The sequence below is a fragment of the Dendrobium catenatum genome, unplaced genomic scaffold, assembly GCF_001605985.2.
Source record: "Dendrobium catenatum unplaced genomic scaffold, ASM160598v2 fragScaff_scaffold_594, whole genome shotgun sequence".
NCBI classification, from domain to species: domain Eukaryota; kingdom Viridiplantae; phylum Streptophyta; class Magnoliopsida; order Asparagales; family Orchidaceae; genus Dendrobium; species Dendrobium catenatum.
The window spans coordinates 79,924-152,012 of NW_021319056.1; the positions used below are offsets into that span (position 1 = coordinate 79,924).

At 33.7% G+C, this 72,089-nt stretch overlaps 3 protein-coding genes across 3 annotated transcripts in view; 1 reads left to right on the forward strand and 2 right to left on the reverse strand.

Annotated features, from left to right (window-relative positions):
* Nucleotides 1-18,860: 18,860 nt before the first annotated feature.
* LOC110115962 (probable E3 ubiquitin ligase SUD1) lies at nucleotides 18,861-36,057 on the forward strand. Its single transcript, XM_020849379.2, has 9 exons — nucleotides 18,861-19,239; nucleotides 21,497-22,177; nucleotides 23,725-24,483; nucleotides 24,596-24,807; nucleotides 24,957-25,328; nucleotides 34,451-34,608; nucleotides 34,765-34,928; nucleotides 35,022-35,168; nucleotides 35,276-36,057. The coding sequence occupies exons 1-9, from the start codon at nucleotides 19,027-19,029 to the stop codon at nucleotides 35,759-35,761; spliced, it is 3,192 nt and encodes a 1,063-aa protein (XP_020705038.1). The 5' UTR covers nucleotides 18,861-19,026; the 3' UTR covers nucleotides 35,762-36,057.
* Nucleotides 36,058-47,340: 11,283 nt separating this feature from the next.
* Nucleotides 47,341-48,744, reverse strand: LOC110115972. Its single transcript, XM_020849398.1, has 2 exons — nucleotides 48,014-48,744; nucleotides 47,341-47,905 (listed from the first exon to the last, which is right to left on the reverse strand). Exons 1-2 carry the CDS (start codon nucleotides 48,742-48,744, stop codon nucleotides 47,341-47,343), a joined length of 1,296 nt encoding a protein of 431 aa, XP_020705057.1.
* Nucleotides 48,745-58,050: 9,306 nt separating this feature from the next.
* The window catches only part of LOC110115963, an 83,122-nt gene continuing 69,083 nt past the window's right edge, over nucleotides 58,051-72,089 (reverse strand). The window contains exon 8 of the mRNA XM_028694900.1: nucleotides 58,051-58,149. Within this exon, the coding sequence (XP_028550733.1) occupies nucleotides 58,129-58,149 (21 nt within the window). The 3' untranslated portion in view covers nucleotides 58,051-58,128. The remainder of the gene's footprint in view (nucleotides 58,150-72,089) is intronic.

The following is a 72,089-nucleotide window of genomic DNA, read 5'->3' on the forward strand; positions in this document are numbered from 1 at the left end:
AAGAAGAGAATCAAGCCAAGCTCACTGATTGAGCAGCAATCAAAGAAGGACTATCACAAATACCTTCATGAATATATTTGTTCATAGCTTTCCTTTAATAATAAACGGTATTGCAATATAATTTGAGTAAGAAAATATTACTTGAACTTAGTCAAAACAAGCAATTATATCAATTATCCAATGTTTTGAAATTAGGAAAGAAAAAACCCTAGCCATTCAAAACATGCAAAAACCTCCTTCAGCTTCACACATTTCACAACTACATGATTTATATCTTCAGTCATATTACAACCTCTAGGACATGAGAAGTTGTTATGCAATCTTCTATAAGACCAAAAATGAAATGTTGGGATAGCCTTGTTAAACACATGCCACTAAAAGACCTTAACACGAGGAAAAAGCTTAGCCTTATTCTGCCAATTCCAATAAATAACTGAGGATTGATTTTGTAATAACACTTTTGAAATCATAGATGAAATAGTTTTGCCCGACTTTTGAAATAATAATTTCAATATATCCTCTATTAATTTTGGTCTTATTTGAATTTGACATATGCGCTCCACAAGCTCCACTCCGAAAAACTTACATCATTGCTCTACATCCCAAAAGCCATCCACCATGAGTTTATTTATAGTCAAGCCATCTAATTCTGGAACAACCACAAAAGTAGGCCACTTGTTAATGCTCTTATCCCAAATCCACATATCCTTATAGACATCAATCGACTTGCCAACTGAAATCTCCCACCTTACAACTGAATTCAAGAATTTTCCACCCAGTGATAATTTTCCAAGACGATGAGCCACCTTTTGGTCTAACAGCATCATCAACCCTGTCACCATATTTCAGAGCAAGATGCTATGTAACAATGAACCTTTATCTTGAATAAATTTCCATGCCAATTTTGCTCTCAAGGGACCAACCTTATTTGCACAAGAGTGAAGACCACGACCACCCCATTTAATAGGCATGCACAAAACATTTCAACTAACATAATGGAGACCTAGCCTTCCACTTTGCTTGTTCCAAATAAAATTCCTACACATCTTGTCAAGATCATCAAGAATTCCTTTAGGCACCATAGAATGTCTGCAATGGAAAGTAGGATAAGATAACATAACAGATTTCACCAGCACAAATTTCCTTGCCAAAGTAATGAAATTACTCCCCCAAATATTTATCATTCTCCAAGATTTATCAATGATGAATTGAAAGTCAGCCCTTAGAAGTCTCCTTAAAGCAATCTTCACACCAAGATATTTGAATTCTTTAACCTGTTTTATACCCATGATACGAGTAATGATTTTCCTTCTCCTTCTCTTGACAATTTTACCAAAGAGAATGACCAACTTATCAAAGTTAACTTTTTGGCCTGTCCAATCAGAAAAATTTAGCAAAACACTTTTGACCTCCTTCACAGCTTTATTGTTAGCTTCTGAAAATATGATAGTGTCATCTGCATACAACAAGTGGGAGATCCTAGGGCCATCCGGACAAATCTAAATTCCTATAGAATTTTTGAAAAAGAGCATTGGATAAAAGATATGAGCAAATAATAAATAAGAATGGGAGGACAATCTTGATGAAACCTACTTTTAGCATTTATCCAATCAGAATTAGCACCATTAATCATCAATGAGAACCAAGGATTTTCCACACATTCCATAATAAGTTTGGAGTACTTAATAGGGAACTCAAAATATTTCAAAAATTTCCTAGAAGTATCCCAACACATTGAATCATAAGCTTGTTCCATATCGATTTTGAAAGATATCAAGCCTTTAGAATTTTTTGAGAATATGAACTTGTGGAAGACTTCTTGAGCAACAAGCAAATGGTTTGACAAAGATCTTCCCTTGATAAAAGCATCTTGCTAAACTGAGACCAGTTTTGACATAATGGGGATCATTATGTTCACAAGAATCTTAGCAACCACCTTGTAAATCATCTTACAAAGGCTGATAGACCTGTAATTGGGAGGAGTCAATGGATTCAACTTTTAGTATAAGAACTACCAAAGTATCTTTCCATTCAAAATTCATATTGCTAGAAATAAAAAAATTGAAAATAGCATTCCATAAATCTTCTTTAATTATACTCCAATAATCTTTGCGAAAAGAATAGGAAATACTATCTTTACCATGAGCAATGTTAGAATCGGCATTTCTAACAATCTCTTTCAATGAAACGTCCCTATTTAGCAAGCCTTTGTATCATCATCCAGAAACCTGAAATTAGGTGGCCAACCGTCAAAAACATCAATTTTTTTCTTCCATTAGTTTTTAAAAAACCTAATAAACACTTAATCAGATTTTGATCTTCAACCATATTACCATTATCATATTTAATCTTGAAGATCCAATTAGAGTTCCTTATAGCACTAGCAAACGATTGAAAAAATAAGGAATTCATGTCTCCTTACTTCAACCACTTATATTTAGCATGTTGCTTCCTCCATGTATTCAGACAGTCTAAAGTGGAGTTCAGCTCAGTCACATTCACCTTGAGATTCCAGCTTTCATCTTCTAAGAGGTTTTCTGACTCTGCTTCTTTCAGTTACAACTCACCAATTTCTTTTAAAAGAATATCTTTCATTTGAATAAATATTTTAAAATTTTCTCTACTCCAGAAAAAAAGTGCTTTCAAGGATCTGTTACGCTTGATATTCATGATGGTTGAAGGATCACCATCAACCTTTTTGTTCCAAACTTTCCTAAGGACACCTGAAGATGCCGAAATAGAAGCCCAATTATTTTCAACTATGATGATTCTTTTTTACATTGAAAATTGTTCCAAGAAATTCAAAACAAGTGGGCAATGATTTGAGTCCACTCTAGAAAGATGCCTCACTACCATTCAGTGAGACAAATTGAAAGCAACAACGTTCAAGAAACATATGTCTAACCTCTCCAAGATACGAGCCTCTCCAACCTTATTGTTGCACCAGGTGAATTTAGGACCTATATACCCGACCTCATGAAAATTATTATTTGCTATAAAAGCATTCATCTCCTTGGGACCTAGGGAAAAAGCAAATATTTTCCCACCCCTTTTATCCTCTTTTGATAAAAGACAATTAAAATTTCTACCCACAACTGTAGGCAAATTTTTGGAGTTATAGACTTGCAGTCTACTCCATAATTCCCTTATCTTATAAACATCTTTAATATCATACAGAGAAGAAACTATCCAAACACCTTTATTAAACATCTCCAGTTCACCAACAACAAAATAGAAAGATGATTCAAGAATGAAAAAGCAGCAACAATAGAATTCCAAAGCACTAAAATTCCTCCATATAAACCATTTGAAGGAACTTGATAAAAATCCCAATCAGATCCACTCAAAACATCAACTTCCTTTCTATCAATATTAGAAATTTTAGTTTCTAACAAGCTAACAAAAAAAAAAACCCATGCTCTCTAACAAATTCTTTAAGATATAGAGAAGCTTGCCTCTTTCTAGCTCCTCTACAATTATAGAAAGCAATGGATGTAGTCATTGATGAAGAGGGGAAGAGGACCCCTAATTGTCTTTAAGTTCACCCTCTAATCTCCTATTCCTGAGGAATAATTTAATAGGTCCCAAACCTCTGAGTTCTTTTGCAAGTTTCTTCTTAGCCAAAGAAGATCTAGACCCTTTAACTTCAGATAACTCCTTTTTCCTTCCTACCATTCCAGTAGCGAGAACATCAACTATTTCTTTAGAAGAATCCAACGTTGGATCAACAACCTCATTACCAGGGATAATTTCACCCTCCTCATCAATATCATTTAAAACACTGAACTTGTTATTACTGACAAGACTTGGATTGGTATCCATACCGCATCAATTTTTTCATTCATAACTTACACAACTTGCATATCCGTATGGAGACTCACTTCTCCCTGGGCAACTTGAATTGAATTATCACCACCAATAGCTGAATGAGATTGTCCATCTTCAATGCCAGAAACATAAATATTTATATCCTTAGAACCCAACAGTACGTCAGCTGAAACAACATCTCTATTAGATTCCTCATATCCAGTGGTCTTAAAAATAACATTATTTAACCCACGAATACCACCTTTTTTAACTAGGATTATTTAATCATTTTCTTCCATAATTCACATGGACCCAAGGACCATATCCATCCTTACAAAAATCATTATTACTAGTCGAAGAACACTTAGTCACAGCTTCATCAGAATTCTTCATAACACAAGTATCTCCTTTCCCCATAGCTTCAATTTACTTACCCCCAACATAGACAACATCTCCAATAAGCTTTGAACAACCACTTTTAAGATGACCGATTTTGCCACAATTAAAGCACAAATTAGATACTCTTTCATATTCAATTCTTTGCAAAAAATTTTCCTAAGGAACCTTCCACCCAAACACCTAGGGGAAATTTATTTTCCAGCTTGATACGAACACAAATCCTCGAAAACTCCCTCCTACCCCATTGGAATATATTCCCATCAATTAAGAGAGAAGTACCAATATTTGCTGCATTCCTGCAGACATTGACTTCGTCCATACATTGTAATGGAAGTTTGGCATCCTAATCCGCACTAGTATTGATAGACCCTTTAAAGAAGAAGGAAAAAATGATGGTGACCATTTGTTAATACCATTTATATGTCCTCTCACATACCAAGGCCCATTTGAAAGAACTGACTCCATCGCATGTATATCATCGAAAGCACATAAAGACCAACCCAAACTAAGCACTGTTAAGTGAAACCTTCCAAATTGAGACCATTGTTTTCGTAATTCCATGCTAATCACACTATGAGGAACATTCTTCGCAAAGACTTTTACCACTAACGCATTCTGCAGGTTCTTGACATTTTCCATTTCATTTTGCAAATGAAGCTTCACAACAAACCATCTTCTGTTAAACAGTCACCAAAGTCCAATAAGTCACCTTTATATTAGATTTTTTGCTCCATGCATTTTGCAAGACATTTGCATAAGGGAATTTGGGTATTGCATCAACATTGACCACAACATTAGCCAAGTCCAAATATGCATACTCACAAAGATAAACCTTATTACTGTGACTTCACAATGTATTTGAAAACAACACCTCACGATTCTTCTTAGAAGGAGACTTTTCATTAACTAAGTGTTGAATTGCAGCCAAAGTAGCTGAATTAATGTTAGGTTTATTGAATCCGAATAGGTTATTAAACCTAAGCTATTGTCCTAAAGCTAACCAAGAGAGGGGGGTGAATTGGTAATTTAAAATTTTTCTTGGATTTTTAGATATAAAACATATTGGAATTTTATAGCACTTAATTTAAGTTTTTAAAATAACTTTTTAACCACAACATATAACTTGTAGAAGATAAAATGCAGAAATTAAAATGACACAAAGATTTATAGTGGTTAGGTCAAACACGACCTACATTCACTCCCTGAAGACTCTCTCTTCAGGTATTGCAATATTACCAAAGTGTCTCTCTTTTTGCGTCCATAGAAAGGTGAAGAAACCTTTACAAAATCTCTCTTCCACCAATCCTCGGTGCGACAGAGAACCGTTGTCCTTTCATACCCTCCAAGTGTCGGCAGAGAACCGTCATCTATTCACACTCTCCAAGTGTCAACAGAGAACCGTCATTCTTTTATACTATCCAAGTATTGGTAGAGTAACAGATCTTCTCCAAAGATCTTCTCATAAGCAACTAGAAACAAGAAAGGAAGAGTAAACACCAAAATCACAAACAGATCCTTATCTTTGAGTAACCTTGTGAACCCTTCATACTCTACTTGCAAGAAATCTCTCTCAAACACTCTCCCACACTCTGTCTTTCCATTACCCTTGAAAAATCATGAAGACAAGACTTTTCATGTCAGTTTTAGTGGATCATTTATACTAAAGAAACAAAAAATCATCTAAAAACTAAAATTTTTAATTTTGACTGTACTCAATCGTACAGTACTATCGAATTTCGTACGTATCAACAATTCAAAAACTGTTACATACAATCTTGTTGATAATCGATATGAAATAATTTCATACACAATCATCATTCGGTACGAACCAAGTTCGTCCGGTACGAACAGTTAAAATTTTTTTCATCCTCGTTGGGATGAAGAGGGACCCCACAATTTCATATCCTATATGGTGTACGTATGATGACGACATCATCTGGTATGATTAGTTATAAAAAATTTCAACTTCATCTAAACAAAATGTCGGGATGAAAAGTGGCCTCATAATTTTGTAGTATGGAAGGCATGTACGAATTGTGATCGTACAGTATGATTCATACTTAGAAAAAATCTTTTTGAATGAAAAGGGACTCGTTCATTTCTTACTCTAAAAGACATGTATGAATCAGGATCGTGTAGTACTATTAATACTTAGAAAAATTTTCATTTTTGTTTGTTCAATTGCTCGAAGGGGAAAATAATTGATCAGATCGTCCCGTACGAATAGATATTATACAGTACAATCAGTTTTAAAAAATATTATATTTTAAACTCTCCCCCAAAATGTGTGTGCATAGTTACTCATTTAAAATCACATTCACTCAGGCTCAATAAAATGAAAAATACAAACTTCAATTACAATAACCCCTAAACTAATCTGATTTAAAGTCTTCAACAATCCGGAGTATGATTTCCCTAAAATGTCAGTACACAAAAGAGCAAAACAATTCTTTCAAAATATGTTAGGAGAAATAATAATCAAAGCAATAATATTTAGAATCATCAAAAATATACAAGTTGCAAGAATATGAACAAACAAGAACTAAGTAGCAACTATCTCAATAATCTCTCCCTTTTTTATGATGGCAAAATAATTATTTTTTGAATAAAATTAAATACCCTAAATTTCTCCTTAACTCCCCCTAAATGAATAAACATGTGAATAAAAGGAAATTCCTTTAAGAACAAATCAATTTTTTTAATTTTTCAATAATGACAAAGCACAAAAGTAAAACACAAAATAAGAAACACAAACAACATTAACACACTAAACAATCAAACAAAAACAATACTTCTCCTCCTTTTGATAACAACAAAAAGGGAAGAGGAAGGTTGAAATGGAAGAAGCCATATGAGAAACTTTAGGAATTGATTTTGAAAGAGATTGAACTATAATTGCAATAACAAAGTTAATTACCATTAGAAAAAAAAAATTAAAACATTTAAATTAAAATATAGTATAGACAAGAAAATAGATCAAGGTCATGAAACATTCTAGACAATTAGCTAAGGAGAATTATTGCAAAAGTGATGAAATGAAGATTAGTTAATTTTAATTTTCAATATAAAACATAATTGAATATTAGATTGATTTGAATTTAAAGATTAAATGATAGATGAAAGAACATATATAATTGACGACATTGTGCATCTTTTCAAATATATGTGGCACACTTTGTGCATCTTTTTGTATCTGGGCTAATTTTGTACCTTTTTTTAATTTACGAACTATTTTGCATTCTTTTAATTTTTGTACACATTTACATTTCTTTTTATACTCTTTTTTTAATTCATCTTTCCAAAATCAATAATCTAAAAAATCAAAAAAAATTTAATTACAAAGATAATTATATTAAAAAAGATAAATAAAAAATAATAAGACATCAAAATTACAATAATAATATTTAAATTATGTTTGTGTAAAAAAATATGAAATTGATAGCCTTAACTTGATCTAGTTATAAGTTAACTTAAAATTTTTGAAAAAATTAGATTTTATAATAAAATTAATTTGTGTATTGCATTTTAATTTATAACACTTTTTCGATCAATTAAGACAAGATTAATATATAGATAAACTTACATTTCACACAATGAACAAAAGCAACTAATCAAAACAGGAGGAGGCTGGTTGAAGATAGAAAAATAGCTATTCATCATAGCTATATTAGTGTTCATTGATTCAAACTATCCTCAAATCTAATCCATGTCTTACTAGTACTGTGCATCCTATTGATTTAGGTGAGTCTAAATTTGATCAAAATATTGATTAAAATGACTCTCCAATCGATTAAAGTGTTGGACTATCTCCTAAAAGTCAGGCCCATGAGCAAGTGTAGGTGCTCCCCCTTCTTCCTCAATATCCTCACTTGAATTGTCATTCTTCTCAAAAAGTGTTTGAAATGAAGTAAATTAGTAATTCAAGTGGAATCACATGATGAATAATATTATACTTTTTTTCTAAGATATAGGTCACTAGATATCCTAGAGCAATATTTTTCTTCCTCTTATGAGAAACATGCTCAATTTCAGAAAGGTTATGAATATAATCTAAAATGAGTTGGGCTTCATCTATTGGTTGTCCAGTTATGATTAGGTAAGTAACAGTGGATAGAAGAGGAGTAATATTTATGTGACCACCAACCATATGAATGATTAAAGTTCTAAGAACATGTTTGATGACCCTTGCATTTTGATTTAAGGTATAGACCGTAGGCAAATGACCAACCTGAGCAACCCTCTAGAACTTTTCTAATTTCAGAACAATCAAAGTCAGATTTGGAGGTCATAGTTTGTGCTTAAATTCCTTGAGCCCTTAAATTCTGAAAAATTCCTACATCTTCCTTCATGATTTCTACCCATTTCTTTAGAATATATGATATTATCCTACTCTCATTCTCACTAAAAGTCATGTTTACAAAGAAGTAGTGAAAGATTTCTTTATGATAGGCATGAATTAAAGTTAGAATGAAGGCAAATTGGGTTGAGGTAAAAAGAGGCATTACTTAAAAGTGGATAACTTCTTGGAGTAAGAGTTTAGATGGAGTGATTTTAGTAGAGACAAACCTAAAGTAAGAATCCCCATTTACTCTAGATAGAAAGTTTTCGTCTCCACTCCTGGAAGACGAACCCGTAGTGACTCTACCACGCTTGCTAGAACTGGCCATTTTTTGAGATGAGAATGTTTGAAAGTGGCTATTGAAGTGAATGAAAATGAATTCTAAAGCCCTCCTATTTAAAGAAAATAACCATTCATACGTATAAAAAAGGATTCGTACAGTGCGATAGATGGTTCGTACATGACGGAAATAATTTTGTATGTACAAATGAATACGTTCAAAATGAAAAAGATTTTTCGTAATCACGCAAGTTATGAAGCATCCTTTCGTACATACTTTTTGACCAGATGATCATACAGACGAACATGTGTTTGTTCAGGATGAATAGTTATTTAAGATTATTTTAAAGACGGTTAAGTTCGTCCCCCACATTGAATGACACAATGTTCGTATATACAAAATATAATTTTGTACGTATGATCAGTTATGATAACTAATTTTTCCCGAATAACCGTCTAGATACGCACATAAAAATTAATATAAATCATCCGAGATTATATAAATATCATACAGTACGATATATATTGGAAAAACAAAACCTTACGCATGCAGTCCAAAACAACGACTGATATGCTATAGAATTCGTACAGGATGAAAATAATTTCATACAATATGAATATAACACTTAGAAAACTCAACACAAATAATTAGAAACATAAATTTTGATAAGCGATGCAACACACAAAATATAAAACAAAACAAAAAAATTAAAAAAAATACACACAAAAACAAAACATTAAAAACCAAAAATAGGAAAAAACACACACACAGACAACATAATGAAAATAAAATAGAAAATACATAACGAAACATATCAAATTTGCAAAAAAGTTTATTTAAGCATTAAGATCGATCACACCTAGCCTTATTCTTAATGTGTTAAAAGTATCAAAGGCTAGTGGTTTTATAAAAATATCTACAAATTGATTTTCACTTGAAATATGGTTCAATTCAATTTCTCTTTTGGATACATGATCCCTAATGAAATTATGTCTGCCTTATATCTATATGTTTGGTTCTAGAATGTTGAATATGATTTTTTAAAATGCAAATGACACTAGTATTATCGCAATAAATTGGAATTGTGTCTATAGTAAATCTTAAATTAACCAACTATTATTTCAACCAAAGAACTTGTGCCACACAACTTCTTAAGGTAATATATTCAGCTTTAACAGTAGATAGAACTACAAAATTTTATTTTCTACTAGACTAAGAAAATAAAGAATTTCCTATAAATTGACAAGTTTCAAATGTATTCTTTCGATCAACCCTACAACTTGTAAAGTCTGAATCTGAATATCTAATTATTTCAAATGAAGAGCTAAACTTAGGATACCAAATTCTTAAGTTCTGAGTTCCCAAGAGATATCTTAAAATCCTTTTTACTGATGTCAAATGTGATTCTTTTAGATTTGATTGAAATCTAGCATATAAATAAACACTAAAAATAATATCGGGTATGCTAGTAGTCAAGTAAAGCAAAGATCCAATAATTTCTCTAATTTTTTTTAATCAACAAATTTTCCTTTTGGATCCTTATCCAACTGAACTGAGAAACTCATAGGTGTATTAACTAGTTTAGCATTATCTATTTCATACTTCTTGAAGATGTCCTCAATATAATTTGACTGACTAAAAAATATTCCCTCCTCAATTTGCTTAATACTAAAACTTAAAAAATAACTTAAATCTCTCATTAGACTCATCTCAAATTCACTACTCTTTATTTTAGAAAACTTATCACAAAGATTTTTATTTGTAGATCCAAAAATGATATCATCAATATAAATTTGAACAATGAGTATATCGTCTCCTAATTTCTTTTAAAAGAGAGTAGTATTCACACTTTCTTTTTGAAAATATCTCTCAAGTAGGAAAGTGTTTAACCTCTCATACTAAGCCCTAGGTGCATGTTTTAATCTATATAATCCATTTTTCAATTTAAAATATGATTTGGGTATTTTAAATTTTAAAATCTGAAAGTTATTCAATATAAACATCCTCTTATACTACCCCATTTAAAAAGATACTTTTAACATCCATTTGATATAACTTAAATATTCTAAAATAGGCAAAGGCTAACAAAATCCTAATTGCTTCAAGCCTCGCTACAGGAGCAAAAGTCTCCTCAAAATCAATCCCTTCAATTTGATTATACCCTTTAGCCACCAATCTAGTCTTATTTCTAACAATAACTCATTAGTCATTCATTTTATTTTTAAATATCCAATTAATTCTAACTACACTTTGATCCTTTGGCCTTGGGATTAATTCCCAAATATCATTCCTTATAAATTGATTTAATTCTTCTTGCATTGCCAAAATCCAAAATTCATCTGAGAGTGCTTGATTTACATTTGTGGGTTCTATCATCGAAATAAAGGTAGAATGATTGAACTCTTTGCTTAGTCCACGCCTAGTCCTACCACCCTAACTAAGTTCACCTAAAATCAATTCCTTATGGTGATTTTTAGAAAATTTCAATTCTCTAGGCAATGGATTTTTTATCTCCAAATTTTCATCCAAATTAATTTTATCAATCTTTTGATAGTTATATTTTATTTCATTCTCTTCCAAACTTGGCTCTCTTAAAATTCTAGATTCATCAAATATAACATGTGTGGTCTCCTCAACTATCAAAGTTCTTTTGTTAAATACTCTATACGATTTTCCAACACTATAATATCTAAGAAAAATTCCTTCATCTGATTTTGGATCAAATTTTCCTAAGAAAGTTTTTTCATTATTATTATGTATGAACACCTTACATCCAAAAATATGCAAATGTGACAAATTAGATGTTTTTCTCTTAAGAAGCTCATAGGATATTTTATTTAATTTAGACCTTATGCTCATCCTATTTAGAACATAACATACAATGATATCCACTTCAACATAAAAATATTTAAGAATTGAATATTTAGCCAACATGGCTCTAGTAGCTTCAATTAATGTTCTGTTCTTTCTTTCGACTATCTCATTCTGTTGAGGGGTTCTAGGTGTAAAAAAATTATAATCAATCCATTTTTCCTTACAAAAATCTTCAAATTTTTCATTTTCAAATTCACTGTCATGATCACTTTGAATTATTAAAATCTCGCATCCTAATTTCCTCTGAATCCAAGTCAAAAAATTTTAAACTTCTCAAATGATTCACCTTTATAAAATAAAAACTTAACCCATGTGAATTTAGTGAAATCATCAACTATCACAAATTCATATATCTTCCCTCCTAGACTTACAGTGCTAACCGATCCAAAAAGATTCATATGTAAAATCTCTAAATGTTTACTAGTTCTAAGATATTTATTGGAATGAAATAAGGATTTCACCTATTTTTCTAATTGACATGCATCGCAAAGGTGTTCCTTAGTAAAATTTAGTTTTTGTATACTTCTAACCAAATCCTTTGGGTAAATTTTCTAAGATTTTTCATGCTAGTGTGACAGAGTCTCCTATGCCATAACCATAAATCAACAGAAATAGTTTTCAAATAAAAAGTATTAGAAGATTTAAGATAATTTAAATCTAGCATATAAATATTATTTATCCTAAATCCATGCAAAATATTATTTATATTAGACTTAATATGTAGCTAGTAGAAAAAAATTTACACTATATCCTTTATCACATAGCTGTCTAATACTTAACAAATTGTGTTTTAAGCCTTCTACAAGTAACAAATTTTTTATGAAAAATTTTTGCAAGTTTCCGATCATACCTGTGCCAACCACTTTCTTAGTGGTGTTATCTCCTAGTTTAACCTTGCCTCCATTCCTGGCTTCCAATGATATGAATTATTTAGTGTCTCCAGTCATATGCTTCGAATAATTGCTGTCTAGGTACTAAATTCTCTAACGAGGCTTTGTATGAGAGCATTCCTACAAAATAATAAAATGTTAGACTTTGAAACCCAAGTAAGTTTGGATTCTCCTTTTGGTAAAATAAAACTAGCTGCATGTATGATATGACTAGATTTATGTATCTTAGGCTCCATATTAAATGATTTTTTCTATATAAAGTATAAGTGTGTATAATATGTCCAATCATCCTATAAAAATATATTTAACTCTAGGAAATAGATTTCTTAATCTTCTATAATTACTCTGTCTCTTCCTAGGTTCTAAAATTTTGTTTCTCAAAATAGGATTCGTAAAATCTTCAAGTATTGGGGTTTTCTTATTTTTCTCAAGAGCTTGCACTTTTAATTTAAGAATTGTGTTTAAGTCTTCTAACACATTCTTATCAAAATTTAAATAGTGCTGTCGACTCTCAGATTCATTCTTAAAATTCTTAAATTCTTTTTCTAATTTTATATAGGATGATTTTAAAAGATCATTCTTTTTATTCAAGTCATCAAATTCATCAAGTAAGCTCATGTAGTTGTTATCTATCAGTGCATGATCTTTTCTAAGGATTTCATGCTTTCTTTGCAATTCTTGTATTTCTAAATTTAAACTAGCATGCATTTTCTTAAGTTTTCTATATGCATCATGAATTCTTTCATAAACTTGTAGCAATTCATTATATGTCAAGTCACATATCTCTTCTTGATATGACTGATCAAGATTATCGATCATTAAGCACAAATTGGTGACTTCCTCTTCCTTTTTTATTTATAACAAATCTGAAGCTAAGTCCGCCTAAAAAACTCTTTGAAATCTCTTCTTGCCCTTCTTCACATTTTCTTGCTCTTCTACCTTATCCTTGGGAGTGGCTTTTAAATTTGGATAATCTAATTTTATATGTCCAGGTTTCTTGCATTCATAACAAATCATATCATTAGAAACTTTAACATTTTTATTGAACTTACCTCTATTCCACATTTGGCATCTCCTCGGCTTCCTTTTAAGAAAACTTCTGAATTTCCTAGTCATTAAGGTAATGTCATCCTCACCCTCAGGTTGTGACTGATCACTCTTCGAGTCCTCTAGTTTTAGTGTTATGTTCTTCTCCTTATGTAGTTCTCCTACATCAATCTTTCTTTGACTCACTCCTTGCTCGTAAGCAATTAGTGATCCAAGAAGATTGTCAACAGGGTAAACATTTAAATTTTTAGACTCTATAATCACAGTTATTTTAATATCATAACAGTAGGCAAATAATAAAGTATTTTATTGACCATTTCAGCATTCGTTAATTTCCTACCTAATACATATAAATAAGTGACTATCTGAGTGAATATTGTATACATGTTAGAAATAGATTCATTGAGTTTCATGTAAAATAATTCATAATCATATAACAAGATATTTAATATAGATTGCTTTACTTCATTAGTCTATTCATAACTAATATAAAGTCTATCACATATGTCATTTCCACTTTTACAAGTGGAAACCCGTATGTAATCTTCTAACTTAAGTATATAAAATAAACTGTTTAAACACTTTGCATTTAGTTGTGCTAAGTCACATTCTTCTATAGTCCAATCAGTAAAGGAGGGTGTCTCAACTCTAATGCTATCAACTAATCTAGTTGGTTTGGTATACCCTTCTTGAACTAAAATCCACATGTGATAATCTAGTGATTGCAGAAACATAAACATGCATGTTTTCCAAAAATTGAAAGGGACATTATAAAATAAAGGAGGTCTAGTGATCGAATAACCTTCAAGTGTGTTTTGAATTCCAAAAGTAGACAATCTTATTTTTCAAAAAATAGTCTAAACTTATGATTTTGAAATAATGCTCTGATACCAATTATTAAATCTGTATAGGTTGTTAAACCTAAGCTATTATCCCAAGGCTAACTAAGAGGGGGGTGAATTGGTAATTTAAAAATTTTCTTGAATTTTTAGATAGAAAACCAATTAGAATTTTGTAGAAAATTAATTTAAGTTTTTAAAAGAACTTTTCAACCACAATAAATAACTTGCATAAAATAAAATATGAAAATTAAAAAGATAAAGATTTATAGTGGTTTGATCAAACACGACCTACATCCACTCCCTGAAGACTCCCTCTTCAGGTATTGCACTATTACCAAAGTGTTGACTCTTTATTAGGTTGTTAAGCTTAAGTTATTATCCCAAGGCTAACTAAGAGGGGATGTGAATTGATAATTTAAAAAACTCTTGGTAAATTTTAGAAAACTGGTTTATAATTTATCATAAAGATTTTTCAACCATAAAATATTAAAGTGTGTAAAATAAAAATACAAAAAATAAAAGAGAATAGAAGAACACCAAGTTTTATAGTAGTTCGGTCAAACACGACCTATATCTACTCCCTGAGGACTCCCTCTTCAGGTATTGCACTATTACCAAAGTGACTCTCCTTTTGCCCCCACAGTAAGGCGGAGAAGCCTTCACAATTTTCCTCTATTCCACCAATCACCAATGTTGTAGAGAATTGTCATCCTTTCACACCCTCCATGTGTCAATAGAGAAATGTCGTCCTTTCACACCCTCCAAGTGTCGGCAGAGAACCGGCATCCTTTCACACCTTTCAAGTGTCGATAGAGAATCATCGTCCTTTCACATCCTCCAAGTGTCAGCAGAGAATTGGCATCCTTTTTCACCCTCCTGGTAGAACCTGTGACCGATGTTGAAGAACTTCACTTAAGAGCTTCCAAAGGAGATGGGCAGAAACTTGAAAGAGTCAAAGAGATCCTCGCTTTGGGCAACATTATGAATCCCTCACAACCCCCCTCACTTGATCTCTTACACTTCACTTTTATAATCTCTCACAAACACTCACACTCAATGACCACTCTCAAGAGAAATTCACAACAAAGGCCTTTTCCGACAGTTTTTAGGACTTCTTATATATAAAAGAGATGAAAAAATCATCCAAAAATTGAAATTTACAAGAAAACTGTCCTACGATTGTACTATACGATCGCATATCATCATGTACCAATGAATAGTGTCCCATACGAATTGCCCGTATGAATGCATAGTGTCCCCGTACGAACACACAGTGTCCCATATGTATTGCTCATATGAATGCATAGTGTACCCATACGAACACATAGTGTGTCGTACGAATGCATAGTGTCCCGTACGAATCATCCATACAAACCAAGTTCATCTGGGACGAACATTATGAAAATTTTCAAATTTCATATGTACGAAACGTTAGGAAAAAATGAGCGAGAACGGGCTCGAGACTTTCATCCTTGTAAGAAATATGGATCGTCCCGTACAATCCATATTTTAAAAAAAAATTTATGCGAGAACAGACCCGAGATGTTCGTCCTTGTATGAAACTAGGATCATCTCATATGATCCATACTTAGTAAAAAAATTTTGTGCGAGAACAGACCCGAGACATTCGTCCAAATACTCGTAGGAGTTTATAACTGAATAAATTATCCCGTACAAAATGAATTCGTACAATACAAGCTGTTTAAAAATTTTGCAAATTTTAAACACTCCCCAAGTGTGTGTGTCCATAGTTACTCAATTACAATCACACTCTCTGAGACTTAATAAAATGAAAAATATAGACTCCATTTACAATGAACCCTAATCTATTTTTATTTGAAGTCTTCAACAAACTAGAGTATGATTTTCCTGAAATATTAGTATACACATAAAACAAGTATATAATGAAAAATACTATGAAATATAAAGATGTGAGCCATAATATTTTTTATCATCAAAAATATAAACTCGTGAGCAATGAGTCGCAACACAAAGTGTCTCTCCTTTTGCCCCCACATCAAGACAGAGAACCTTTACAAAACATCTCTTCCACCAATCCCCAGTGCGGCAGAGAACCGTCGTCTGTTCACACTCTCTAAGTGTCGGCAGAGAACTGTCATCATTTTACACTCTCCAAGTGTCGGCAGAGTACCAGATCTTCTCACGAGCAACTAGAAAGAAGAAAGGAAGAGTAAACACCAAAAATCATAAAGAGATCCTTACCTTTGAGTAGCCTTGTGAACCCTTCACATTCCACTTATAAGAAATCTCTCTCAAACACTCTCCCATACTCTCTTTTTCAATTGCCCTTAAAAAATCATGAAGACAAGATTTTTTCACGTCAGTTTTAGTAGACCTTTTATACTAAAGACATAAAAGATCGTCCAGAAAATTAAAAATTTTCAATTTTGTGTGTACTCAATGGTACAATATGATCGAATTTCGTACGTACGAACAGTTCAAAAACTATTGCATAAGAATTTATTGTGAATCAGTATGAAACCATTTCGTACATAATCATCGTCCGATACGAACTAAGTTCGTCCGGTACGAACAGCTAGAAATTTTTCATCTTCGTTTGGACGAAGATGGACCCACAATTTTATACCCTGTATGGCGTACGTATGATGACGACATCGTCCGGTACGATCAGTTATAAAAAATTTCAATTTTATCTAAACGAAACGTCAGGACGAAAAGGGACCTCATAATTTCGTACTCTATAAGGTAGGTACGAATTGTGATCGACAATACAATCCATACTTAGAAAAAATCTTTTTGAATGAAAAGGGATTCATTCATTTCGTACTCTGAAAGGCATGTATGAATTGGGATCTTACAATATGATTAATACTTAAAAATTTTTTCATTTTTGTTCGTTCAATTGCTCGAAGGAAAAAATAACTGATCAGATCGTCCCGTACGAACGAATATCGCACAGAACGATCAATTTTAAAAAAAGAATATATTTTAAACTCTCCCCCGGTGTGTGTGTGCATAGTTACTCATTTACAATCACACTCACTCAGACTCAATAAAATAAAAAATATAGACTTCAATTACAATAACCCCTAAACTGATCTGATTTGAAGTCTTCAATAATATGTAGTATGCTTTCCCTGAAATGTCAGTACACACAAGAGCAAAATATGTTAGGAGAAATAATAATCAAAGCAATAATATTTGGAATCATAAAAAACATACAAGTTGCAAGAATATGAACAAACAAGAACTAAGTAGCAATTATCTCAACAAGGTTCAGGCAACTCCCCATTTTCTGAAACAGAATTACTTTTTCTCTGATTCTGAATTGAAGATCCAGAGGACAGAGTAGCTTCTGAATTCGAAACTCTATCACGTAAAGACTCCTGGGGTAAACCAAAGACTTTAGGAATTTTGAACTTGCTATCACTCAAAACATTTTCCCCTTTCCCAACATCTGGGATCAATTTCTTAGAAGAAACGAAACTGCCTTAATTAATGACTAAAGGTTTTGCCTTTAACCATGCTTCTTTAACATATAGGTTTAGCCCTAATACCTCTGAGTCGTCGCCAAGCGCAGGAGAAAACGATCTGAAAAATGATCAACCAGGTAGAAAAACTGATCCACCGAAGATACGACCATCATCTTGTTCATCGGCCGATGAAAATCGGCGTCCCTCCGCCATCAGAAATCAGTCGAACTGCCGAAAAGCGCGAAACAGAAATTTGAAAAAAAAATGTTTCTCTCCCCTAAAAAATCGGACGTTCTCTCTCCTCAAGCAAACACTGACTAACCAAAGAGCACTATGATCTTAAGTCAAACCATTAATGTGTGGTAGCTATTTCATTCAATTATTACATGTAACCCCTCTTGCATTATAACCATATATACAAGACTTGCATCACAATTCTAGATCTATGTGCAACCTCTCTTTCTTCATAAGTATCACATCCAAGTCGCATATTATTATCATGTTCACATCATAGCGTTGTCTCCTCCACACTTAATTTGCAACATAGTTCACAAAATGTCATTTGAGTTTACATTACAATTGTCTCTTTCCAAAGTTGTATTACAACATTGTTTAAGCCACTTTTATATTGTATAAGTAATTGTTGTTGTATTAAGATACAATCTCATATATATCAAGTTATCCTCTTAATGACATTAGCCATAATAATCTAAGAACAAAATCAAATATACATATATACTATTGTAAATAACTAAAACGTTCGAGAACATCCCTATCCACTAAACATTTTATTTTATTATTTGTTTCGCGGACTTCTCAGCGTGCGACCGGCCTCATAGAAGCCCAGAAAAATGATTTCGAAAACGGGCGTAGAAAATTATGAGAAAACATAAATGTAATTTGTAAAACATATTAAAAAAAATGCAACGCGAAGATAAGAGTTTCCCCGAAACCCTCTCGCTCTCTCTCTCTTCCTCCTTTCCCTGCTTCCGGTCGCCCCATTCTTTGACCCAGCTCTCCTTTCAATCTCGCCGGAGGAGGAAGAGAGACGAGAAGCAGCTACGCCTTGGAGAGGATCCTGGAGGATACGACCATGGATGAGATCGCCGACCACCCTGGTCTAACTGCGGTGGCTCGCAGGCTCGAAGACGAGGAGGACGAGGGGGACGTCTGCAGGATCTGTCGGAATCCAGGCGACGCGGATAATCCTCTTCGATACCCTTGTGCTTGCAGTGGAAGCATCAAGTTTGTCCACCAGGATTGCCTTCTCCAGTGGCTTAATCACAGCAACGCTCGCCAGTGCGAGGTTTGATAGTCGATTGTACCTCGATTTTGATTATCCGATATATGTTTTTTCTTATTTATTTATTTATTTATTTTTTTGTATTTCGTCAGTTTAATATTCTAATTTGGTTATGGAATTTAGGTTTTTGGATGTGCTGTGGCATGCATCCTGATCGTTATCTTTTTAGGTTTAGGATTTAGGGACCAGATGATGTTTTCCATTTTTCTTTAGGAGGAAGGTTGATTGAACTTTTAGGGGCTGTTTGGAAACTAGTAGGATTTAACTTTAGTGGGATTTAGTAAATCCAGTAAATCCAGATTTAATAAATCCTGAGGGTGCTAAACCATGAAAACTGTTTGGTATGACATAATCCTGAGAAATGCTGAGAAATTGTTTTGCAATAGATTTTAATATTTAGAGTGGTTAGTTCATTAAAATTTCAAATTTAATTTATATTTCAAATTTAATATGTATTTTAAATAATGATTACTTATTTTAATTTTAATAACAATCATCAAATTATAATTATAAATAATACAATTAGAAATTCGTTTAATGATTAAATGATTTAATTAAAGCTGTTTGATTTTGGGTTTTTTTTAATCTGGGTGTTTCGTGCCAGCTTGATTGTATAGTAAGTTAAGATAAAGCCACCATGCCTAACTGACGAGCTGGGAAGCTTAACCTTGTTAAAGCAGATATATGCTTTGTGATGGAAAAAAAAAAAGAAGATAAGTTGATCTAATATTTTAATGAAAATCGGAAGTTTAATGTTTTAGTGTGCTTAAAGCAGTTGAAAACGAGATGTAAAGATTAATGAGCTTATCTTATCAGATAAAATATAAAACAAAATTACTATGATTCAAATCATTATCTGCTAATTTGTTTGACTTATCTACTGTTCATGTATTGTTGGTGATGTTGTAGCATTACAATTTTAATTATATGGCTTTTTTATTTTCAATATGTTTAATCAGATTTAATTAGAAAATTTGATATTAAATTATTTAATTGGCTAAACAGTCAATTAGCTTATTAAATTTGTGTAATGGCTAATCAACTATCATCAATTGTCTGGTTTATCATAATGAGAAGCTGTAATTATATGTCCAGGTAGGTCAAACATAATTGTCATGTGAGCTATTATTATGCATAATAAATCATAGGTAATAAACAATTAGTTATGCCAGTTCTTACAAAATTTAATAGAGACAATGTTAGTTGTTAATAATCTTGACCTAGCTTGGTTCGCAATCCCTTGCCCAGTCTAGCAATCTTGAGTCCAAACCCTCTCATTCCTTTTGCTTTATTCTTCAACATTGTTCTTCCTCTCACACTAACCATGAAAGACCTTTTCTTGGGCCTTTTCTCCACGCAAGAGATGACAATGACAATAATGAGTAATTTTGTGGATCATAAGTGGCAATGCCATAATGGTCATTGCAAGTGCAGATTATTTCACCTATAGAGAAAAAGATAATGAATACAAGCTGGTGGGAATGATGATCATGATTATTGAGAACAATATGATTAGTATGTTATTGCAAGCTAAACTTAATACCATATAGGGTGAGGGGACTGTCTTTTTCCCTGATAGGGAATGCCTGGCTTAGCTTTTCCCTCTTTTGGATTGGTCTCTATTTGGTGGGCTTGAGAGTTTTGATCTGGCTTGATGTCCGAACCAAATTGTTATTTCTTTATTTTGAGGGACTAGGGTTCTTTGGTAATATGGTGTCACTTGGTTGTTTAGTGATGTCCTTGATCATGAGAATGTCTTACTTGTTCTTGTTTGTCCACCAGTCTTCATGTTACAAGTGCAAGAAACTGCAATATCTAGTGGGGGATATGCAAGTGGCAGTGTGGATTACACATGACCTTGAATCTTTTAAATGTTGATTGGCTATTTTGTTTGTTTGTATTATTAGATCCTTGGCATTCATAGTTGAATGCTGCTGATATGATCTGTAAGAGATCAAAATCTACTTTTTTTTTATAAGATGATGCCATGTTTGTGTGGATTAAACCTCAAGTGGGCTGTTTTATTGGAGTGGTTCAAATCTTTTTAAATAATTTTTTTTTTTTAAATTGAAACTAGATGATAATTAAAAGTGAATATCTGATATTATAGATGTGGGTATTCACTTGGGTGTTGCCTTTTTTGTTTGGTGGTCATGGACAAGTGATTATGAGGTGATATTGATGTAGATTTGCTATTCTTTCTCAAAACATATAAATTAATGTGCTTACAATGTATTAAAGTATTTGATTCTCCATGTAGGTGTGCAAGCATGTATTTTCCTTCTCCCCGCTTTATGCTGAAAATGCTCCTGCTAGACTACCCTTTCGAGAGTTTGTCATTGGGATGGCAATGAAAGCATGCCATGTTCTTCAATTCTTTCTACGACTTGCTTTTGTTCTTTCAGTCTGGCTTCTCATAATACCTTTCATTACATTTTGGATATGGCGCATGACATTTGTAAGGAGTTTTGGTGAAGCTCAGAGGCTTTTCTTGAGTCACTTATCTGCTCCCTTGATTCTTACGGATTGTCTACATGGGTTTTTACTCTCTGCTAGCATTGTATTCATCTTTCTTGGTGCAACTTCACTTCGAGATTATTTCAGACATCTTCGAGAACTTGGGGGACATGATGCAGATGATGAAGGGCAAGAAAGGCAGGGTGCTCGTGCTGCTAGGAGAGCTGCAAATAGGCCCCAGGCTGTTGAGGGAAATGCTGAAGATGGAGTTGGAGCTCCAGGGATTGTAGGAGCAGGGCAAATAATTAGAAGAAATGCAGAAAATGTTGCTGCCCGCCTGGAAATGCAAGCAGCACGTCTTGAAGCACATGTGGAGCAGATGTTTGATGGACTTGATGATGCAGATGGTGCAGAAGATGTACCTTTTGATGAACTTGTTGGTATGCAAGGGCCTGTCTTCCATTTAGTTGAAAATGCAATAACTGTAAGTGTGTTTTTTATTGTTATTACAAATATTCCATCTCTCTTCTTAGTTTGATTGTTCTGCTTCTTCATTGATTATTGATTGCCTTAGATATCAATGTAATTTATTTATTATAACAGTTTTCATAAATTTTCATTAATAGTAGGTGCAAAATATCTAAGCATTAGTTTTAATTGCTCTGTGGTTATTTTGTCTGCGCATATGCCACTGTAATGAACAAAAAGAGTAGTCAGTTGCTAAGTTAACGGAAATACTGGAGTTTGACCGAAAACTAGACCAAGTGTATGGGATTTATGATTGAAGTTTGATGGAAGTAGGATCTTCATTGCTGTTTCTAATGTCCATTTACAACATTAATTTTGTCTTCTTGTTGGTTTTGTACAAGGGTGAGAAGAAGAAGTGCTATTTATACCAAGGTTTGGAATCAATTTGAAAGGGTGTATGAGCAAAATGAAATAAAGAGGAAGCAAGAACTTGAATTTTTCATGAACCGTAGTACTACAGTATTAAGTTGCTTGGTTTTATGAACTTTCAGATGGGCAATATTGTCTACTTCTACAATTGCTAGCTTACATTTGGATTTATAACGAGCTTCCTTGTGCACATTTTTCCCTCATCTCGAATATGGACATTTAGTTAATTGTTGATCTTAGCTTAATTGTTGTGTGCACAGTGTACATGACTGTTCTTCCAAAATTTTCTGGATTTGGTATTATTTATGTTCTTTGTTTCAATCATTACTATAATACAACTATCAATGTTAATTATAATCTATCATGCACGGATACAAACAAAGATGCGATACAACACAAACTTGGGATACATTTATTGTTGAAATTATTGGTCACAAACAAGTGTTCAACACAACCCGACATATATAAAACTCATAAAAAACTGAAGTATGAAATGCAGGCAATTCTATTCACATAATGATAAATTTTGTTAATATACAAAAGAAATAAACATAAGCTTTATGAAAAGGAGGCAATTTAAACAAATTAATTGTTGAAGGCATCTTTTAGTTCTATTTCAAAATTAAAACCGATTATTATTCTTTGAATCTTGACATTTCTACCGTTCCATCATTGCTATTTCACGTAATATATGACAAAATGTCAGATATGTGTTATTTATTTATTGATTTGTTAGTTTTTAATCAGAAATGTCAACGATGTATACACCACATGTCGGATGGGTGTTTGGTGCCCTACATGTTTCAGATACTTGTTGGTCCATCATATATTGTCATAGTGCTTTTGGCAAAAATTTCATCTGTTTGATTACCTTGACACTCTTTTCAAATTAATGTTTTAACGTGGTTATTATGTTGGTAAATGATTAAAATGGTGTAATGTTTTAACGTATTATATCTGTGTTTGTGGCATGCTGCCGAATTTTTGTTATGAGTTTATACATGCTTCTTTTTACATTGATGCCTTAGCTCTTACTTCCAAGTTGGGCTCCAAGTTTGCTTTTCATGCCGCTATATTACCATATGTTGGTAAATGGTTAAACTGCTGTTATAATTATTTTACTTAATCTTGCAGGTTCTAGCAAGCAATGCTATTTTTCTCGGAGTTGTAATTTTCATCCCCTTCTCACTTGGGAGGATTGTTCTTTACTATCTCTCTTGGCTTTTTTCTTCTCCATCAAGTCCAATATTTACAGCCATGCCAGTCACCGAGTCAGCCCTGTCTTTGGCTAACATTACCTTAAAGAATGCTCTTGCGACAGCGAATAACTTATCTGAAAACAGTGATGATGGTGTTCTTAGCCAAGTGATTGAGGCCGTTGTTGGCTCCTCAAAATTCAATGCAACTGGAATTAATGAGGTCCCAAACAGCATCAACAATTCCATTTTACTGAATGGGACAGGCTCATCTCGTCTTTCTGATGTTACTACTCTTGCAGTTGGGTATATGGTCATATTCTGTCTAGTCTTCTTTTATCTTGGGCTTTTTACTTTAATTCGATATACCCGAGGTGAGCGTTTGACCATTGGAAGGCTTTATGGAATTGCCTCGATAGCAGATGCAATTCCTTCTCTCTTTAGACAATTTTTATCAGGAATGAGACATCTGATGACTATGGTCAAGGTTGCTTTTCTTTTGGTGATTGAGCTCGGTGTCTTTCCTTTGATGTGTGGATGGTGGCTTGATGTTTGCACTTTAAGGATGCTTGGAGGAACATTTGCTAAAAGAGTTGAATTCTTTTCACACTCTCCATTGACAAGCTCCTCAATTCATTGGCTTGTTGGGATAATTTATATGTTACAAATAAGTGTCTTTGTTAGTCTTCTCCGTGGGGTATGTTCTTTTAAATTATTGGCATCTTCCAATGGAAATTCAATGCTTGCTCATTCTTGTAGTTTTAGTTCCCATTCTTAATGGAACATTATCTTTATTTTTTGTTACACAGGTATTGAGAAATGGGGTTTTATATTTCCTACGAGACCCAGCAGATCCAAATTATAATCCATTCCGGGATCTAATTGATGATCCAGTTCATAAACATGCTCGACGAGTATTGTTATCTGTTGCTGTTTATGGTAGCTTGATTGTGATGCTTGTGTTTCTACCCGTTAATCTTGCAATGCGCTTGGCTCCTTCCATTTTTCCACTTGACATTACGTAAGTACATCTTGTCTATTGTAAATGTTGTAAATTTGCTTGTTGCATGATGCACATGCATTTTTGTTGTAAAGTTTTTTTTTTCTTTCCTTTTTTCCCCTTTTCCTCTTTCCTCTTTTAACTTACCCTGTATTCTGCCTTTGTTACAGTATCTTTGATCCATTTACAGAGATTCCTGCAGATGTACTTCTGTTTCAAATCTGTATCCCCTTCGCAATTGAACATTTCAGGCCACGTGCTACCATCAAAGCCCTTTTACGCAGATGGTTTACGGCAGTTGGCTGGGCTCTTGGCTTAACTGATTTCTTGCTCCCAAGACCTGAGGAAAATGGCCGGCAGGAAAATGGTAATGTTGAAGTACTAAGGAGAGAGAGATTGCATGATGCACACCAAGCTTTGGGGCCACATCGTCAGCCTTTGGGACATCTAATTGCTGCTGAAGATCATGATAGACGGGGTCATGCTATTGTCCATACTGATGTTGATGAAGAGTCGGATGTTGACGATCAAGCTGATTCAGAGTAAGAGTTTATTGCCACTTTTGAGTAATTATTTATTGCTTCTTTTGTATGTAAGCTTCTAAAGCGGTGTATTACCTTTTGCCATGGTATCGTGTTGTTTTTTATTTCCATGATTAAGCAACGGCTTCTATTAGAAGTTTTAGAAAAAAGAAAAATAAAACATAAAATAAGAGGCTCTTGTTAATATGGAGTCCAAGTAGAGGTTGGTGCATGCATACTAACATCTACATTATGGGTGAATTGAACCTAAGATCTCCAGGTCGTAGTTGTGCCAACCTAATCATTACTTCAACCCTGTCTACATTGTGGGATAATCGGACCCTAGACATCACAATTGTTCCAACCTAATCATTATTTCAAACCAAGGTTTAAAATTGCGTAATTGGGTATTGAGGCATTTTTCGTTCATGAGACGAGGCATAAGCCTTAAGGCGTTTTGAGGCGTAAGCCTCAAAATCTAAAAATTGCGTAAAATAAAAAAAAAAGTTAAAAAAAAATTTTTATATAATACCTAAATAATTTGTTAAAGGATAATATATTAACTTTTTATTGAACTATGAAGTAACAAATTTATATACATATGAAATAAAAAATTACACAATGTAAAGTGATAAGTAATAAATTATATGAAATAGAATTGAAATCCAGATATCACATGAGAAAAATAACATAAAATATATGAATTGCATAAACGTATCATATAGCATCAAGTTTAACTCGAAATTTCTTCTTTCTCAGTTCTCTACTCATCTACATTTAATTACTAATAATGTTAAAATAATTGACAAAAAAACAAAAATCATCTGTACTATCACTACTAAGGAAATTTTATTTGAGTCGTCATAAGAAATTGGCCTCTCCTTTGTCTCATCCTATAAGGTCCAATATCTACAAATCTACTTATTTATTTGTTTCAACCATCTTCCTCTTTCATAAACATTTTTCATCAATATAAATAAAATAAGTACTTAAATTTTTATAGGAGATGGTGGCGGTATGCGGATTTGAAGTGATCCTCGGCGGGGGCTATGCCGGTGGTGGCTACGATGAAGGCGGTGGGCTGTAGGTCGAGGTAGTTGAGACGAAGTTAATACGACTTTGGAGTGCAAGAGGACATATTTTTTGGGGGCTTTTGTATAGGATTTAGCTAAGTTTTAAATAAAAACATACATAAATAGAATGAGGCATGCCTCATGCCAGCGAGGCGAGGCGCGCCTCAAGGCGGGCCTCAGCCAAGATGAGGCGTAAGCCTCATAAAAAAAGCTTGAGGCGCTTTTTATTGAAATTGCGCTGAGGCGGGCCTCAATGCGTGCCTCATATTGTGCAATTTTAAACAATGTTTCAAACCATCCCTCCAATAAATTTTTGTGGTATACTTTTTTTTTATAATTAGTTGTTGATCATCAGTTGGATATCTCTTGATGTCATTGAGAAGATTGGATAACAAATCCATGTCTTTCATGTTCTATGGTGAACAATTGAGTCATGGACTTGCACTCTACCATGATTATTGGTGGAGTCATTGATAATCTGGTCTCATCACCCATGAGTCTGAGGCACCTTAATCTTTGACTATAAAGTTTTTATTGCGCTTCCATCAATCATTGTTTTGGAGCAGTTGTTTGGACTAAGTGGGTGTAAGTCATTTGGTATTTAAGCACCAATTGTTGGTCAAAATTATCGTGAATATAATTGGTTGTCTAGTAGGGGAGAGTGGTAGAGAATTGCCAGGGGGTGGGTAATAATGCAGGCTATAGCCCATACCATGGTGAGGGATATCTCTTGTTATTTGCATAACAAGGCGCGAGTAGTTGAAAATAGCATATGCTATTGATGTGCTGAAGCGGATTACTCACAATGCACGCTATTTAATTTCTTTATTTTTGGCTTTAAATAAAACTATTCTTTATTTTAGGCTTTAAATAAAACTATTTTATTTAATTTTACCTTTTTATCATCATTATTTATTTATTTTAATTACCATAAGTAAACCTTATTTCTCACCTTCGTCATCAACCCCTGAGGTAATCTCATATTGCGAAGGCTCTTGATGAAGCAGTTTGTCATAGCAAACACTTGATCAATCGGATGAGCAAAAATAGAATTGTGATGCAATAAAGAAGGTGCTCTCAGTAGCTCTCCACTCACATGAGTACCAATCTCTCAATGACTCATCCCTCCCTGATTGATTTGAACAAAGCCCTATCCTGACCCTAACTCAAAGCTTCTCTTTTTCTTCAAATGCATTCCTTTCCTGAGTTGTGAAGATGGAGGATCCTCTTCGTTTTAAATATTCTATTTGAGTTGATTGTAGTCCTCTTTTGATCCATCATGACTCTAGTTGAGAATGTTGTACATCCTCAATATTCTTAGAAGCTTGAGACCACATTGTATGCAACTATGTTGACCTTTTGTCTTTCTTTGCTATGATTAACTGTAGCATATATATTATTTTCCTTTAATTCGGCACAATTTGTTGTTTGTTTTAAGTTTAATTTTGTTTGATCTAATTTGGTTCAACATAGTTTTAGTTTTTTAACATATTGTTTCATTGGATTTCATTATCATTATTGTTTATCTTATTTTATATATAAAACTGTCATTTTATTATTTAAGGATAATGTTAAATCACATTATTCCATAAATCCATTCACTAGCTATAAAAAAGAAAAATGTCAAATTTTGGAAACATCTGACATGAAAATATGGTGTCTTAGCAAAAAAATTATGATATCAGTAGAATGAATTGTATGGCTAAATAAAAAAATAAGGGAATTACTTGCTATAAACAACAGTTGGTTGAGGGCAACAAAAGTTTGTGGTAGTTGCTCGCAACATTTGAAATTTAAAATACAAGAGAGTATGAACAAGTTAAAATAATAGATTAATGAAATGCCAAATGTTAATATGGATGAAGGGGTGATTTTGACAGGATGAATGAACTTTTGCTTTTAGACTATCAAAGAGTTACTGTAAATTAAAATAAAATACTTATAGTCTAAATTCAATGATTATTTCTATGTTAAATAATCAAAGGTTAAAGGGCCACTGTATATATTTTTAGCTCTGAATCCTTTTGAAGTTGTGAAGCAAAGCACTGCTAGAATGCCACTAGAATTACATGTTATGAAGAAGTTGAGGGATAGATCTGCTCTAGTGTTTTATCAATGTATGTATGATATATGCTTCTTCTTCAAAGCAGTTAACTATGACATCTTTTTGGTAGTACTAGAGGTATTTACACAATTTGATTTTGGAATGAACACTCCCAGCTATCATGAAATGCGAGTCCCATATTTGAAAAATGAGGTACAAAACATAGCAATTATTATAATACCATAAAGAAGGTTGTTTCAGTTATTGTTGTTCTCTTATGACTGAAGGATTGAGCATCTGATAAGTGATAATAGAAAAGTTAGTAATTTTTTTGGTTAATTGTTCAATAGGAATTACATTTATTGAGTTATTTGATATTCACTATCATTCAAAGAGGATCATAAAGATGTTTGAATTTTTAAGCAATCATATCAAAGAGATTGAGCCATGTGTCATTCAAGAGGTAACTAAGAATTTTCTAGTGGCTACATTGCATTATGTCTATTATGCTACACTTCTATATTTCTTTTAGATTGTTTTGTTAGTTATTGTTGAGTGTTTTGTAATCTTGTTGTATTGAAGTTGTTGACGGATAATTGTCCATATTTATATTAAACTCCATTTATCACTCATTATTTTGTTTTGTTAATGGAGTATATCTTTAAGATCCAAAATGAAAGCGATGCTTTGAGAGATTGTTGGCTGAGCATAGTTTCGTTTAATTAAGACTATAATTACCTGGCTTGATGAGAAGATGTACTTGTCAAAGATAACTAGTAAAACCAACTAAGACTTGAGTTGTCACGATCTTTACCTTGAAACATTCCATCAACAACAAGTGAATTTGATGAAAATATTCATATGTGAAGAATTTTGTTTGGTCCTCATTCAAAGGAAATAAGGGCTAAGCAAGCACAAAACCATTTTGAAACAATCCTTTTAAAATTGTATGGTATGTGCTCAAAGAGGTAACCTTTTGTCGAAGTTCTTTTGCTTGGTAGATATAAATAAAATGCCTTGGATGGGTTACCTATATGAAGGAAAGAATAGGGCTAAATTATACACCTGGTCCATGCCATACCCTTTACTATGCCCCAACTGCATTGAATGGTTAAGCATCGAGCATTGTGGATTCATTATACTTAGATTTAAAGGGCTGAATCACATCTAGCTTAGTGATGTCAAATGCTTTGTGCATTCTGAAGGCGATATGTGTGCTCAATGCTTGAGGCATTTTTCTAGGCTAATTGAGGTGCTAAAAATGACTATTAATTAAGTATGAATGTTTTTCAATAATACAAAGTGAAATCATTAAACTAAAGTTATAAAATTTCAAGTTTTAATTTATGCCAAGTTCTATCCTTGGCATATATTATCTTAAACAAGTATAGTAACTACTAATGCTAGTGTAATGATGATCACATATTCACTACTTTCTATTCCATCTTCCTTGTCATTTATTGTTCATTTTCCCGTACTCGGTTTTCCTTCCAACAATTTAAAGTTTTAATGTATTTCCAACATGTTTTCTGGATCATGTGCATCCTTGTTTCTTCAACTCTTTATGCTCTTTTAATAGCGACGCATGTTAATGACTCACATCTTAGAGACGTGTGAGATGCTATGACTGCACCTTATCTTGCTCCTAGTGCCTAGGCAAGTGGTTTGCTTGCCTTTAACAATACTGCTTTGCAAAGCAGTTTGTTGCACTTTCCCCATTATTCCAGCTTTACGCCAGGCTGTCCTTCATCACCTCTAATAATATCTTAAGAAACAGTTCTAAATATTAAATAAGTTGAGTATATTTGATATTTTAGATGAATGTTATTTTTCCCTAATATCTTATTAATCATTCACCGTATTCCCAACATTAGGTTATTATTTAGTAGCTGGTGATCCTTTTTACCTCTTTCACCCTTTCACCTTCCTTGCTCTTGGATGTTTGCATACCGTACTAGTTTGTTTTTGAACCCATGGATTCTGGTGGGTCATGTTGTCCTCATGAAGTTGGTTGCATTTTTTGTTGTGCCTGCTATTTTGGTACCGATCTCAAAATGATTTGACCCTGATTATGAAAATGAACTGAAATCTGGTACAGCGTTGGTTACTAGATGTTTTAAGGTGCACGTATTATACTGTTTTGACCATCCATTTCAATCAAACTGTAACTGATTAGGCAGGGCAATCTCTGCTGTAGCATTTTCTAAACAAGAACTAACACTTTGAAATGATGTAAAATTCAAAATATAAGCAGGATATGCAATGCTAATTAAATTTCTAATGTAGTTATAATTAATATAAAACAAAACAAATGCAAAATAAGTGTACAAATATTCCTGAGGAAGATAACAACACAAACATTCTTCACTAAAGATGATTCTTGGATAACAAAAGTGTTCAAATTGGTCACATGAATTTATCCATAGAAAAACAAATTGTGTTAACAAATAATAAATCTCAGAGAAATTAACCACCAGAATTCACGATTCATACAAAAATCAAAACTGATTTAATGATCATGAAAAATGTTTAAATATTATATGTGTAACTAAATATATCCCATCACTATTTCTACCAATTTACTAAACATATAAAGAGGAAAAAAGCGAGAGAGAACTTGATAATCTATCCTGACATTAGAAAAAGGGCATCACTTCCTATAAGAGGTATAAAGAAGGGTCCTGACATACCAAGAGAACTATTACATTCAATAACGGTGAAAAGTATATTGCAAAGTTTTTGAGTTATATATATGAAGAAAAATAGCTGAATGTAACAAATCTTGACACAATTTTTGTTTAAAGTTTAACATTTTAGATTTTTGATCAACTAAAGTTATTGCTGGTTACAATGTTTCCTTTCTATTGACAATCAAAATTTTCATTGTACCTTGTGATGCGCCAAATTTAAGTATGCTAGAGTTGTCATACCTTTTTTATGTGTAAATTATAATGGCATTTTTTTATGATCGTAATGATATTTATGATCATAAGGTATAGCCATTACTTCCAAGTTATGGTAATATTGATTGTATGATATGATCTTTTCTACATAATGAAAATCATAAGCTAAACATAATTACAAACACAAACTAAAAAATATATATGAATCGTAATTGAAAAAATAGATGAATTGCAAGCTTGCATCTCTAATGAAGATTGTAGGTCACAAGCTTTACATAGGTTCTACAACAACAACAACAACATCAAGCCTTTATCCCACTATGTAGGGTCGACTTACATGAATCTTTTTTCTCCATTTTGTCCTATTAAAAGTCAAATTCTCATTTAAATCTAATAAAGAAAGATCATTTCTTATATTTTGTAACCAAGTCTTTTAAGGTTTTCCTCTACCTTTGTTAACATAAGTCAAATCTAATACCTCTACTTTTCTAACCGGGTCATCAGAAGGCTGCCATTTTATGTGACCAATCCATCTAAGCCGACTCTCTCTAATCTTATCTTCTACTGGAGCTACTCCAACCTTTTCACATATATGCTCATTTCGTATCCTATCTCTCTAATCTTATCTTCTGCCACACTTAACTTAGTATTATGCTTCTCTTTTAATGGCCAACATTTGGCACCATAAAGCATTGCAGGCCTCACCATCTTATAGAAATTTCCCTTAAGTTTGAGTGGTACTTTTTTATCGCACAACAAGCTTGATGAATTTCTCAGTTTCAACCATCCAATTTGAATTTTGCTGATAATATCCCCCATCTATTTCACCATCACTTTGAACAATATATTCAAGATATCTAAAATGTGTACTCTTATTAATGACTTGATCGCCCAAAGTCACAATCCCCTCACTAGGTCTATTACTTCTAAAATTACACTCCATATATTCCGTTTTAGATCTACTCAAGCGAAAACCTTTAGACTGTAAGGTTGATCTCCATAATTCAAGCTTACCTTCAACTCCATCTATAGTCTTATCAACAAGAAGACTATCATCAACAAAAAGCATACACCAAGGTACATCCTCTTGCAAAGGTCTAGTGAGAACATCCATGACTAAAGCAAAAAGATATGGGCTTAAGGCTGTCCTTGATGTTACCCAACCGAAATAGGGAAATACTTGGTCAAACCACCTTGTGTTTGAACACAAGTAATAGCTCATGCATACATATTGCCAAAAATTAGCGTAAATGAGTTGAACTTGCCAAGATATGCTGTTGCTTGAGATACATCAACACGAGCACGATAAGATATATATGAGAAATAAAGCGTGGCATAATATTTGCACAAGTTAACTAAATATGAAACCCATATATAAAAAAAATAAAATAAAATAAAAAAATAATCCAAGTTATAAAATAGAAACTTTTGCTTTTTGAAATAGACAAAATATTAAATTATAAAAAGTGATATTCTAAATAAATTATTAAAAAATAATCCAAGTTATAAAATAGAAACTTTTGCTTTTTGAAATAGATAAAATATTAAATTATAAAATGGTAAAAGGCATATTCAGTTGGTCTCTTTCAAATTCAAAAGACTTTTATAGTAATTCTTACATACCATGGAAATGAAAGGATTGATATAGTGATGATTGGGCACACAAAAGTAGCCACCAATCAATAGGGGCAAAGTTAATGATAACTCATGTGCTGCAAACAGTTTCAAGCCTAGCCACATCAACCAGCCTAATAGTGCTACTTAAAATTGGAGACTAAGCCAACTCCGACAACAAGCGAGCCAAAGGGTCAAGGTAATGATGGGGATAGCTAGGTCCCATGAGGCACATATAGTCATGTTGGGGTAAGAAGAAGCTTCATGTAAGATGCCAAACCAACTTACACATGAAAGAGTGCACTTGATAGCATGAAGCAATTCTTTCGAAAGTGCCATGAGCTTGATTATGTTGTTCAACTTGATACATTTGATTAGTCTTTCACAACCAACAAATTGAAGGCGGCAGTTCATTTGTGCACAAAACATTTCATCTTATATGCATCCGGATCGGCGGGAGCCATCTCGCATGAATCAACACATTGCATTGAAAATTAGGCACAACCATAAGCATCGCAAGCAAGTGTTATATCTTGCATGATGTCAATGGAAAACAAAAAATTAATGTCAAAACAACGAGCCTGCATATGCTTATGATAAGACCATTAGCACAGTTGTCAGGATATATACACCTGTCGCTAGGAAAATGGCTCTCATCATCACTATTTCACTTAACACATGGCATGCATGTCCTTCATTCATTTATCATATTTCATAAAACTCTCTGATAGGGGTTTGTGCATATGCTGTGGCTTTCTTATGTCTAACATTGTATATTTTGATATTAGAAAATGTCCATGCACCATGGGTTGTAGTTACCTTGATGATACCCAAGTGCCATCACGTGAAGGCCTTCTTTTCCATTTGATTGTTCTGCAACTACCATCCTTAATATAGGCCTAATTTCATCAAGAATCTATATTGATTGTAGATTAGCCTGCATTTGAATTGTTGCAATTGATTGGGGGGAGATGTGGGTGGATTTCAAGATGCTTGTGGAATTGAGGAAGGTCAATGCAAAGTTCTTGATGTGAAGTCTGTCAGGGGAGAAAGTGCAAGCGAAGAATCCAATTCATTAGTTTAGAGATCACGTTACAAGTCAATTTCTATATTGAATAATATGCTAATTCTAGAAATTTCTGAATATTTATCTCATTTGCACTTGGTAAAATAGCTGCAAAATTTTGCATGCACTTGTTATTCTTATAGCTAATTTCTTGAAGAGTTGCTTGAGAAAAACTCTCTGGGTATAGGAGTGCATATAGGAGTGCCAATTCCTCATCACTTCATATCACATTATATTTCTTAGTTGAACTTTATCCTATAAAATATATGTTGGGCATATGCTTTCAAAAAATTAAGAGTTTGAGGTGTTTGTATCCTTACACCGATTGTCATTTGTTTTGCTGGATTTCATTTTCTGTCCCTTAAATATTAAAGAGTTCAACTATATTTCTACGTGAATCCTCTGTGAAGCATTTTGATGACCTTCTTTATTATTACTTGCAGATATGGCTTTGTACTTCGCATTGTGTTATTGCTGGTCTTGGCATGGATGACTCTTCTGCTTTTTAATGCAACAGTTATTGTTGTACCCATTTCACTTGGACGTGCAATATTTAATGCAGTTCCTCGTCTCCCTTTCACTCATGGTATCAAGTGTAATGGTAATTTGTTCGACACTTCTAAACCATTAACACCATTTTACCAACCTTATTTTTCTTCAAAAATATGATATATGGGAACGGTTGTTCCAAATTATTATCATAGGCCATTTGGATGGCATCATAACAAATTTTTTTGCCGTTATTTTTTCCCTGCAGATCTCTTTGCTTTCAGTATTGGTTGTTATCTCATCTGGACCATTATGGCTGGAACCAGCTATTCAGCTGATTATATTAGAACCCGGCGGGCCAGTCATCTTATTTCGCAAATTTGGAAATGGTGTTCCATTATTTTGAAAAGCTCAGCCCTTCTTTCTATATGGGTAAGGAACCAGAATCTCATTTAATAGTAAGATTTAATCCAAGTTTTCATGCTTCCGGTGTTGATAACAAGAAGCCCTTGTTAATTATTTTAGATCGTTGTCATTCCTGTTCTGATTGGTCTGCTTTTTGAGTTGCTGGTGATTGTGCCAATGAGAGTTCCTGTGGATGAAAGCCCAGTTTTCCTTCTGTATCAGGATTGGGCTCTTGGTTTGATATTTCTGAAGATCTGGACAAGATTGGTATCTATCCTTCTGCACTTTTGATGTTTAACCCAAAGGATGTATCTGACCATATTAAGTACATAGTTTCTATCTGATTTTTTTTTTTTTTCTAAATTATTAAATAGGTTATGCTGGATCAGATGGCACCATTGGTGGATGAGAGCTGGCGGGAGAAGTTTGAAAGAGTGAGAGAAGATGGATTCTCAGGATTGAGAGGCTTTTGGATTCTTCGCGAGATTGTGATCCCCATCATCACCAAGCTACTGACTGCACTTTGTGTTCCCTACGTCTTTGCAAAGGGTGTGTTCCCCATTCTTGGCTATCCACTGATAGTGAATTCTACCGTATATCGGTTTGCTTGGCTGGGTTGCTTGCTCTTCAGTATGCTCTACTTCTGTGCCAAAAGATTCCATGTTTGGTTCATGAACCTCCACAATGCCATTCGTGATGATCGCTATTTGATTGGACGAAGATTGCACGACTTTGGGGATAATGCATTTCAGTCGAGGGGTAATGAATTCTCGGACTCGCCTGAAATGGAGTTAGTTCGTGATCGTGGAGTCGATATTGGATTGAGGTTGCGACATGCTAATCAACGTGCGAACCTGTAAGGCAAGCTCTGTAGATTTGAATGCACTCTTGTAAGTTTTTTTATTGGAGCTGCTATTTGCATTAGTTCATAATATTTTGCTGTATATTTTAGCAGTAGAGGTGGCATGTTTTATGTTATGTAAACAAGTTCACAGCAGTTTGACTTCTGGCTTGTGATACATGTAAACGTCGGTAGTGTTTTGCACCTTCATGAGAGTATTTGAAACGGTATTCTCATGAGATTCATTGTGCTCCAACCCGTTAATACACCAAAAATTTATGCTCTAATGTTGATAGAAAGTTCATTTTAAATACACTTTGGTTTGTGGGTCTGATGCTTTAATGTTGCTAGAGCGAGTTCATTATGAATGTGGCTTGGTTTGTGGTTATCATGCTTTGTGTTATGAAATAGTGTCCATAGTTGAAGATTCTAAATTTACTTATATGAAAAGTAGGCGAATTTCAGACATTTGCAGTTTGTCTTATTTTATGGGTCCGTGCATTGAATGTTTTTTTCATTTTCCTATCTTTTAAATTCCTCAGTGAAAAACCTTTTAATAAAAAGCTTTCATTTTTAAAAAATGGAAAAAAGTACGATGAGATCATGACCCAGACACTTAGACATATATGAGCAACAGCAGCTGCAGTACTAATTTCAACTATAACAAGTTATTGTAGAGGATAGTAAATGTTTTTTCCTTTGTTTGCAACTATGTTATCAAGATATGCTTTTCCCCATTCAATAGAGAGGGCAAATTATAAAAGTTTGCCCTTGTTTCAAAAAGTGGATTAGTGAGGAGATTATTTAGAAAAGAACATATTAAGTGTGCTAATTAGATTTTTCCTTTACTGTAAAGCTTATAGTGAATGTGACTTCACATTACTTCAATTGTTGGGCTATTAACGAAATTCCTAACAAGTGCTTTTCACATTACTCAGCTGGACAAAACTCTATTAAAAATAGATTCACTGATCTGTGGCACATTTGTTTCCTTAGCTAGAAAATTGAGTGAAGTGCTTATTTCTACTGTATATCTTGCAGGATTCAGTTCAGTTCAGTTCAGTCTTTTATTGATCATTACATGAACGAAACCCTCTAATTATATAAGTTGATACTTACTTAAAGCAAAACCTAGAAATTTACACAATAAGAAAGTGTTATAAGCATGTTAAGAGTGTTTTAGATGTAAATTTTAATTAAAGGTGTGCAATAGTTAATTGTTTATTGCAATGTTGCAGTTTCTGTATGTATTCATAATAATGTTGAGTGAAAATCAATCACAAGAAACAGCCATGACCGAATTTTTCTATTTCTACAAAGCTATTGAGGAATGTTTCTGTTGTTCAAATTTGTCAGAATATATTATATCAAGAAGAAGAACCTGGTAAAGATAAGTTACATGGTATTTAATGTCTTTAATTTTCAGAAGAATGTATTTATTCATGCTTTATGCTTCATAATTACTGATTTTGTTTAATTTTTGCCACACATTTGAAATGATTGTTTAATTATTATGTTAATTATGTTATATTTCAATAAAATTTGTATTTATTGCATCATCCGATTCAATTTCGGTCGAACTTTTGAACTGTGAACCTCTCTATTTTCATGTTCATTGTTTTTTCCCATTCATTGTCCGATCCGGTTTTAATTGTTTTAAAGAATGGTATGTATTGTCACAAGTTTGTCAAAATGAATGTTAAATTGTTTGGTTAGCTAAAAAAGGAATGCATTATAAAATGATGCAATGTTAAAAGAATATTTTGGAGTAATTTGGATGAATATGAAATAATGCATGTGAATGATTTTTTTTTTTTTTTTTGGGAAGTAATGAATAGTGTAAATTTAAAAAATGGTGGCAGTTGGTGGCAACCAATAGTGGGTGGTTGGTGGTGGTGTTGTCTGATAGAGGTTGTCCCAAATGATAATAGTGGCCCGTGGTGGGTGGTGGCGGCGGTGGTCGACGGTAGCTGCTGGCAGTAGGAGTGGCCGACAGTGGTGGTGGCCTGAGTTGGTGTATGAAACCGTTGGTTGGTTGTGACCGGCTGGTGTTGGTGGCGTTAAAATTTATTGTTCAAAACTAGATGAGTTTAGTTTACTTTAAAAATAAACTAAAATGATTTATACTACATTTACTTTACTTCGCACTATTTAATATTTCAGTCAAAAATTAAAATTTTCAAAACCCCTATATTTGAAATACTTTACATCACTTTATATTTCAACTAAACAACCCCTAAAAAAAATTTATGCCAACGAAAATTGCTTACATGAAAGATTCATGTGAACATAATCAAATAAAATTAGTATCATTATTCCATCCTTTTTGTTGCATGCACTGTTATGTTATATTTTATTATGAATATGATATAATTTACAAAAAGTTGTTCGGATATCACAGTTGGTCATTTGAATCTAATTAAGATTTTTGTTGGGAAAGTTTTTTTTTTCTATTTTCTAAAATAATTTTTTAATAAAAAATTATTTGAACTAGAAATTATTGAAGAGATATGAGTCTTTAACACTGCTTTTGTAGTAGATCCCATAATAGCATAAGGCCAATCTATTCATTTTTTAATCTTTTCAATCCCTGATATGTCTTTAACAGTTCTTTAAGCACGCAAACCTTCCCTTTTGTGAGATAGAGTTTAGTTCTTTGAACATGAAGAAGTGTGGAGCTCTAAACAACTTATAGGAGCCCATGTAGCTTCTAGTTTCCATCATTCAAATTATTGACTTGCCATTGTTAATGATTTGAGTACATTAACAATTTATTTTTCAAGATAGGCTTTAGTATACTCGGTAATAACTTTTTATGGCATTTTGATAAATTTTCTTAACTGAGACTTCGTTTGAGACGGCTTTCGTACTGCTTCTTAAAGCAGTTTTTTAGTACAATAAAGCTGCTTTAAGAAGCTGTAAGAAAATCGTCTCAAACGAAATCTAAATCTTAATTTACTCCTAATTGATTTGCCTTTTTAAACGCAATCTTCACCCTATTCTTTGTGAACTTTGTAGGACTCTATTTCTAACTAAAATCCTTGCTTTATCTCACACCTCTTAATACGAACAAATCTCCTCTCACTTCTTATTTGCGAGCAAGTTCTTGCTTGCTTGCGACTTGCGAGTGAACTTCTGCTCCATAATGACTGCCATTATTTCTATAGAATATTCTACCTTAGATATGTAAGTTTTTGCACGTAGTATATTTCTGTTAATTATGGTATATATATACATTCTCTATAATACTGAGCCCTTGAAAATATAAGAATCATATTATAATATGATGGTGAATTGAGTGTAACATAAGATGTCACACTATTTTATATTGAAGATAATGATAGACTTATGTTGTAGGAAAAATAAGGAGAGAGATGAAAAAAAAAGAGAAGAAAAAGATTAAAAAAACAGAAATGAGAAAAAAAAAGAGGGATTTTTTTTTAAAAAAAAGGGAAAATGAGAAAAAAATGAAAATAAATACATTTTTGTGCCTTTCATCATCGCCATCGCCGACTCCAACCATCGTAAAGGTATAAAATTCCTACTTAAAAATCACACTCTCGAGGCTTGAGACGAGCCGACAAACCTCCATACGCTCTCAGATAGCACGGGTGGAGTGAAATATGTGCGACGCTTGCAACGAGGCGGGTAATCCCTGGAGCGCTCACATAGCGTGAGTGGGACAAAAAAATAAGTACCCATACGTGGGGAAACAACTGTGTTTCTTTTAATAGGTGTCCGAGATCCTTAATTGCTCATGTAGCGTAGCAGGATTGAAGAAAATGACGCCGCAGTTTCACCTAACATTTATCTGAAGCGCTCATGTAGCGTGGAGGAGATGACTGCCTCTTGCTTTTTCTCCTAAATACGGGAGGCTGCTGAAGTTTGGACTGAACAGGGGACATTGAACTCAAAGGACAATATGGGGCTTGACATCAAACAAACAAAACTTGAACTTGCAAACTTTTGAACATCAAAGGATTTACAAATTTGGACTTTAACTTGATTTGAACCAAATAATAAGAACTTGAACTCAAGTCAATAAATAAACAAAGGACCTATTTGAACAAACAATTGAATTTGCTAGGACCATACTTGGACTTAAATCAAACTCAAAGGATGGGAAATCATGCTCCAATTTGATAAATGCACGAGTGAAAAATGAAAATGCCAAAATCGAGTAATAACTTTAATCGTTTGAATGCAATCAAATGACTACCAATAATTAAACAAAAGACTTGCGGATTTCAGCATGACTTGCTTATAATTGATTCTAAATGATTGTAAAAAATGCAATATATTCACAAGCAAAAATTAAGGGGAAAATGAAATAATATGTCTTCAATGAGTTAAATAATTTACTTATAGATGGCAATGAGAAACTACATATAATGACTCCAAACATTGAAGTGTATTCAAATAAACACCATGCACCCAAATGTCAACCATGCAAGTAAATGTACAAGGACTTTTGATAGAAGAAGAATCATGCATATAAATTTTTCGAGAACAATGATGCAAGACCTCCAAATAAGCATCAATGAACAAGACACAATACAAGTGGCAAATAAACCCTCATTGCATATTACAACTTGCTTATAAATGATGAAAGCAAAATGATACGCCCATATCAATTAGTCAGTTCACAAGCAACAAATAAGAATCTAGAGTCAACATGAACTTTCATGAGTGTATACAGGAGACAAGTAGTGAAAGAGGTAACTGATTTACAAGCATGAAGGTGAGCTTATAACACATACAAAGGTCTATCTACAAGTCACTACAAAGAACATTGAACACCACTTGTTGCAATATGAGACCTCTAATAAATGCTGCAATGTATTCATTATAATTATGCCCATCAAAATGCAAATGCTAGCTAACAATGACAACGACATGATTACTCATGCCATAAACCATCAAGTAACGCAATGAATATTTTGTTTGGAGGTATTTGATAATTAGTCATATAATGAATAGAGTGATTTGTTATGATATTATGTACAATGAATGTAGTATGCTCGCAAGCAAATCAAGAGGATTGTGGATGATATAACTTCCTTCCTACCAAAGCTGGCTAATTGGAAAATAAATACATAGTAGACTATCTACAATAAATCACGTATGATGTGGTCTATTGGAAAATAGTAACGACTAAAATGCTATGGATGTTGGAGATCATAGGAAGACACCAGTGCAAAATACATATGCTATTGAAAAATAAAAGCATTAGCAGTCATCTTCCAAACATAGCTAAGTGGACTAAAGTGAGTGTAGTTGTGCATTCATAAGTAAAGCATCATGGGCATGTAACAGGTAAGCCAACATGCAAATAGAACTTCCATGGATGTAGGTATATGACATGCTATTCAGAAGCAAGAATCAAAGATCATAGACGAGATGTAGAAGAAATTGTAACAAATTAAAGCGTCTACAAACCTTATAGCAAGGGACATTGAATATGACAAAATCCTACATTCAACACTGATAAAAATATATATGAATGCACATGTTTTCTATGATTCAAGGTTGACGTACAACAATTGTAATGGTGCTTTGTGACCAGCTTCAAAATACATGTAGATACATTTAGCTCCACAAGAAACAAAGAGTCGATGATATTCTTCATAACACTCATGTAGGAAATGTACAGTAGCCCCTAATACATCCACTTGCAAGAACTGACAAACACTTATAGTGTCTTGAAGATACAGGTAGCAGTTGCTAGAACAATTGAAAGAGGCACAGGATAATACACCAAACCCTAACAAGCCGTGGTGGTTAGCATGCAATGGTTGCATAAATGTTCTCACAGTCGAAATGAAAGGATGAAGCAGTGGTGAATGCAACTATACCAAGGACAAATAGTAGTAAGCAAGCAAATGTATCAGTCTCCAACGAAAATGGGAGAACCGATGTACAACAAATATACACATCTGCAACGAAAATAATCACTAACAACTAATAAATGCTACAACATATTTGCAGTCAATAATCAATCAATGGTTGGGGACTACATTGATTCACTGCAAGTAAAGATTGAAGATATGTAGCGGATGTAGGCTCCTGTGAGTTATCGTAGAAGATCTATTGTACGCTCGATGTGGTGTTCAAAAGCAAAATGCTAAAGAACTACATCAAATACAAGATCCTACGGGCCGGTGTGGGAGACCCGTATACATGTTATATGTTATATGTAAGAAAACGTTGAATGATATGCGGCAAGTGAAAGTGTCTGCGGGCTCTTGTAGAAAACCTAACACACACACTAAGCACTGCATGCAAGCATAATGCAAGAAAATACAATAGATGTAGGTACCTATAGCAATAACAGGAGATTCGTTAGTGCACTGTAGTCCTCATGCATAAAACAACAAGTAGTGCATGACAGTCTACATGTACGAAATGAGAAAATGACCATAGTACGATGTTATACCACTGGATCTGTAACATCACAGTATGATGCTATACCACTGGATCTGTAACACTTATACTAGCAGATAGAAGGCATATATAAGTTCTCAAATGGAATGTTGTGTGCTCGTAATATATCCTATACAACTGAAGTATTCTAAAAATATCCCCGCTGATACGTTATAATATGTATGCACATAGGTACATAAAAGGGCCTGTACAATCACATAAACCGCATGGGCCTCAACGAGCATGATGTAGGAACACACGTGACATATAGGAATGCTGTGTGGATCAATAAATTTGAACACTATCCTCCTAAAAAAGGTAAATAGGAGTCGATAAGGTTCAATAAATAATTATAAAATACCTTCAAACACCTGCATGGGTCCCGACGAACATGTTATTGGTACACACATTACGTCTAGGGATGCAGCGCGGTTTAATAATCTATTGATTAAAAAAAAGAATGAAAGAACAAAAAAAAAATTAAAGAGTTGCATCTCTTCAATGCTTTCTCCGGCCCCACCCCCACCAAGAGACGCAATCCTTCACGCTATCAATTTGGCCCCACTCTAAGCAATTGATCAAGATACAACTCTTGGCTACTGTAACCGATTTTCAGGAATCCAATCAATAAAAAGGGGAGAAATTGAATGAAAAGAAATACCAATTTTAATTGGAGGACGGACTGATCTTTGGCCTTATTGGAGTGACACCTAGTCGAAGGCGTCTTCTGCTTCAAACAGCAGACAAAAATCCCGCCTTCACTTATTTCATTCGACAACCTAAACTCCACACGCCGGTCTGCGACACCGCCTCAAACTAAACTCGCTGTTGATCACGAACCCTTCTCCAATCTCGTAATCAATATCTTATCTACAGGTAAATCAAGTCGGTCGCCCTTGATCTCATCTGTATGCTCCCGTCCGCTTAGCCTTTGCCCCTGTAATTGCTATCCGTTTGCACGCAAGCCAACACATATGATTTCTTTTTTTTTGGAGAACCCGGGGCTTAAAGCCCATGTATTAAGAAAAAAGTAACAAATTACATGTAAACCTTTGAAAAGAAAAACTAAGAAATAACTAAACAAAAATACACAAAGACAGCAGCAAGAAGAAAATAGGATAAAAGGCAAAAAATAGACTCAGAATGTAAGCACAGTCTCATTCATCATGCATAATCTGTATAAAGATAGATGGAGTCCAGGCGGTTTCACTGGTTGCCCGAAAAACCAACACCCGCATTAGTTAGATTGGCCGTCGCAGCACATCCGGCCTGCCCATAAAGAATCCCAAAAACTAGCAAGGTTGCCACACAGGCCCTCCATTGCTCGGAGAGACTGGCTTTGCTCATCATATTCTGAATGCCAATTGTCCACCCATCTTGCCAGCTAGAATCTTTGCAGCCAACCCGAGAATACAGCGTTAAGAGGTCCACATATAATCTGGGATGAGGAAATAACATCCAAACCTCACAAACCCAGAAATCAGTTACCCGAGTCCAAAAAGGATCAAAAAACAAAAGCTGAGCCCGCTCTATGCACGTGGAAAGAAGCAGAAATCCAATTTTGACATAACAAAATGCATAAGATAAATGGTCATACTCCATCCAGTAAATAGAACCTGGAGGCAGATTAGATGCCCAAATAATCCAGTTGTGAAGTTGTATTGTGTTACCATTTAACCATTTTCAATCTAATAGCCGCATAGATGTTGCATATAACTTTAGCCACATTGTTTCTAGAATTTGAGAATCGACGGTTATTTCTTTCCCTCCAAATGTGTTACGTAATGCAGCTAATGGCTAAAAAATAAGCACTCTTACCAGAACTATTTAATGTTTCAGAGTTTTCAATAAAATCCAACGCTTGAGGCAGAGTAGGCCTGAGTAAGAAGCTGCTGAATGCCGGCAGAATTTTCTTAAGTATATAAAAAGAGAAGTCACAATCAAAAAATAAATGAGGATGATTCTCAGCGTGTCCCAAACAAAGGGAGCAGTTAACAGGAACCGAAATGCCTCTCAGGAGAAGGTTGTCGGCCATTTTTAGTTTGCCAATCCGAGCCATCCAGGTAAAACATGCATACTTCAGGGCATAATTCTTATGCCAAATGGATCTATACCAATCAACCTTAGGTAAATGAGAGTAAAAAAATTCAGTAAAATTTTTGAAATCCCATTTAGAGTTTCCATTCCATAAGACTTCGTTGGTGCCTTTGATATCCACAGATTTTATAGTGTCATGAATACTAGGATGAAAATGATTAGGAAGATACCAGGAATCATTCCTAAAATAGTCCTTGATTAACATATCATCCAATCCCGGCATATAAATGATGTCCCCAAACGCATTTCCATTAATCAACGGGTCCCAAAGGAACGAAAAGGTGCTGTGATTGGCAACAGAAAATTGTAAAAGCCTTTTGATCTTAGAGAATGTTTCAGTGATTCTGCGCCAGGTTTTAGAGGCAGTAGAGGTCGGGTGTTTCAAAGGAGAAATATGTTTAGCTTTATACCAGCAGGTAAGCAAGTTTTGATTGTTATAAAATCTACCAACTATAGAACAAAACACTCCAAAGTAAAGTGCATCAATAGAAGGTATGCCAAGGCCCCCAGCATCTTTAGGAATGTTGACTTGAGACCACGAAATGAGATGTAGTTTCCTCTCCACCAAATTATTGTGAAATAAGAACTTAGAGCAAAGTTTGTTTATGGTATCGCAGCAGCCCTTAGGAATGATGGACCCTCTAATCCAATAAGCAATTGAATTGATGATGGTAAATTTAAGAAATTGCACCCTACCTGCAAAAGAAAGAAACTTGTTTTTCCAACCAGCAAGTAGAGCAGAAATTTTGCTCAGTAGTGGTTGAAAGTGAGTGGTTTTAAGTCTTTTAGGTGAGATGGGAATACCAAGATAAGTAAGGTGGAGATTGATGTTGTGGATCCCAAGTTCCTCACATATGGTTTGATTGTTAGGATCATTTGAAGAAAAAATTATAGCGCTCTTGCTAGGATTGATATGCAGACCCGAAATAGTGGCAAAATGTTTCAGACAGGTTTTAAGCATATTGGCATTTTCTCTACTGGATTCCCCCATCATCAGAAGATCATCGGCATACATCAAGTGATTGATGTAAAAATCTTTGCAGTAAATGCCCTTGAAATTGTGTGGATAAGCTGGGTCGGTGAGGATGTTGGATAAGCCATCCATGGCAATACAAAAGAGAAGAGGAGACAAGGGGCAACCTTGTCTAAGACCCGAGCTAGATTTGAAAAATCCCTCAAGGGATCCGTTTAAACAGATGGAGAAATGAACATCACTAATGCATCCTTTGATCCAGTTGACAAAGAGTTGAGGGAAACCTTTCTGTAAGAGTCTTGCAATGATGAATTCCCTGGATATAGAGTCAAAAGCCTTCTTAATATCCAATTTCGCACAAAACATCTTGTTTTTTCCCTTGAAATCTCTAAGCAATTCAGCAGCTAAAATGATATTATCAGTCGAGCATCTATTGGCTATGAAACCAGATTGACTTTCGTGAATTATATGTTGAAGAGTAACTTTGAGTCTATTGGCAATGACTTTAGCAACAATTTTGTATAGGACATTGCAAAGTGAAATGGGTCTAAAGTCACTTAAGTTGGAAGCATGAGAGCACTTAGGTATTAAAGCAATAGCAGTTGCCTTAACACCTCTCGGAAGAGAGCCAGTAGAAAAAAAATTCCCAACAGCATTGAATACTTGTAAGCCAATAATATGCCAAGATTTCCTATAGAAAGCATATGTGAAACCATTGGGTCGTGGAGCTGTGTTTTCATTACCTTCAAAAACCGCCTTCTTGACTTCATCAAAAGTCAAAGAGGCCACCAAGTCTTCACTACAATGAGAAGGCAGAAGCTTACCACTAGGAATATCCAGAGGAAGTTGAAGGTCAGGATGAGAAGAATTAAATAATCCCTCAAAATGATTAATGACAGTAGAAGAAATGTCATTAAATTTAGTGAAATGCCCATCAGGAGTATTGATCTCCTTAATATTGTTCTTGTTATTTCTGCTTCTAATATGGGCAAATAAAAACCCAAGGTCATCTTCTCCTTTAGTTAGCCATAACACTTTAGCTCTCTGAGCTATCCAAGAAGTCCAAAGGTTTTGAAAAGTAGCAAGCTTCTCATTACTATTCTTCAAATCCTGATTTAGATCCAAATCCAGAGGTTGGGTTTGAAGTTGCTCCAAACAAAGTTGTTGCTTGCTTTTAATTTCCAAAAGAGCATTAGAAAGATAAGAAGAGGATGCCCAATTTTTATTTTTTAAAGATCTCTTAAGAGTTTGTAAGCTATGGGCAAAGGAAGCCAAGGGGCTTCTATCAGATCTGGATGAGAAAGCAGACATAACATCATCCCAAAAACCCTCCATATTTATCCAATAATTCTTGAACATGAATCTGACCGATAAAGCTTTTTTATGATACGAATTGAAAATAATAGGGGAGTGATCAGAACCAAGATGTGATTCCACCCTGTAGTAAGCATGAGGAAAAACATCCAATAAAGCATTGTTCACCAGGACTCTGTCAAACTTGATGTGGATGGGGTTATCCACTCTTTGATTGAACCAAGTATAGTATAGACCCGTAGAAGAAAGATCTTGCACCCCGCAATTAAAAATAAAGCTATTGAGTTCACCCAATCTACTAGAAGTAGAAACAGTGCCACCAGCTTTTTCAGTTTCATATCTGTAGCAATTGAAATCTCCCAAAATGACCCAAGGTTGGTCTAAAGGGGGTGAAGAAGCTATGATCTGATCCCAAAGTTTTTTCCGGTCCTCCACAGAGTTAGCAGCATAGATGACTGTAAGAAAAATCGGAGGGAATGATCCCACAGAGAGAATACCATGGATGTGTTGGAAGGAGGAAGCAATAGGATTAAAGGATAAAACCGACTCATCCCATTTTATCCAAATCCTGCCCAAAACAGAGTCCCCAAAATTGTTGCAATTCCCTTCATTCTCAAAGAGACGATGAGAACGTTGAAACCACAGGTCATCAGAAGAAGCAAGAGAAATTTTTGCTTCCAAAATACATAACATCTTGAGATTTAAAGAAGAAATCAAAGACTTGCAAAAACTGACTTTGTCAGGGTTGTTAAACCCCCTAACATTCCAACTAGCAAATTTAGGTAAGGACATTATGGTTTGTGACCTTTGGCCTTCTTGGCCGATTTTGCTTTCGGTGGCTTAGACTTGATAGGAGATTTACCTTTTTCACTAGTAGATCTGGTATTGTGACAGATTTTTTCAGAGAGGTTTTGATTCTTAGATTGAGGGGAAGAATCATCATCAGCAAAAGAGAAGGATGAGCTTTCTTTTTCTGAAATAGAATCAGTGGATTCTGGAGGAATTTGATCTTCTGTTTGCAAAGAAGCAAACTTGTTTAAGAGGGGAATTTTTGGGGGTTGACTTAATTTGGGAGAAGAGGGAAAACCTGATGAAGAGGTATCATCAGTCGGTGAATTGAGATTGGGAAGAAGAGCAGTTTTAGGATTGTTAGAAATCACAGTTCCTTTATCAGTATGTTGATTAACCAACAGCTGATCCGAGGATGGAGAATTCTGGATTTGTTCAGGGACAGGATTTTGGACATTCAAAGGTTGGTCAGCCAACGGCTGGACCAGAGAATTTGGGGATGGAAGCAGAGCAGGAGACGGATTGGTAGAGTTATTTGGTTTTGGAGGAGGTATCTTAGAATGAGGTCTTTGAGGTCGATTACCAGGTTGTCAGGAGGTGCTTCTGTCGCGATTTTTGAAATATTGTGGAGGGAGAATAGGTTGTGGGTTTGGATTTTTGGGACAGAGAGAAAACGGGTGAATCAAGGACCCGCAGCCTTCACACTTATCAGGCTTCCAATCATATAAAACTTTCAGTATTAAATCTTCACCTTCGATTTCAATCGGAATTTCATCCGGCAAAATCGAGTCTTTCGTGACAAGCACGCAAACCCTAGCAAACGTTAATCTAGAACGATTTGCAGTGAGAGAATCAACAGAAATCGGAATACCAATATAACTGGAGATTTTAGAAATACCAGTTGGAGTCCAGAGAGCCAGGGGGAAGTCAACTATTTTTATCCATACCGGAATCGGAGCATCCTCGTCACGCTTCGGCTTAAATTTTGGGGACCATCGCTGCAAGATGAAAGGTTTGCCAAGAAGGAACCATGGTCCTCCCGAAAGTACCATCTCCAGATCTTCCTCAGTCGAGAATTTTAGCAAGAAAAAGCCATCCGCAAGCGAGAGAAGAGACAAAGATCCCTTTAGCTGCCAAAGCTTCAGCATAGCCTTAAGCAACCGTTCATAATAGGGACGAGGACCCAACGAATAACCAATCAACGCAGATGTCCAAATGGATTTCCCTTCCGAAAGATCATCAGCTTTGAACGAAAGCTTATGGGAAGGAGTGAAGTAGGTTACCGGGAAAGGAGTCGGTTTAGACGAAGATGCCGAAACATTAGCAGCATAGGAGACGCCCCCAGCATGGGGACCAGTCGTAGTGGATGTGGTAAGTGGTGGAAAGTCCAGTGGAGATGCGGCCATCGGGAGGGGGAAGCCCTCCCAGGCGATGGAAGAGAAGGAAAAACGTGAGCGGCGCAAACCCTAGAGCATATCGCAAAACCCTAATCAAAACATCAATATAGCAGATCCTTGAAGAAAACTTCAGTCGGTTAAAATTAATAAAAAATATTAAATAACAGAGGATCAATTGAAAGTCACACACACATGATTTCTCACTACGCACTCAGCCTTTTGTCGTGAAATTACACTACTTAATAATATATACAAGTATTGGGGCGGTCAGTTGGGGGATATAACAACCAAATATTCGGCATGCAAGATTATGTGTAAATTAATTAAATCAATTCAATCGAGCATACAACTGCAGGCTAAAAATTTTAATAATTAGAGACCTCGCACCGTTGATTTTAAATCCGGGCGGGAAGAATTTCAAGTGAAACCCTCGTGTCGTCGATCTTAGATCCGACCGAGATGAAATTGAAGACATCGTGTCATCGACCTTATGTCTGACCGAGATGGTTTTAAATTGAAGACCTCGTGTCGTCGACCTTAGGTCCAGCCGGGATGGCTCCAAATTCAAGACCTCGCGTCGTTGACCATTAGTTTGACCCGAGGTGATTTAAATTCAAGGTCTCGTGCCGTCGACCTTAGGTCTGGCCGGGAATAAAATAACGGCAAAAGCCGTCCCGATTTCTCCTTCAATAGGGAGGTGATGATGTGAGTCTGCCGAAATTTCTCGGAAAGCTGCCAAAATTTTCTTGATTTATATGAAAAGGTGCTTAATAGCCTTCAGCCACACAATTTTCTAAAAACATATGAGCATTTGTATAAAATAGTTTTTTTTAATAAAAAAAAATCTAAATGTGAATTGAATTTTATAAATTAAATCATTTTTTTATATATGAATCAAACTTTTATACATTATATTTAAAAAAAAAAATCAAATCAGATTTTGTAAAGGTGGATGAGCAATGTCAATTTGATCTTTTACCTTTAAAAAAAAAAAAATTGAATTTGAAACATTGCATGAAGACGAAAACTCTTTCACATTTAAAAAAAAAAAAGAGATTTTGGGGAGGTGAGATCATCCATGGACTCATGTACTATGAGATATGTATTGGTGTTGCCTTCTCCATTTTGTTCCATGTTTAGCTTTGGGTACTTTAATCCATTACAAAGTCAATGCTTTTCTCAATGATTTCTTTCCAATATAAATGTGAGCATATCGTCCCAACAGGAAATGAGAAAACATTGCTCCAGCTAAGAATAATTTCTTATTTGAAAAAAACGTCTCCCAAAACTTTATTATTATTATCCTCATGCAATAATCAAGAGAAACAAAAAATTAATCTGCACCTATATTTTGTTCAATAAAAAAAGGAGCACAAGAAATGGCTCAACAAATCTCTCATATTGTATCAACCCTTGAACATTCAAATCCATTCAAAAGATCAAAAGAGCAAAAAAAAAAAAATTAAAATTAAAATAAAGGAAGTTTTTGTATATTGTGGTGATAAACAAATACAATCAATCATGCATTCTCTGTGGTGCTGGCTATCACAATGGTGGGCTTTGTTTGAAGGATCAGAATCTGGTTGAGGGTCTTTTTTTGCAGGGAGATCTTCAACTTCTTTGCAGCACAAATACTCTTATACATGGAGTTAACTTACTTGTGCATGCCGTAGTGATTAAATCAACTCAATATTTCAATAAGAAAAAGGTGTCTCTACTTGGAATACGAGCAATTTATGATATTACAGACATGTTGCAAGAAATTAGTGTTTCGCCCATTTAACCTATGTTCAAACTAATCAACACACAAAAATTTAAACAAAATAATTCAACTCAAAAAATAACTTAACTCAAATCTCAATTACAACTTTCACAACAACTCTTAAGACTCCCCACAACACAAATTGGAACTCTTTAACAAAAACAAAACAACCAACAAATCCTCCAAAGTTTCTACTGTGTCAGCTCATACAGGTACTTGTGAGCTCCATCCTCTACAACTGCAAGCCCTGGGTACTTTAACTATTGGCTATGAACACCTGCAAACAAGGAAAAGAAAAGTCAGTATATCATAAATAAATTGAATGAATGTTGATAAATCTAAGCTACTGCAGGTAGAACAGAGTACTGGAAAGCAAGAAAAGCTAAGTATAAAAAAGCTAGTATAGCAAAAGTGCTAGAAAATAGGCAGAGTTGTGGACTACTGTAGTAAGAAAAAGACTACAAGCATAGAATAACTAAAACACTAACTCAGTGTCAAAACCCGTAAATGCAAAAACTACAAATTAAAACCAACTTACAACCTTTTCAAATTCTCTAAATAATAAATCATAAACAACTGACATCCTCTTAACAAAAATAATAAAATTCAAACCAGTGGGCAGCCTTGTTTATAAGAACTTGGTTTTAAGACTCACTTCCCAACAACTTTTGTAGGAAAGTCATAAGCCCGATCTTAGGGAAATTTTTTGGTAAAATTGACCTAACTCCTAACCCTTAATTAAAACCCCCTGCCACTTCTAATAGAAGCCGTAAGTCTGACATTTAAGGGAAGTGTTTGGGTGATAATACAAACCTAGACCCCTCACTCGGGCATCCTGGTCTATAACGGCTAGGTTGTAAGACCCACTAATTAGGCTATTTAGCTTACAGGGCTAAGTCATAAGACATGCAACTTCTAAGGAAGTCATAAGCCCCTATACAAATCAAATCACATGGGCAACTCCTAATTAGAGTTGTAAGCCCCAAACTAAACAAATTAACGGACAAATTTTAAGGAAGCCTTAAGCCCCATTCCAAATTAAATCCCTGGGCTACTTTCTACGAAAGTCGTATGTCCCAACCTAAATTTAAATCACTGGGTTACTTCTAAATAAAGTCATAAATCCCAAACTAAATAAATCCCTGGGTATTCTAATAGATGTAAATCCTAAAAAAATCTAACAAAATTAAAACCCACATTTAACCACTTCAGTCTACTCAGTATCCCTAAGAGGAGACAACTCATGACTGCTAATCAGATTCCCTGGACACTACAATCAATGATTATTAGTGTTGGTAAACTGAAAAACTACGGTATACCCAGGATGACAGAATCATGGGATCTTGATCGAGTTTACCTCCATCTTCCCACATTGAGATTGAAATATATCTAAAATTTATTCATCCTTAATCAAGATTTCTCTCTTACGTGTTAAGAGGGGTAATTAACTATGAGTGCTTGCACTCATGGGAAGTAAGAACTCTAGATCTATAAACCCTGAGACTACCCTCAAGGAAAATCTGGTTAACTTTAATCTGACTTAAGAGAAATAGAATCCCACGACTGTATAGCAGGATTCATACATTTGTGCCATTTTTTTTGAGCCAACAGATTTCTGGCGACTCCGCTGATGATTAATTTTCTCCCCATCTTTGGCTGAAAAGAAAACTTATATTTAGTCTTAAGTAACAAAACATCTAGAAATAAATATAAATTTTTATTCAACATAGTCTTGTGTTTTCTTTTATAGTGGAATTTAGCTCAACTGTAATTCCTATAAGTTCTGTTGATAAGTTGCTGAACATGATGCTTGTGAACTCATTCATGATTATGAAACTGGGCGAAGGAGCAAAAGTACAATTCCCTCAGGTCATTATGAACACAAGATATATCGTAGCAATTATTCAATGCAGAACTATTTCTGAAGTCATACAGTTCTAGCAATTCCTTTATGAGAATATTGCTGAAGTACTAACTATTAAGGGTGCTGCTAAAAAGTCTACTATTAAAGTTGTTAGTGAAAAGGCTCCCAAGCGAGCCTCTGTGTTTTCAAGGCTCTTTATAATACATATTGCTGCTCCGATCTTTCAAAAGAAAACTTCTGATTCAAAGCTAAAGTGGGTTGTCATCATTCAGCCATTCATAATAAAATTTCTGAAGAGTACAATGCTAAAATTTTCGATGCAAGCGCTAAGCTTTCCAGGAAAGCTAGAAAGAAGGCCAATGCTCTCTTACGAGCTAATGGATGGGTTCCCAATACACTTCAAGAATCATCATCGCAGTTAGAAATAAATGTACCAACCAATAATGGTTTTGAGCTGTTAAAATGGATATAAAGAAATGATAACCAAGGTGAATTAAAGAAGTCTTTATGGGAGACTTCATGTCAACAACCACAACCATCAAAGAAGGAAGAATCTGCATCTTCCAATATATATAAAATTCTGAAGGCTGTCAATGACAGAAATTTATAAAGAAGGCTAACAAAATCTGTCAATGAAGTCATCTCTTTCAATGTGGCTCGACCTCAAAATAACAAATTTTCAGCAAGACCTTCTAGAGAGGAGTTTAAACATCCTCCATACAACTGAGAACCAAGAGAATTCTATTTTAATATGGGTCAATACCCATATTACGGAAAAAAAATAGTTGGGAGAGACTTCTGATAATTTATATGCAAGAGACTATAACAAAAGATATTAGGAACGAAGGCCTCAACAATGGTATCATGGATCTGACCATTCAAATGTACATTCTGATGTTGGTCGTCATCGGTATGTGACTCCAAGAAGATAGCAAGTTTGGGTTCCAAAAAGACCCAAATATCCTTGAGCTCAGAAAGATGATCTTGATCAAGAAATCTATAAAGGGCGATTTAAATCTCATGTCCAGAAGTTATTTCCTCATAAGGAGACTTCTTTTGATGTGCTTACACCAAAAGAGGGAAACTGTCACGTTTACAAAGAATCCCCCGATTCTCCAGTCATACATTGGAAGCGGCGGTCCCAACTTGAAAATTACCATGAGTTGAATTAAGATGATAATTACTATAAAGATGATGTAGAAGTGGAAGGGTGTATTGTTCCCATGGACATTGAAGTCATTTGAATGGTTGATCATATACCTGATCGAGTTAATCAGCTGTATACTCGTAAAATTGCAGTGTTGAATTTGCAAAATGAAGAACAACTATGAGATGACCAAGAACAAGCAACAACTATGAATAAAACACCCCCACATTCAGAAGAGGTTGAAAAGGGAGAAACTAAAGATATTGTGAGAAGGTTGTAACATGAAATACAACTCCTCCAACAGAATAAAGATCAAGAAATTAATCATTTGAACATTCTCCTTGATGAAATGAGTATAATAATGAAATAACTACTTCGACAACTTGGCCCAGAAGTTGTAATTGGCCAAGTACAAGTTACAAATGTGTAATCAATATTGCTCGTCTAGCAGTATATGCTAAAGATCCTCAAAGAATTCTTCATGATCTAGATACTCCTAAAGAAGTACTAGAAGGTCAACATGAAGTGGGTAAGATGGTTAGTAAGACTGAATCGAAGATCTTATCAGCCAAAAAAAAAAAAGAGTAAAAGTAGTCATTGGTTTTGAAACTACTGAAGCCTTGGTGGGTAAAAGTTGTCTCGTACTATTTGCAAAACTACAATGCGAGCCACCACATATTCACTAGTTTTTGGAATTGGGGCAATATTACCTCTCGAGGTTGAATTGTCATAGCTTTGTATTATTGTTCAATACAAAGTAACCAAAGAAAAAAATGATCTTCCACGACTGGAAGAACTTGAAGCTCTTGATGAAGTTCAACTTCAAAGCTCAATAAAGTCTAGAATCCTATAAAGCAAGAATGATTAGTGCATATAATCGAATGATTCGTATTAGAAGCTTCAAAGAGGGTGAACTTGTTCTAGTTCGCTGAAGAGCTATAATCTCTCACTGTTGCCTTGGCAACATATTTGATTCAATCTAGGAAGGACACCTTCATCATTGAAATAGTGTATGAAGGAGGAGCCTATAAACTGATAGATCTAAAAGGTCAAAGATCCATGCCACTAATTAATGGTCAATATCTAAATAAATATCATACATAAAAAAAATGTTATGTATCAAAATTTGCCCACTAGGCAAAATCATCTCAATTGCCTCTTGAAAGACAGGAGATAATTTATATATTCTTCTACAATGAGGGACACAAATTAAATCCCCTCGTGAAAAATAAGACGTAATTTTTATATTCTCATTCAATGCAGAAGATAAATTCAAGCCCCTCCTGAAAGACAAGAGACAATTTTTATATTTATCCTCCAATGAGCCAAAGAAATTCAATCCACTCCTGAAAGACGGGAGGCATTTTTTTATATTCTCCTATGATGTAGGAGATAAATTCAATCCCCTCCTGAAATACATGAGGCAATTTTTATGTTCTCCAACAATGCATGAGATAAATTCAATTCCCTCCTAGAAAATAGGAGGCAATTTTTTATATTATCCTGCAATACGGGAGATAAATTCAACCCCCCCTGAAAGAAAGTAGTCAATTTTTTATAATTGTCTACAAAGAAAGAGATAAATTCAATCCCCTCCTAAAAAGTCAGGAGGCAATTTTATCCCCTTTACTAAATAAAAATAAGGAAACTATGAAAACTTCTATGCTCATAAACCTAAGTGTCGAGCTAAATCCATAAAGTTCAAGAAGCCTAAGGGCCGAACTTTAAAATCTCATATGCTTATAAACTTAAGGGTCGAGTTAAATCCACAAAGTTCAATAAACCTAAGAGCTAAACTTTGAAATCGCCTATGCTTATAAACCTAATGGTCAATCTAAATCCTATTGGTTCAATAAGCCTAAGGGCCAAGCCTTTGAAACCTTCTACGCTCATAAACCTGAAGGTCGAGCTAAAACACACAAAGTTCAACAAGTCTAAGTGTAGAACATTGAAATCTTTTATGCTCATAAACCTAAGGGTCAACATAAATCCATAAAGTTTAACAAACCTAAGGGCCAAACTTTGAAATCTTATATGCTAATAAACCTAAGGGTCGAGCTAAACCCATTGGTTAAATTAGTCGACCCTTTGAAACTTTCTATGCTAAAAAACCTAAAGGCCGAGCTAAAACACACAAAGTTCAACAAGCCTAAGGGCTGAACTTTAAAATCTTTTACGCTCATAAACATAAGGGTTGAGCTAAATCCACAAAGTTTAACAAGCCTAAGGCCGAACTTTAAAATCTTCTATGCTCATAAACCTAAAAGGTCAAGCTATTTCTATCAACCTACATAAGGGTTGGAAGTCAATTACAGATTACCAAGTCAAAGTGTCGAACTTTTAAACCATGCTCATAAACCTAAGGGTCTAGCTACTTTAATCAATTTAAATGATCGAAAAAAAAAGATAGCGTTAAACATAAAATTTTAAATATGTTCAAAAATATTACAACGAATCTATTGTGTGAAAGTCATACAACAAATTCGTTGGGAGATACTTTGTTGACTAAAAAAATGAATGAAAGAACCAAAAAAAAAAAAATTAAAGAGTTGCATCTCTTCGATGCTTTCTCTGGCCCCACCTCACCAAGAGACGCAATCATTCATGCTATTAATTTGGCTTCACTCTAAGCAATTAATCGTCGAAAAGATACAACTCTTGACTACTATCACTGATTTTCAAGAATCTAATCAATAAAAAGGGGAGAAAATGAATGAAAAGAGATATAATTTTAATTGGAGGACGGACTGATCTTTGGCCTTGTTTGAGTGACACCTAGTCGAAGGCCTCTTCTTGTTTCATCCGACACCCCAAACCTCCGACTGCAAACTCGCTGTCGATCACAAACCCTTCTCCAATCCCGAAATCAATATCTTATCTACAGGTAAATCACGTCGGTCGCCCTTGATCTCGTCTGTATGCTCCCGTCAGCTTAGCCTTTGCCCCTGTAATTGCTATCCGTTTGCACGCAAGCTAACACGTATGATTTCTCACTACGCACTCAGCCTTTTGTCGTGAAATTACACTGCTTAATAATATATACAACTATTTAAGCAAAATATTATAATGTTATGCTAAAAATCTTTCATTTGAGAAATGAATACATTGTTCTGATAGAAGGATCCTGCATCAAATCCATGTAATAATTGTGTCTTTTTTGCTTTGAAACCATAAATCCCTAAGAAATATTAATATTATATGTATAAAAAAACCTAATGTTCTCGGCATGCAAGATTTGGTGTAAATTAATTAAATCAATTCAATCGAGCATACAGTTGCAGGCTAAAAATTTTAATATCTAGAGACTTCGCACCGTTGATTTTAAATCCAGTCGGGAAGAATTTCAAGTTAAGCCATCGTGTCGTCGATCTTAGATCCGATCGAGATGAAATTGAAGGCCTCGTGTCATCGACCTTAGGTCCGACCGAGCTGGTTTTAAATTAAAAACCTCGTGTCGTCGACCTTAGGTCCGGCCGGGATGGTTCCAAATTCAAGACCTCGCTTCGTTGACTTTAAGTTTGACTGTGATGGTTTAAATTCAAGGCCTCGCGCCGTCGTACTTAGGTTTGGCCGGGAAGAAAATAACGGCAAATGCCGTCTCGATTTCTCTCTTGGTGGGGGGAGGTGATGCTGTGATTTGCATGACGAAGAAAACTCTTCCACATTAAAAAAAAAAAAGAGATTTTGGGGAGATGAGATCATCCATGGACTCATGTACTATGAGATATGTATTGGAGTTGCCTTCTCCATTTTGTTCCATGTTTAATTTTGGTACTTTAATCCATTACAAAGTCAATGCTTTTCTAGATGATTTCTTTCCAATATAAATATGAACATATCATTCCAATCGAAAGTGAGAAAACATTGTTCCAGCTAAGAATGATTTCTTTTTTGAAGAAAAACGTCTCCCAAAACTTTATTATTATTATCCTCATACAATAATCAAGAGAAACAAGAAATAAATCTGCACCTATATTTTGTTCAATACAAAAAGGAGCACAAGAAATGGCATAACACATCTTTCATATTGTATCAAGCCTTGGACATTCAAATCCATTCAAAAGAGAAAAAAAAAAGGAAGCTTTTTTTATCTTGTGGTGATAAACAAATACAATCATGCATTCTCTGTGGTGCTGACTAGCACAATGGTGGGCTTTGTTTGAAGGATCAGAATCTGGTCGAGGGTCTTTTTTTACAGAGATATCTTCAAGTTCTTTGCATCACAAATACTCTTATATATGGAGTTAACTTACTTGTGCATGCCGAACTCATTATTTCAATAAGAAAAAGGTGTCTCTACTTGGAATACGAGCAATTTATGATATTGCAGACATGTTGTAAGAAATTAGTGTTTCCACCATTTAACCTATGTTCAAACTAATCAACACACAACAATTCAATAACATAAACAACTCTTCAAATAAAACAATTCAACTCAAAAAATAACTTAACTCAAATCTCAATTATAACTCTCACAACAACTCTTAAGACTCCCCACGACACAAATTGAAACTCTCTTACAAAACCAAAAAAACAAACAAATCCTCTAAAGTCTCTCCTCTGTGAGCTCATACATGTACCTGTGAGCTCTATCTTATGCAACTGCAAGCCCTGGGTACTTTAACTACTGGGTATGAACACCTGCAAACAAGCAAATGAAAAGTCAGTATATCATAAAAAAATTGAATGATTGTTGATAAATCTAAGCTACTGCAAGTAGAACAGAGTATTGGAAAGCAAGAAAAGCTTAGTACAAAAAAGCTAGTAGAGCAAAAGTGTTAGAAAACATGCAAAGCTGTGGACAACTATAGTAAGAAAAAGACTACAAGCACTGAACAACTAAAATACTAACTCAAAGTCAAAACCCATAAATGTCAAAACTACGAACTAAAACACACTTACAACCCTTTCAAATTCTCTAAATAACAAATCATAAAAAATTGACATCCTCTTAACAAACACAATAAAATTCAAACTAGTGGGCAACCTTATTTATAAGAACTTGGTTGTAAGACCCACTACACGGCAACTTTCGTAGGAAAGTCGTAAGCCCGATCTTAGGGAAAAGTTTTAGGTTAAATTGATCTAACTCCTAACCTCCAATTAAAACTCCCGGCCACTTCTAATAAAAGCCATAAGTTTGACATTTAAGGGAAGTGTTTAGGTGATAATACAAACCTAGACCCCTCACTCAGGCTTCCTGGTCTATAAGGGCTAGGTTGTAAGACCAACTAATTGGGCCACTTAGCTTACGTACATGGCTAGGTCATAAGACCCTTCATTACGCAATTTCTAAGGAAGTCATAAGCCCTTCCCAAATCAAATCACATGGGCAACTTCTAATTAGAGTTGTAAAACCCAAACTAAAAAAATTAACGGACAACTTCTAAGGAAGCCATAAGCCCCGTTCCAAATTAAATCCCCGAGCTACTTTCTACAAAAGTAGTATGTTTCAAACTAAATTTAAATCCCTGGGTTACTTCTAAATAAAGTCATAAATTCCAAACTAAATAAATCCCCGAGTATTCTAATAGATGTAAACCCTAAAACACCTAACAAAATTAAAACCCACATTTAACCACTTCAGTCTACTCGGGATCCCTGAGAGGAAGTAACCCATGGCTGCTAATCAGATTTCTTGGACACTACAATTAATGATTCTTAGTGTTGGTAGACTGGAAACTATGGTATACCCGGGAAGACGGAACCATGAGATCTTGATTGGGTTTACATCCATCTTCCTGCCATTGAGACTAAAATATATCTAAAATTTATTCATCCTTTATCAAGTGTTCTCTCTTACGTGTTAAGAGGGGTAATTAACTATGAGTGCTTGTGCTCATAGGAAGTAAGAACTCCAGATCTATAAATCTTCACACTATCCTCAGGAGAAATCTTGTTAACTTCATTCTGATTTAAGGGAAATGGAGAGGTATTCATGTCATGTTTCTTGAGCCAACATAAATGAATATAGTTCAAGCATAATCGTTATGTATGGATAGATAGGACTTGACACAGTTAAACTTATCAAATAGATATAAGTTCAGGATATGGGCCGGAATATCTGTTTTATACATTTATATAAGTTCTTCAAGGACTACAATGAAAAAAGTCCTTAACAAAACTACAAAACCAGTAATAAACCAATTCCTCTATCGGTAAGTTGGCAGAGTCGAAAAGATCAAACAGATAAAAAGCAATGACCCCTCCCCCCCCCCACCCCCATAAACATCCTGATGATGGCCATATTGAATGTAAATATCAACATGAGAGATTAATTCCAAATATTTTTAAATGACTCCCAAATTTTGGAATAACCATTCAAAATTTAAAATTCCAAAATCCAAAATTATTTAAAATTTAAATAAATTATCAAACACTTAAAGTAAAATCCATCCATCTTCCGTAATAGTTTGTTAGGGTGGATAAATTAAATTTTACTTTAGCTCACACAGAGCTTATGTTTAGTTAAAAATAATTCTAGGATCCATTCTCAAATAATTTTGTGCCACTAAGGATGTGAAATGTATCCTCTAACCGCCGGTTTTGGCGCCAAATGACACCGCAGGATTAACAGATATGACCTAGGATCCTCTGAACAAAGTGGTTTTATCGTTAAATGGAACCACTAAATTATGATTATGGCTAGAGCCAATATATTTCTTAGTGGCATCAAATCCTTTAGGTATGATTCAATATGATATAATCGACAGGGCACAAATCCCTCTGTTACCTAAGGTGCATTTAAATTTGTCCCCTTAGATAAACATTAACTACAAGTCTACAATGTACCCTTAGATGAAACAAACCATGACTGCCGACAAGGATCCTTTTGTCAGGTTGGGTCGACTACCTCCTTTGACTAAGTAGACTAGGGGCCATGATGGCCCGGGATGACATAACCATGGGATCTTGATCGGGTCCGTCATCCATTCCCCCACCATCCACTTTAAGTGCAAGATGGTGAAATTTTTAATTTTAAATATCAACCCTTCAAATCCTAAACCTGTGCTTCTATTATATGCTAGATAATACGTATCTCTACGTATCTGATTGATGACTAGCCTTAATCAAAGTTCTATGTCGTTATCAGGAGGGTAATTAACTATAGACGCTTGCACCTATAGGAAACCAGAACTCATTTCATAAAAGTCCTCACAAAATGAGGGAGAAATCTCTGGGTAGTGTCTCATTTATAAACCCATCCGCCTTCCCAAAATTCCCCCGGAACTTAATCCATTAAAAATAACCCAAAAAAGTAGGCAGGGGAGGCCAGGGAAGAATTTTTGGAGCCCTCAGATTTCTAGCGACTCTGCTGGGATTTGATTTCTCTTTCTTGAAAATTTGAATAGGTTATTAGACCTAATAAATTTGTCCCAATCAAGAGGGAGGGTAAATTGGTAATTTAAAAATCTATTGGTAATTTAGAAAATTGATTTAGATCTTTTGTATAACAATTAAAATTTTTTAATGATTATTTTCAACCATAAAAAATAAATGTGCAGAAAATAAAAAGTAGTAAAACGTAAAGACAAAGGAAAACCAAATTTTATAGTGGTTCGGTCCACCTAGACCTGTATCCACTCCCTGAAGACATCTTCTTTAGGTATTGCACTATACCAAAGTGACACTCCTTTTGCTCTCACAGCAAGGCAGAGAAGCCTTTATGATAACCTGTATTCCACCAAAGTGTAATGCAGTAGAGTACTGCTGTCCTTTCTCACCCTCATGGAGATGATAGAGTACCAATATCCTTTTTCACCCTTCTGGTGACAGTAGAGTACTGACATCCTTTCTCACCCTCCTAGTGACGGCAGAATATCGACGACTTTCTCACCTTCTTGGTGATGACAGAGTATCAGATATTCTCCAAATATCTTATCTCAAGAGTCTTTAAAGAAGTATGACAGAGATTTGAAGATCATACAAAGAGATCCTGACCTTTTGGCCACCTTGTGAACCCTTCATAATTTCCACTTGCAAGGTCTCTTAACCCACTCTCCCAAACACACTCCCAAAACACTCTCTATCAGTCCTAAGAGAAAAATTTGCAAAAGATTTGTGACAATCAGTTTTTAGTATTCTTATATATGAAGGACATGACAAACTGTCCAAAAAAACTAAAAATTTCAAGTAAAACGCAAATGGATCGTGCAGTATAATCGTACTTCATATGTACGAACAATTCAAAAAATCCATGTATGATATTGTACGAATTTATATCGTACTTTGGAAGTCGTATGTACAAATTGACATCATACTATACAAACAGTTCAAAACTGAACAGGTTCATCTAATATGATTGTGTACTAACTCATTTAATACTATGGTTGTTATCTGTACGAACACTACATCGTATAGTACAAACTTGTTAAATCAAATCATGCTTCATATGGTATGAAAATGGACGATCCCATTTCATACTCTAAACATCATCTATATGAAATTAATTTCGTACAATGTGATCAGTTCAAAAAATTTACCTGTTTATTTGGGACGAACTATTACATATCCATTTTGTACTTTGGTCGTTGTCTGTACAAATCCAACTTCAAACATTATGAACATCACAAAGAAAATTTCTAATGCATGATTTGATTAACTCCATTCTAAAGGAACTTTCATGTCAAATCGTTTAATACAATTCAAAAATCGTATAATAAAATTAGTTTTTTTTTTAAGTTTTGACTCACTCCCCTAGTGTGTGTGTGTACAGTTACCCAATTACAATCACACTCTCTCATACTAAACAAAATAGAAAAATTATAGACTTTAATTACAATAAACCCTTATCTAATCTGTCTTACAGTCTTCGACAATATGGAGTATGATTTTCCTAAAATTTTATAATACAAATAACATAAACAAAATACATCCAATATATGTTAGGAGAAATAGTAATCAACACAATAATATTTTAGTATCGTAAAAAACTCACATGATATAAAAATATAATTTTGAAATCTAAGATGCAACAATCTCTCCCTTTTTTATGATAAAAAAATAATTATTGTTTGAGTAAACACTTAAGGTAATTTTTCTCCTAAGATCTCCCTTCACTGAGTGATCAATTTAAAACAAGGGATTCCAATGAAAATTGAAACCCTAAATTTTTTTTAAAAAAATAAAAATAACACCACAAAAACTTAAACAAAAATAACACACAAAAAACATACACCCAATAAAACAACACACACATGATAAAAATTACACAACAAATAATCTTACACACATACATCAAACACATCAAACAACCAATGCATCAAACAAATAAAACATCACATCAAACAACCAATGCATCAAACAAATAAGACATTAAACAATAATTAATGACTCCACCTTTTGACAACAACAAAAAGGAAGTACCTCTTGAAATGATAAGTTTCTATGAATAAATCAAAATAGTTGATGAAGAAGAAGATTTTAAACTAATTACAAATCACTCTTCGTTCTAGATATAAAATAAAAATAATTATTGCAAATTTGATGAAATAAATATTAATTAGTTTCTAATTTAATAATGAAGATTATTGTCGATTATATAGATTTGTATAAGACATAAAATGATAAAGGAAAGAACATTATGAATTTTTTAATTGGCGACATTGTGTATCATTTGAATTATTTGTGGCACACTTTGTGCATCTTTTAAGTTTGGGCTAATTTTGTGCCTTTTCATTTTGGCGAATATTGTGCATTTTTCAAGTTTGGCACACTTTATGTATCTTTTTTTTTTTCTTTTCATTTTTTCGATCTTTTCATTATCAATTAAACTTAAAACAAGTTCCAATAATTAACTAAAATAAATATATTGAAAAAAAAATAAAATAAAATTAAGACATCTATTTTGCAATAATTATAACTAAGTAATATTTATCTATAAGAACATGAAATTGATTTTATAATCTACATCCACTCATAATTTAATTTAAAATTTTGAGAGATTACATTTTACAATGAAATTAATTTGTAGAGTAAAGTAATTCAAAATTCTATTCTAGAGATCAAATGTAATTGATTTGTCAAGAAAAAAATATAAACATTTCAATAAGAGAAATTGTAATACATGTCAAAATAATATTTCATCATTTCATTCATCATTTGAAACACATAGAAACACATCTTTCCATTTAAAACAATATCATCTTAGAAATGGAAGAACAACAACATGAAGAAACTAACATATGAAATCACTAGAAAATCTCTCAACAACAAATACAAAAGCACAACAGCAAGTACAACACAGAAGTAACAACTAGGATTTGGTGGGGCCTTGATATAGAGGTGGAGGATTGAACACCATAAAGTAATTACTGATTGTAAATGCATTAGGGTTAATCATTATGCCTCGCATCTTGCTAGTTAAGATGAGTCTAAATTTGATCAAAATGTTAATCAAAGTGATATTCCAGTCTGTCCAAGCGTTGGATCATTTCTTGATAGAAATTTTGATCGGGTCTACATGCAGTTACTAGAGTTGGGGCTCCTTCTCCCTCAAAAGCTTCTCTCTCAGAACTTTTATACCGACCAAAAGGTGCACGAAAAGTGGCATTGGAAAAGTAAATGGGAAGTTAACTAGGAGAGTAGGGATGAATCAGGTTATATTTCTTCTCTAAAATGTAGGAAATTAAATGTCATAATGTCACATTTTTCTTCCTCCTATTGTGAGGAAGTCCAATATCAGACAGTTTGTAGATGTAGTCCATGATTAGTTGGCTTTGTCAATAGGAGTTCCGGTCATGATCAAGTATGTGATAGTATATAAAATAGGAGTTAGATTTATATGATCACCAGGTTTTTGAATTTTAGAGGTTCTCAAAACGTGTTGGATGATCCCGATATTCTGGTTAAGGGTATAGACACGAGAAAGATGGCTTATTTATGCAACACCTCTAAGAGTTTGGTTTATTTTTGACCAATCAAAATCCACTCTACAGGTCATGGTGTGTGCTCTAACCTCTTAAGTCCTAAGGTGAAGAAAGTTGCCTAGATCTTCCTTAGTTATTTCAACTCGTTACTTAAAAACAAAAGAGGTCATCCTAATATGATCTTGGTTCATTTTCATATTTATAAGAAAAGTTTGAAAAGTTTCTTTATGATAGACATATATCAAGGTTAGGATAAAAGAAGATTGGGTTGAGGCAAAAAGTTGCATAACAGAGAAGTTTATGTCACTTTGAATAAGAAGTCGAGAGGGGATAATTTTACATGCAATGTAACAAACAAAAGCTTCCTCATTTTCTTTAGAAAGAAAGTTCACATCTCTACAAGAGCGAGAGGATGAGCTCTTAGAAGTGCGAGGGCATTTGCTACTGCTGGCAATTTCTAAAGCTTGGACTCGAGAAGATTTGGGATCGAATGAGAATGTGAAGAAAAAATCATTCACCACCTTTTAATTTAAAGAAAAATGACATATTGTACATATTTTTCATCCCGTATTTCAATAGTATGTAAAATTTTAAAATCATACGGGATGAAAAATATTTTGTACATATGAATAGAAATGATAAAAAAAGAAATGCTTTTCATAAAACACCATTCCCGATGCATCCTTTCGTACATGATTGTTTACCATTTGATCGTACAGACGAACACTTGTTCGTCTGGGATGATCAGAATATTAAAGATCATTTTATGACGTTTATGTTTGTCCACATGAGAAACTGACAACATGATCATATAGACGAAATGCAATTTCGTACGTATTATTTGTTACCAATAATTGATTTTTTGGAAAACCGTCCCCAATTGTACAGACAAAAAACCAAATATCATAGAGACGATGACAACATCATACAATACGATATGCAATGAAAAAAACTCAATTTTGTGTGCCCAACTAAAAAAAATATCATATATTATAAGAAACTAAAAAAACTAAAAAAAATATCATATATAAGCTACATAATTTATACATTACAAAAAAAATTTGTACAGTACAAAGAACATAATTAAAACAAGGCATGATAAATAAAAACCTTTACAAAAATCAATCACCTGAGATCCGATGACTTGCAAAAAATGGAAAACAAGACCAACAATACAATACAAATGAAAGAGAAATAGTCACAACTAATTAAACAAATAAAAATAAATAAACAACCAAACTTTTACAAACAAACAAAGAAAACAAACAAACTAACAATACATAACAAATCCAATTTGCAAAATTTCATTTTTAAGCTTTAAGATCAATCACACCTAATTTAGTTCTTAAAGTGCTAAATGTGTCAAAATCAGTGGTTTTGTGAAAATGGATGCAAGTTAATTCTTTGTAATAACATGATGTAATTCAATTTCTCCCTTAGCTACATGATCTATAATGTAGTGATGCCTTATATCTATATGCTTGGTTCTAGAATGTTGAATAGAATTTTTTTGAAATGCATATGACACTTATATTATCACAGAAAATTTGAATAGTGCCACTTAAAAATTTTAAATCAATCAGTTATTATTTTAACTATAGAACTTGTACCACACAACAACATAAGGCAATGTATTATGCTTCAGCGGTAGAAAGAGATACTAATTTTTTTTCTGCTTGACCAAGAAACTAAAGAGTTTACTATAAATTGATAAGTTCCAGAAGTACATTTTCGATCAACTCTACATCCAGCAAAATTTGAATCAGAATATCCAATAATTTTAAAAGAAGAGCAGTGTTTAGGATACCAAATTCCTATGTTTTGAGTTCCCAAAAGATATCTCAGAATTCTCTTAATAGTAGTTAGATGTTATTCCTTTGGATCATCTTGAAATCTAGCACACAAATAAATACTAAACATGATATATGGTCTGCTAGCAGTCAAATAAAGTAACGATTTAATTATTCCTCTAAATTTCTTTTGCTCAATAGATTTTTCCTTATGATCCTTATCTAACTGCATTGAAGATTTCATTGGTATAACATTATCCATTTCAGATTTTTTTGAGGATGTCCTTAATATACTTCGATTGACTTAGAAATATTTCTTCCTCATTTTACTTTATGCTAAAACCAATAAAATAATTCAAGTCTCTCATCAAACTTATTTCAAATTTATTATTCATTATTTTTAAAAATTATCACAAAGTCTTTTATTGGTGGATCCAAATAAGATATAATCAATATTTATTTGAATAATGAGTATGTCATCTCCTATCCTTTTTAAGAAGAGAGTGGTGTCCAAACTTTCTTTAACAAATAATATTTCTAATAGAAAAGTGCTTAACCTCGTATATCAAGCTCTAGGTAATTATTTTAGTCCACACAATATCTTTTTCAATTTAAACACATGATTTGAAAATTTTGAATTTTTAAAACCTGGAGGTTTCTCAACATAAACATCCGGTTGTAGCACCCCATTAATAAAGTCACTCTTAACATTTATTTGAAATAATTTAAAATCTTTAAAATAGGCAAAGGCTAGTAAAACTCTTATCACTTCAAGTCTGGCTACAGGGGAAAAATTTCTTCAAAATTAATTCCTTCTATTTTATTATACCCCTTGGCCACTAATCTTGTATTATTTCTAATCACAACACCTAAATCATTTATTTTATTTTTAAACATCCACTTAGTTCTAACAATACTTTGATCCTCAGGCCTATCAGTCAATTTTGAAATATCATTTCTAATAAATTGATTCAATTCTTCTTGCATTGCCAAAATTCAAAATTTGTCTGAAAATACTTGATTTATATTAGTGGATTCAATCATCGATATAAAAATAGAATGGTTCACTTCTTTGTTAAATCCATATCTAATTTTATCTCCCTCACTAGGTTCACCTAAAATCAATTCTTTAGAGTGACTCTAAAATTTTTTTCATTATCTTGGTAAAGGGTTTTTTATTCCAATATTCTCTTACAAATTTATCTTTTCAATTCTATGAGAGATATCATCAATATTATCTTCTTTCAACCTTGACTCTTCCAAAATATTAGATTCATAAAAAATTATATATGTGGTCTCCTCAACTACTAAAGTTCTCTTATTAAAAATTCTATAGGATTTGCCAACACTGAAATATCCTAGAAAAATACCTTAATTAGATTTATGATCAAACTTTCCTAAAGGAGTTTTGCTATTATTATGAATGAACACCTTGCATCCAAAAATATACAAATATAAAAGATTAGGTTTTTTACTCTTAAGAAGTTCATAAGATGTCTTGTTCAACTTGGATCTAATTTTTATCCTATTCAGAACATAACAAGTCGCATTAATCGCTTTAGCCCAAAAATATTTCAGGAGTATTCTACCAACATGGCTTTAGCGGCTTCTATCAAAGTTCTATTCTTTCTTTTGACTACCCCATTCTGCTGAGGGATTCTAGGTGCTAAAAAAATATGATATATTCCTTTCTCTATAAAAAAATCTTCAAATTTCTCATTTTTAAACTCTCCTTCATGGTCACTTTGAATTGACAAAATTTTGAACTCTAGTTTCCTTTGAATCCAACTAGAGAAATTTCTAAATTCATCAAATGATTCACTCTTATGAAATAAGAATTTAACCCAAGTAAATCTAAAAAAATCTTCAATGATTATAAACCCAAAATTTTTGCCTCCTAGACTTATAGTGCTAACTGGTCTAAATAAGTCCATTAGTAGGACTTAAAACAGTTTGCTAGTTCTAAGATAGTTAATTGAGTGAAAGGAGGACTTCACCTATTTTTCTAATTGACATACATCATATAGGTGATTTTTAGTGAAGTATTCTTTAGATATCCCTCTAATCAATTCTTTCTAGGTAATCTTCCTAAGATTTTTCATGCTTGCATGATAAAGTCTTATGTGTCATAACCATGTTTCATCAGTAATTATTTTTGGACAAAAATATTAGAAGATTTAACAAAATTCAAATCAAGCATGTACACGTTATTTATCCTCTTTCAATATAATGCATCAATTCCATTTTGTCTTATAATACAATTTATGGAAAAAAAATTATACCATAACTTTTATCATAAAGCTGATTAATAATCAATAAGATATATTTTAAGCCTTCAACTAATAATATATTTTTAATGAAAAAATTATTCTTATTGCCAATCAAACATGTACCTACCACTTTCCTAATGGTATTATCCAGTGTTACCTTGCCTCCATTCCCGGCTTCCAACGATATGAATTATATTGAATCTCTAGTCATATGCTTCAAACATTCACTATCCAGTTATCAAATGCTCTCACAAGGCCTTGAATAAGAGCGTTTCTACAAAATGATCAAATGCTAGACTTGGGAATCCAAAAAGTTTGGGTTCACCTCTTAGTAATAATAATATAGATGCATGTTTGATATGTTGTATTTATGCATATTAAGTCTCCACACTAGATGAGTTTTACTATGAATTGTACAAGTATGTGAGATATGACCAATCATTCCACAAGAAAAATATTGAACTATAAAAAAATAATTTATCAATCTATGTGAGTTATACTTTCTTTTCCTAGGTTTTAAAATTTTATGCTTTTGATCAGGATTAGAAAATTGTTTAAGTGTTGGGGGTATCCTATTTTTCTTAAGAGCTTTCAGTTTCTCTTTAAGATATGAGTTAATACTTTCTAAATCAGCATTGTCAACTCTTAACTCATATTCTCTTTGATTTGTTTTATCTATATAGACCTTACATTCATTTTCAAAATCAGTATAAGATGTCTTCAATAATTCATATTTTTATTCAAATCATCAAATTCATCCAGTAACTTCATGTGGCTGATATCAATCAATGTGATCGTTACTAAGGATTTTATGCTCTTTTTTTAAATTTGAATACTGTATATTAATTTTAGCATGCAATTTTTTAAGTTTCCTATACGCAGTATGAATTTTCTAAGAAAATTCAAATAACGCATCGTAAGATAAATCACATACCTTATCTTGATCAGACTGATCAAGCTTGTCTGCCATTAAACACAAGTTTGTGACTTTCTCTTCTGCTTATATTTTTGAAGAATTTAAAGTTAAGTCCGCCGAGAATGCTCTTTGCAATCTCTTCTTGTCCTTCCTAACATTGGTTTTCTCCTCAACCTTCTCCTTGTTAGAAATAGCTTTGAGATTTGGGCAATCAAATTTAACATGTCGTAGCTTCATGCATTCATAATAAATCACATCATTTAAAATTTTTCTATTTTGTGGAACTTACCTTTGTTCCACTGTTGACATCTTCGTTGCTTCCTCCTAAGAAAACTTCTGATTTGCCTCATCAATAAGACAACATCCTCTTCATCCTCAGGCTGAGATTGATCACTTTTCGAGTCATCCACTTTAAACAAAATATTTTTCTCCTTCCACATTTCACATGCATCAATCTGTCTTTGTGTCACTTCTTACTCGTAAGCAATTAATGACCCAAGTAGATTGTAAATAAAATAAACATTCAAGTCTTTTAACTCAGTTATAGAGTTATCTTTGCATCATAAGCAGTAGACAAATAATGAAAAATTTTATTAACTTTCTCAAAATTCATTAGTTCCCTACCTAAAGCATGCAAGGAAGTGACTATATGTGTAAAATGAGTATACATGCTAGTGATTGATTCATTTGATTTCATGCAAAAAAATTCATAATTATGTAACATAATGTTCAATCTGGATTGTTTCACTTAATTAGTTACTTCATACGTAATACAAAGTCTATCTCAAATTTCTTTTCCAGTTTATAGGTTGAAACACGCATATAATATTCAGATTTTATGGCACAAAAGAAACTGTTCAAATATTTTGCGTAAATGAGTTAAGTCTTTTTCTTCTACTATCTAATATAAACAGTATTCCAGTCCTAATGCCATCAACAAATTTAGTGGGTCTAGTGTAACCTTCATGTACTACAATCCACATGTGATAGTCAAGCGATTGAAAAATGTAAACATACGAACTTTCTAAAAGTCAAAAGGAATGTTATCAAACAATGGTGATTTAGTGATCAAATATATTTCAAGTGTGTTATGATTTTCAAAAGTAGACATTATCATTTTCAAAAAGTTGTAAAAACCTTAATTTTTGAAAGTAAGCTCTAATACAACTTGAAAGTTTGAATAGGTTATTAAATCTAATATATTTATCCCAAGGCTAACCAAGAGGGGGTTTGAATTGATAATTTAAAAAATCTCTTGATAATTTAGAAAATTGATTTAGATCTTTTGCACAATAATTAAAATTTTCTCAAATATATTTTTCAACAAAAAAAATAAATGTGTAGAAAATAAAAAATAGTAAAACATAAAGATAAAGGAACACCAAATTTTAAAGTGGTTCGATCCAACTAGACCTACATCCACTCCCTGAATACACCTTTTTCAGGTATTGCACTATACCAAAGTGACTCTCCTTTTGCTCCACAGCAAGGCAGAGAAGCCTTTATAATAACCTCTTTTCCACCAAATCCTTGTGCGAAGAGTACCAACGTCCTTTCTCACCCTCATGGTGATGGTAGAGTACCAACATCCTTTCTCACCCTCCAAATGATGGTAGAGTACCGACGTCCTTTCTCACCCTTATGGTGATGGTAGAGTATCGGTGTCCTTTCTCAACCTCCTAGTGATGGCATAGTACTGGATCTTCTCAAAAGATCTTCTCTTAAGAGTCTTCAAAGAAGTAGGGCATATATTTGAAGAACATACAAAGAGATCTTCATCTTTGAATAACTTTGTGAACCCTTCACAATTTTCACTTGGAAGATCTTTCAACCCTCTCTCCCAAACACTCTCCCAAAATACCCTCTCTATCACACCCAAGAGAAAAATTAACATAAGATTTGTGATAGTCATTTTTTATGGCTCTTATATATGAAGGACAAGACAAATCATCTAGAAAATTGAAAATTTCAAGTCAAACGTACTTGGATCATACAGTATGATTGTACTTCGTATGTATGAATAGTATAAAAAATCCATGTACGATCATGTACGTACTGATCTTGTACTATAGCAATCATGTATATGAGCTTATATTGTAATGTATGAAAAGTTCGAAATTGAACAGGTTCGTTCGCTATGATTATGTACGAACTCATTTCGTATTCTGGTCGTCGTCTGTACGAACACTACATTGCATATTATGAACTTGTTAAATCTAATCATGCTTCGTATGGTATGAAAATGGATGATCCCATTTCGTACTCTAGACATCATCTGCACAAAATTAATTTTGTATAGTACGATCAGTTTAGAAAATTTACTTGTTCGTTTGGGATGAATTGGTACATATCCATTTCGTACTCTTGAATCATCTGTATGAATCCAACTTCGTGCAGTACGAACAACACAAAGAAAATTTTCAAGGCATGTTTCGATTAACGCTGTTCTGGAGGAACTTTCATGTCAAATCATCCAGTACAATTCAAGAATTACATAGTATAATTAGTTTTTTTTTTAAAGTTTTGACTCACTCCTCCAGTGTGTGTGTACATGATTACCCAATTACAATCACACTCTCTCAAATTAAAAAAAAAAGTATTGACATCAATTACAAGAAATTCTAATCTAATCTATCTTGAAGTCTTCGACAATTTGAAGTATGATTTTCCTGAAACCTTAGTACACAAACAACATAGACAAAAAATATCAAATATATATTAGGAGAAATAGTAATCA

Coding starts and splice junctions, on each gene's coding strand:
- LOC110115962 (XM_020849379.2), top strand. CDS start 19,027: ATGGATGAGATCGCCGACCACCCTGGTCTAACTGCGGTGGCTCGCAGG. Junction 24,484..24,595: donor TTGTTAGTCTTCTCCGTGGG/GTATGTTCTTTT, acceptor TTTGTTACACAG/GTATTGAGAAATGGGGTTTT. Junction 24,808..24,956: donor ATTTTTCCACTTGACATTAC/GTAAGTACATCT, acceptor CCTTTGTTACAG/TATCTTTGATCCATTTACAG.
- LOC110115972 (XM_020849398.1), bottom strand. CDS start 48,744: ATGGCCGCATCTCCACTGGACTTTCCACCACTTACCACATCCACTACG. Junction 47,906..48,013: donor TGCGGGTCCTTGATTCACCC/GTTTTCTCTCTG, acceptor TCGACCTCAAAG/ACCTCATTCTAAGATACCTC.